We start from the raw sequence: 66995 nt of genomic DNA, 5'->3' as shown, positions 1-66995 counted from the left end.
ATCAGGCATTAGATTTTCATAAGGTGTATGCAATCTTGATCCCCTGCATGTGCAGTTCACATTAGGGTTTGCACTCCTATGAGCATCGAATGCTGCCACTAATCTGACAGGAGGCAGAGCTCAGGCAGTAATGTGAGTGATGGTGAGTGACTGTAAATACCGATGAAGTTTCGCTCACTCACCCACCGCTCACCTCCTGCTGTGCAGTACAGTCCCTATCAGGCCACAGACCAGTACCTGTCTGCTGCCCGGGGGTTGGGGTCCCTTGCTTTACAGAATATTAGAGGGTAGATACTCTATGGAAATGAGCCTCAAACTCAACCAGTTCAAAATCAACAAGAAAGGGGATCATTTAAAATGCATCTTTCTCTATGTGCACACATTCAAGGGAGGCAAGGTATGAGGCTAAGAGAGTGAGGTACAGAACAGCAGGTATGTCTGCTAGATATTCACAGAAATGAGGTGGACAGTGCATAGAGGCATACACTTCTATCCATCATATTTGTATAAATAAACTCTAGCATGAGTAGTTTTAAAGCTTAGAACATAAATATTTAGGGCCGGGCACAGTGGCTCATGCCTGTAATCCCAGCACTTTGGGAGGCCGAGCTGGGTGGATCACCTGAGGTCAGGAGTTCAAGAACAGCCTGGCCAACGTGGTGAAACCCCATCTCTACTAAAAATATAAAAATTAGCTGGACGTGGTGGTGGATGCCTGTAATCCCAGCTACTTGGGAGGCTGAGGCAGGAGAATCGCTTGCACCCAGGAGGCGGAGGTTGCAGTGAGTCAATATTGCACCATTGCACTCCTGCCTGGGCAACAAGAGTAAAACTCCATCCAATTTAATAATAATAATAAATGTTTATGTACATATAACTATTTATACGTTTATATATTTCACTTGTGTGGTTTGTTTTCTCCTCTGTGTGTATAGCCAGTAATCCTCCCAGGTCTCCACTCTGTGGGACCCCACAAAGCTCCCACTTCTTGGACTCTGTGCTCTGGGAGTGTGTGGGACGCACCTGAGCCACAGCTCCCTGCAGGCTCAGAGGCCAAGGAGTCCCTGGGTGGCTGCTGTCTCTGGTCCTAAGCCCTCTATGGAATAGGGTCTCTACCGGAACAGGGAGCTGGGACCAGAACAGCAGGTCTGCCACCTGGCTGTGGGTCTGTCTGCCTTCTCAAAGCAACCCTTCTAGGTCTTGGGTTTCACAAATGCCTACCTGAATCCCAAGACACTCCAAAAGTCACTTTTTCCCGTGGATGGCTGTGAAATTATTGTTGTTGTAGGGGGATCCCACTGGGGGGGACCTCCTATCCCACCATCTTGCTGATTTCACTCTTACAGAAGTCTTGAAGGCAGATAGTATATGTATTCCGACTTTGATCTCCTTTATATAATTAACTTATTCTATTCTAGGTCATTTGCATTTTCATATAAATGTTAGAATCAGCTTATCAATTTCTACTAAAGCTTTCCAGCAAGTTCTCGCATGACTCAGCTTTCAGCTTAATTTTTTCTTTTTGGAAGAGTGAATTGGGGTCCCGCGATTTTATTTTCCTTTTATGTTATGCATCAATGTTTGTAGCAGAACTATTCATAATAGCGAAAGAGTGGAAGCAACCCAAATGTCTAATAATGGATGGACGGATAAACAAAATACGGTGTATCTATCCAATGGAATATCGTTTGGCTGTAAAAAGGAACGCAGTACTGAAACTGTAACATAGATACTAATGCGGTAACATAGATACTAATACTGTAACATAGATACTAATGCTGTAACATAGATACTAACACTGTAACATAGATACTAATGCTGTAACATAGATACTAACACTGTAACATAGATACTAATGCTGTAACATAGATACTAATGTTGTAACATGGATACTAATGCTGTAACATAGATACTAATACTGTAACATAGATACTAATGCTGTAACATGGATACTAATGCTGTAACATAGATACTAATACTGTAACATAGATACTAATGCTGCAACATAGATGAACTTTGAAAACATGATGCCCAGTGAAAGAAGCCAGTCAAAATAGTATGTGATTCCATTTATATAAAATGTTCAGAACAGGCAAATCCATAAAGACAGAAAGAGAAAACAGATCTGTGGTTGTCTAAGTCTGGGTGGAAGCAGGCAATGGGGAGTGACTGTTAATGGGCATGGCGTTTATTTTACAAATAATGAAAATGTTCTAAAATGAATTGTTGCCATGGTTGCACAATTCTGTGACCATACTGAAAAAGCATTGAATTGTACACTTTACATGGATGAATTTTTGGCTGTGAATTATATCGGAATAAAGAATTTTTTTTTTTTTTTTTTTTTTTGAGACAGAGTCTCACTCTGTTACCCAGGCTGCAGTGCAGTGACGCAATCTTGGCTCACTGCAACCTCCGCCTTCCAGATTCAAGCGATTCTCGTGCCTCAACCTCACGAGTTGCTGGGATTACAGGCTCCCGCCACCACACAGGCTAATTTTCGGGGTTTTTTTTTATTTGTTTGTTTCTTGGTTTTTTGTTTTGTTTTGTTTTGTTTTTTGAGACGGAGTCTCGCTCTGTCGCCCAGGTTGGAGTGCAGTGGTGCGATCTCGGCTCACCGCAAGCTCCGCCTCCCAGGTTCAAGCCATTCTCCTGCCTCAGCCTCCCGAGTAGCTGGGACTACAGGCGCCTGCCACCATGCCCAGCTAATTTTTTTGTATTTTTTAGTAGAGACGGGGTTTCACCATGTTAGCCAGGATGGTCTCGATCTCCTGACCTTGTGATCCGCCCGCCTCGGCCTCCCAAAGTGCTGGGATTACAGGCGTGAGCCACCGCGCCAGGTCAATTTTTGTATTTTTAGTAGAGACCGGGTTTCGCCATGTTGGCCAGGCTGGTCTTTGACTCCTACCCTCAAGTGAGCCACTGGCCTCCGCCTCTCAAAGTGCTAGGATTACAGGCATGAGCCACTGTGCCCCAGCCAAGATTTTTTTTTTTTTAAGATGGGGTCTCACTATGTTCGCCAGGCTGATCCCAACTCCTAGGCTCAAGCAATTCTCCCACCTAGGCCTCCTAAAGTGCTGAGATTACAGACGTGAGCCACCGTGCCAGGCTTGAATATATATATTTTTTACAAAACAGAATTTCAGATGTTTTTAAATCAATAAACCGAATACTTACATCTGAGAAAAAAGAAAAAAAAAAAAAAAAGACTGGTTTGAGTGGCTGAGCTCAGTGGCTCAGGTCTGTAATCCCAGCACATTGGGAGGCTGAGGCAGAAGATCGCTTGAGTCCAGGAGTCTGGGGACAGCCTAGGCAACACAGTGTGACCCCAATTCTACAAAAAGTAAAATAAATTAGCTGGGCATGCTTGCACCAGCGTGTAGTCCCAGATACTTGGGAGGCTGAGGCAGGAGGATCACTTGAGCCTAGGAGGTTGAGGCTGCAGTGAGTTATGATCACACCGTAGCACTCTAGCCTAGATGACAGTGAGACTCCGTCTCAAAAAAAAAGAGACTGGCTTGAGCCCAGCTTCGTATATACCACTTGTATTTGGTGAGAAGTTGGATAGTACACTTAATTTTATGGCTTTATGAAGAGAACACACCTAGTCCAGGATGAACATGTTGGATTGTGTCCTTACTGGGGCTCAGCAGTGAGTGAAGACTTATTGTCTCAGTGAAGAACAGTGATTTCTCACCCTAACATATGAAATATTTCCACTGTGAATCCCCTATTGTGTCCTGCAAGTTCTTACGCAGCATCTTCATTTTCCAGTCTCTCAGAGCACCACGGGGTCTATTGGATTTGGAGAAATAAAAATAAAATCCTAAGGCCCCCAATCAACTGAGCAGCCATCCTCTTGAACACAGAAACCCCAGAGAAATCTTAAAAACTGAGTTCCCAGCTATGACGGGAGGGGAGTTCGACTATGCCTCAGTATGTCCTTTCCTGATTAATCTTTAACCAGAATTCTCTCCAGTCCTATCTCCTTTGAGACTGGAATCTTTCCATCCTTTGCAGGAGCTAAAGCCTCCCTGGCCAGAGAGGTAGCAGTGAGCCCTTGTGTGCTGGAGGAAGAGGTGGAGGCTGCAGATTCCGGAACGCCCTCTGAAGCCCCGCTTGGCCTCTCCAGACGCAGAGGACAGCCCTTCCAGGGTGGTTTCCTGGGGAGACCCATGGGAATGACCTGCTGGGAAGGCCACTGCAGGCATAAAGCTCACAGCACCAGTTCAAGGCTCCTACGCTTGCCTGCAGGTACCCTCTGAAAGCACCTTAAAAGGGTCCTTTTTCTGCGTTTTCCTTAAGACCACTTGATTGAAGGCAGCCCCAGGTGGAGGGGAACCAAGAGGATATGGGTACAAGGGCAGAGTCAGAGAGTTGTGGATGGAGCTGCCCAGCCTGCAGTGGGGGTGCAGAACTGGGGAGACGGGGAAAAGAGAGAGATCTCAGCCTTAGGTGGCTGCCTGGGGTGGTTTTTTCCCACGCAGAGCGCCTGGCTTTTCAGCCAGCCCAGGTGCCCGTTGCAGCTTATAGGTCAGCGGTCCTCAACTGAATGTGATTCTGGCCCCCAGGAGACATTTGGTCATGCCCAGAGATACTCCGGTTGTCAGGACTTGTGGGGAGGGGGGGATTTTCCTACTAGCATCTAAGGGATTGAGGTAAAGGCGCCGCTAAATGGCAGACAATGCACAGGACAGCTCCCACTACAAAGAATGATCCGGTCCCAAATGTCACGAGTGCTGAGATTGAGAAACCCTGTGCTAGGTGTATTTTGTCTCCACTGTTGTGTCCTTGCTAACCTAGTTGCAAGAGGTAGGATGGAGCTGGATGCATTCCAGTGCTGTGAGATGTTTGCTCTGCACCTGTGTGTGAGCCATCCGCAGTGATACCAGAGTAGGCAGAATTCCGTCCACCTGTCAGAGGAGACGGGGGACCCCAGCCTCGAGAACTGTGGCTGCTCCAGCAAGCAGGAGGCAGGATGGTGGACTGTAGGGGTGAGGCAGGAGCTTCCGCAGAGGGGGAAGGTTGGATCAGACTCTTGGTTGGATCAGACACTGTGTTGTGTCATTGCCAGGAATGCTAAAGTCCCTGCTAGGGTTGGAGACCATGAGTCTAGAATGGGGTCAGTGAGTGACATCTGGTACAGAATGATACAAACAAACCAGCTCTGAAGACCAGTATCATCATCAGTCAATGACAATGACTTTTACAAGGTAGACTCTCACAGTTCTCTGGTTACTCCTGTTTTTCACTTGGGGAGAGGAGCCTCAGAGCTGCAAAGTCCTTTCTCCAAAGACACACAGTGAGAGCTGGGGTTTCCACCCTGGGTCTGATGTCTCTGCAACTTGTAAGCATTTCAGAAATTTCTCTCTGGAAGCCAGAGTGGAGTGTGTGCAGAGGACAGGAGATGAGGAGGAGGATGGGGCAGTGGCCCAGGAGAGGGGATGGAGAGGAGCGGAGCAGATGGAGAAGTGCTTAGTAGGAGAGAGGATGCCCGGCAATGGGAGGGATGGGGAAGGAAGGTGGCTGATGCTGGGGGATGGTTTCTGGGTAGGGCTGCTACGTGGTCAGAAGACTTTCCTTCCATGTCATAAGTGTGGTCTTTTCATGTGGAATACGTCATCCTCACTCCAGTAAAGTTCCTCACTGTCTGGGTGATTCTCTGTTGTCCAAGAGCCAGACTGACTCCTCCTGTGTGGCAGGGAGTCGGGGGCAGATACTTGGCGACAATGTCCTAGTGAGACTACTATGGGGTGTAATGATGGATGGGCCCATCCAGAACGAAGGATTTCAGAAACTCTTGTAGCAATGTGGCTCACATTATTCATAAAAACATTTCTGTTTTCTTTTATGGTAGAATTCAGGTGCAGAGGTTTGAGTCCATGATATTTCCAGTTTGCGGCTTTTGATTGACATTGGTTTGTGCAAGATCCTTTTCTTATTTCATTTGTTTACCCTCTTTCTTTCACTGTTTCCATTCTTTTCTTGACAGGCATTTTCACATACGTAATATGCACCTTTTGATTTGTATATGTTCTTGTAAGATACACATTGCTTTCTATCTGCATATATTTCTTATGTGACTTTTTTAAAATGGTAAATTAATGGACTTAATTTTATTAGAGGAGTTTTAAATTTATAGAAATATTGATCAGAAAGTATAGAGAGTTCTCATATATGCCTCACCCCTGCATGTGGGGGCCTCTCTCCTATTGTTGACATCTTGTATTCCTCCAGCACCTGTGCTACAATTGATGTGCCAATATTGACACATTGTTAACCAAGTTCTACAGTGGTATCTCCTATTGTTGACATCTTGCATTCCTGTAGCATCTGTTACAATTGATGAACCAACACTGACACATTCTTAACCAAGTTCTAGAGTAGTTTTTCCTTTTGTTGACATCTTGCATTCCTGTGGTACCGTGTGTTCCAATTGATGAACCAATATTGATGCATTATTATTAACTAAATTCCATAGTTTACATTAAGTTATACTCTTCGCATTGTATATATGGATTTTGACAAATGACATGGATTCATTATTACTATATTAGTCAGAGTAGTTTCATGTAGATGTATTTTTAATGTGACCACATGGAATTATGCTAGAGAGTTCATCCTGTTTTGTGTTTTATTCACTCAATATTATTTTAAAGGTTCACTTACATTACTCTGTGTGCATCTAACTCCTGCCAAAAGCTCTATATCCTTTTGCCTCTATATCTATTGTTTGCCTCTATATCCTTTTACCTGCCTTCTCTCCAATTAGGGACAAGCAGGCTTATCCAACACCCCCACTAAATTAACTGCTGCAGGGAACATTCTCTTACATGTCCCACTGTAAACAGGTTTCAGAAGTCAAGATAGATACACAGTAGCAAGTTTGCTGGTATACAGAGCATGACTCCCATTAAAGATTTTAATTTCCACCATTCTACATGCCCACTAATAGATATTTCTTTTAATATTATTATTATTTGAGATAGAGTCTCCCTCTGTCACCAGCGGGCTGGAGTGCTATGGTGCGATCTCGACTCACTGCAGCCTCCACCTCCTGGGTTCAAGCAATTCTCATGCCTCAGCCTCCAGAGTAGCTGGGATTACAGACGTTCACCACCACACCTGGCTAATATTTGTATTTTTGGTAGAGACGGGGTTTTGCCATGTTGGCCAGGTTTGTCTCAAACTCCTGGCCTCAAGTGATCCTCCTGCCTCAGCCTCCCAAAGTGCTGGGGTTGTAGGCATGAGCCACCATGCCCAGCCCATAGTGCATACGTATTTCTTTCTCCTCATAGCCCAACAAACACAAGACATTTTATAATTTGGGGAACTGCAGGGGTATACAGTGAAATTCCACTGCTCTTTTTCGTTTTCCCCTTTCCTCTATTCTGTTCTTCTTTTGGTTTCCTTTTTTTTTTTTTTTTTTGAACATCCGTTCATTTGTCTGAGTAACTCCTGTGCATCATCTTCTCACATCTTTTGCTCATTTTTGCATTAAGGTACCTACTTCTTCTTGATATAACCGGTTTCTTGTTTGTTCTAGATATTATTCCCTTGTCAGTCTTTAAGAAATTCCCCACACAACATGAATGTGCTCCTGTCAGTTTTAGACAATGCAAATATCTTTTCCCCATTTCCCATCTACCTGTTAACTTCATCCCAGAAATCCTTTGTTGAATGGAAGTCCTCAATGTTGGTTTTTTGTCACGTTTTAAAAATCATATTAATGATTGTGCTTTGGAAATGTTGTTTAGGAAGTCTTTCCTCAAGCCTAGATCGCAAAGTTATTCTCCTATACTTTCTTCTATTAAATTTATACTTTGATATTTGGTATTTGTTTTTTGAATCCAGCTGGATTCCTCCTTTGTATGTGCTGTTAGGCAGAAATTCAGATTTACTTACTTTGCTTCATAAAATGAGCAGTTTTCTCACTACAATGGGTGAACAATCTATCTTTTCTTCTTGATTTGTGCTAGTACATTTATCATGTACTATATTAGGTTTTGAATAATGCAGGGTTATTTTCTGAGATTTCCAATGAACTTGCTCAGATCTATGTCTGTTCCACGTTTCATAATTTTAAAAATGACTATGACTCTATTGTGTGTCTCAGCATGTGGGAGGGAACAGCTCTTCTCTTGATTCCATTTTTATAATATTAGTATGGTTTTGTGCTAACATTTATGTATTGTATGTATGTATTTATTTGAGACAGAGTCTTACTCTGTCACCCAGGTTGGAGTGCAGTGGTGCCACCTCCACTGATTGCAACCTCCACCTCCCGGGTTCAAGTGATTGTCCTGCCTTAACCTCCTGAGTAGCTGGGATTACAGGCGCCCAACACTATACCCGGCTAATTTTTGTATTTTCAGTAGTGATGGGGTGTCGTCATGTTGGCCAGGCTGGTCTCGAACTCCTGGCCTCAAGCAGTACATCCTCATCAACCTCCCAAAGTGCTGGGATTACAGGTGTAAGCCATCACACCAGCCTGACATTTATTTTTCTGAAGGAATTTTCAAATAGTTTTTATCACATATATGGTTGATTCACTGGAACTGTAAACACAATTGTATTAAAGTTACTATTTGAGTATGAATTGACATCATTAGCACATCAAGCCATCCCACCCAAGACTAAACTGCTCCCCATATCTTCAGATAATCTTCTACATGTTTATTAGTATGGATTTAAGATTTCTCTTTGAAGGTATGGGATGTTTTGGGTTAATTCCTAGATATTTTATAGTAGAATTTTTCAAAGTATGATATGAGGACCTCTGCAGGGTGGTCCCTGAAGTCTTAATTTTACTAATTATATGTGAGAATATATTTTCATCATATGCCTCAACTAAGACATCATATTGCCACAGACTGAATAAAGAAGCATATGTGAGCATCAAGCTGTTTCCCGCCAAGCTGGCACATACGATGTTTTTCCTAAAATGTCGAACAAGGCTACTCATCACATGGAATGCTTTTTTCTTAATGTGGTTATTTGCCTGAAAATGTTACTTATATTTGTAAGCGTTAAAGAAACAGGAAAGAAACACAAAACATGGCTTGGTGGTTAAAGACAGGTTTACATCTAGATAAAACCTGAGAAGGACTTCTGGCCAATTTCAGTCAGGAGCACTTTCTCTTACAGACTAAGAGTTTATATTGGTTTTAGGGTGAGGGACTTATTACAAGCTTGGAATGTTCTGTGTTGGGGAGAAGTTTTATGGCAGGATTGGAATGTCTCTGGGAGGAGGGGAAGTTATCTTGGGGCTGACATCTTTCTGGCCGGGTGGGGGTTTTTTGAGGCTGGCATCTTCCCAACCGGAGGAGGCTTATCTAGGGGCTGGCGTGTCTCTGATTGGGGAGGAGTTCGGAATATTTCTGGCTGGAGATGTTATTTGTGGTTTATGGTTGTACTGACCTTAGCCATTAGCTTGACACCCTTTGGATTTAGGTGAATTTTAGAATGAGGGGCTTGTCCAAGATAGTGATGCTCCTGCTCTGTCAATATTACCATGCAATAGGTTTATTATTGCTCTTTTAAATGTACTAGTAACTCATATTTTAAATAATTTTCAATTTTCATTTCCAATATGGTAAAAATTGATCTAAACCACATAAACAAAAGCCCTTTAGAGTGCTCAGCAGTTTGGGGGTGTAAAGGAATCTTGAGACATGTTTCTTTATATTTTTCTTTATATTTCATGCATTTGAAATTTTGCTTAGGAAGCCTTTCCTCATGCCTAGATTACAAAGGTATTATCCTACACTTTCTTCTACTAAATGTAAAGATAATGGCAAAGACTGCAATTACTTTTGCACCAACCTAATAGTTTGTGTTGCTGTTGGGAAGGTTCTTTCTTTGTATTCAACTTATATTTATTGGATGCTTGATACAAAGAATGTTCTTTCTTTGTATTCAACTTATATTTATTGGATGTGATACTAGGAGGATTACCAGGATTTTTGCCAGCTGACCTTGCCTTCTGCATTACTGGGCTCTGTTATTGTTCTAATAGATGATGTCATCATTCTTTTATCTTTTTCTAGGTAGATGATCTCATCTCATCCCTTCCAGTCCTTAGATACCTTATTTCTTTTTCTTGCCTTATACCATCACTCATGACTTTCAGCTCCATGTTAAAGAACAGCAGAGTTAGTGAGTATCCTTTGCTTTTTCTTGATCCTAAAATAATGCATTAAAAAGTTTCTTCATTTAGTATAGTATTTGCTAATTTTGTGCGATATATTCTATATGTAGCTAAGAAAGTCTCCTTGAGTTTTGTGTTGTGAAGTGTTCTTTAAAAATCATAAATAGGAGTAGAGTTTAAGAAAAATGTATTTATGCCGTGACTTAAATAATGATAATTTTTAAAAAATCAATTCCTATGATAAATCATATGATAGGTTTTCTGATGTTAGTCATCCTTGTCATTTACTAAATAAACCAATACCACTTTATTATGGTAAGCCATTTTTAATACACCGTTACATTTGACTAGGTTATGGTTTTATTCTGGAATTTAAAATCTGCATGGAGAGATGAAGTAGGCCTATAATTGTCTCTTTTTTCGGCAAACATTCTTACCTGATTTTAGACCAAGATTGCATTAACCTGATGAGATGTGCTGGTCAGATTTCCTAACACTTGTCTATGATTTTGAAGCTTATGTATAAGATACTAACCAACTATTTCTTAGCAGTTTAATAGTAATTACTACACTTTAACAAAACTCACTGGGGCAAAGATTTTAGAGAGAGACGATCTTTGGCTACCATTTAGATTTCTTTAAAGCCTATTTGAGCATACAGGCCCCCCATTTTTCTTGAACCAGTTTTAGAATTTTATATTTTTCTAAGTGTTTGGTCATTTCATCTACAACCCAAATTTATTATTTTTTAAAGGCTTTTATTAATTTAAAAATATCCATATTTACCATTTTTAATTTTGGATTTTGTTATTGGCACCTTCTCCTTGTTTCTCTCTATCCTTTCAATGTTTTCTAATGCTTGATTTTGGTTTTATTAAGCATGAACTTTTCTTAAGGAAGTTTCTTGATAAATCTACTTAGTGCTGTATATTTCCATCAAAGTACTATTTTAGGTTAAAATGTTGACACTCAATATTTGAATTATCATTTAATTCTAAAAATTTCTTAAATTTATAATTTACTGTTGAACTTAAAGATTATTCAATTATATAGTTAGCTTCCAAACATATGAGATTTGAAAAGCTATTTCTTCTCTATTAATTTTTAATGTTAATGCATTATAATCTATACAACATTTATACTTTGGAATTAAAGAATTTTTTATATCTTAATGAAATGTCCATTTTTACAAAGTACCTGTGTGCTTGAAAAAATATTTACTATCTGTTTCGTGAAGAGTCTAATATATATGATAGCTAATATCTGAATATTATTAATTGCATTGAAATTAATAATAAATTCCATTTCTGAACTCTGTTAAAATTTCTAACTATAATATCTATCTCTCTGTCATTGATTTAGTTATTTATATCTATCTCACTGAAGTTGTGTTGACTATTTATTACTTAATATTTCAGGGTACATAGTAATGTAGACTTATTATATTTATGCTGGTGGCTGTAATGTCCTTTTAAATGGTATAAATATTATTCTCTGTCCTTTAGTGTGTGTAATTTAAAAATTTTAGCCGGGCGCGGTGGCTCAAGCCTGTAATCCCAGTACTTTGGGAGGCCGAGGCGGGTGGATCACGAAGTCAGGAGATCGAGACCATCCTGGCTAACATGGTGAAACCCCGTCTCTACTAAAAATACAAAAAAACTAGCCGGGCGTGGTGGCGGGCGCCTGTAGTCCCAGCTACTCGGAGGCTGAGGCAGGAGAATGGCGTAAACCCGGGAGGCGGAGCTTGCAGTGAGCCGAGATCGCGCCACTGCACTCCAGCCTGGGTGACACAGCAAGACTCCGTCTCAAAAACAAAAAAACAAAAAAAAAAAAAAAAAAAAAAAAAAAATTTTAGCATGCATCAAGAAACCATACATTTTTCTCCATAGACAAAGTAACCAGATTGCACTTAAAAAAAATAATTAGCTGGGCATGGTGACTCATGCCTATAATCCCAGCACTTTGGGAGGCTGAGATAGGAAGATCACTTGAGGCCAGGAGTTCGAAACTAGTTTGGGCAACAATGTGAGGCCCTGTCTCTAAAAATTTTTTAATTAGACAGTTGACGTGGCACACACCTGTAGTCTCAGTTATTTAGGAGGCTGAGGCAGAGGATTGCTTGAGCCCAGGAGTTCCAGGATGCAGTGAGTCATGATCCTACTCTAAGCTGGGGAACAGAGTGAGACCTGTCTCTAAAATAATTGGTAATTAGATCAATAATAATGCCTTAATATTACTCATACCTAATCATTCATTCATACTATAATCAAAATGTTCTCTATTGCCTTAAAAATACTTACAGCTGGTTATGTAAATCAATATTCAACTAGTCTCCTATGTTGCATTCAGTGGTTATGTCCTCGAATTTCTCTTGTCCTTTGAATGAGCCTTTATCAATGAGACCAGACCAATTGTTCTGTGGAATTATCCTTCTGAATTTTTCTGAAAGCTTCTTCATGGTGTAATTTAGCTTATTCCTCCATCTTCTGTACAATGATTATCCTTTTTGGCTAGTGGGCATCTTTTCAATCTAGAACCTCCAGGCTTTTAATATTACCCCATTACTTAGTGGAAGTTTCATTTCACACTGGTACAAGGTGTTTAAGGCTTTTTTCTGTGTCCAGACCACAGATCAGCCATGTCTCAAGGAACTCTGGTTCCCTGGAGTGGCATATGGTATTAGAGACATTGTGATCATTGTTTCCATAAATTCCGCCTTTTATTATTATTAAGATTGCAACCTCAGCTTTCATTTGGTGCATATTTGTCTGACAGCTATGTATCCAGCCTTTTCTTTCAAATTTTCTATTCAGATTTTTTAGAATGGCAAATATACAATTTGAAATAGGATGGCATAAATGAGTATCAATAAATCAGTATTAAAATAAAGGTAATTGAGTTAAATAAGCAACTAAAAGATAAAGACTCTCAGGAAAAAAACTTTTAAACCCCAAGATCAAAATATATGTTTTCTAGAACTGGCACACTATCAAGAGACTCTGACCCTGATCATCTATGCCTGTCTCTAATGGCTCCAAGTATTGAACCTTTCCTTTATGTCAGTCGGTGTTAATAGAAACCCAATTAGTAGCCAAAATCTGACATGATCATCTAATATATTGATCTCATCTGATCTTTGTCACATTGCTGAATGTTAAGAACTATTATTGTTTACTCCATTTTACAGATGAGGAAAGTGAGACGCAGAAAATTCTGCCAGTTGTTGAATAGCATAGAGCTGCTGAGTTGCCATTTGGTCTGTGCTAGAGTCTGTGTTTTAACCACTGTCATTTAATTTTGTTTCTAATCTCACCAGATGCAGTATCCATGCCTGGTCAGAACTACAGCACCATGTCTGAATTTATCCTCTTTGGCTTCCCAGCCTTCCCCCAGCAGCTCCTGCCCGTCTTGTTCCTGCTGTACCTCCTGATGTTCCTGTTCACGTTGCTGGGCAACCTTCTCATCATGGCCACAATCTGGATTGAACACAGACTCCACACACCCATGTACCTCTTCTTGTGTGCCCTCTCCATCTCTGAGATTCTGTTCACTGTCGCCATCACCCCTCGCATGCTGGCTGATCTGCTCTCCACCCATCGTTCCATCACCTTTGTGTCTTGTGCCGGTCAGATGTTCTTCTCCTTCATGTTTGGCTTCACTCACTCCTTCCCTCTCATGGCCATGGGCTATGATCGCTACGTGGCCATCTGCCACCCACTGCGTTACAATGTGCTCATGAGCCCCCATGACTGTGCCCATCTTGTGGCCTGGACCTGGGCTGGTGGCTCAGTCATGGGGATGATGGTGACAATGATAGTTTTTCACCTCACTTTCTGTGGGTCTAACGTGATCCACCATTTTGCCTGTCATGTGCTTTCCCTCTTGAAGTTGGCCTGTGGGAACAAGACATCATCTGTCATCATGGGTGTGATGCTGGTGTGTGTCACAGCCCTGATAGGCTGTTTATTCCTCATCATCCTCTCCTATGTCTTCATTATGGCTGCCACCTTGAGGATTCCCTCTGCTGAGGGCCGGCAAAAGACTTTCTCCACATGTGTATCCCACCTCACTGTGGTGGTCGTGCACTATAGTTTTGCCTCCCTTATCTACCTCAAGCCCAAGGGCCTCCATTCTATGTACAGTGACACGTTTATGGCCACCACCTATACTGTCTTCACCCCCTTCCTTAGCCCAATCATTTTCAGCTTAAGGAACAAGAAGCTGAAGAATGCCATAAATAAAAACTTTCACAGAAAATTCTGTCTTCTAAGCTCCTGCGTGCCAATTTGGTGGTGATAAAATATAATAGAAGAGCTGAAGATAATGTCTGTCTCCATAGGACTGTTGTAAGGGTTCAGGTATGTGAAAATATCTATTTGATACATACTAGCTATTGTTTCTTATACCTTTTTGCTTAGCCTCAAGTGATCACAATCTCTTGTTTATGAGCCATTGTGATGAACTTTATCCTATTATCTGTGCCTAGAAATGTGTTTTCTATCTATGGACAGGTGAAGATCATCACATTGATGTGTCTGGGCACTTATGAACGTGATTCTTCTTGAATGGACAGGCAAAAAAGATTTTATTTTCCCCTAGTGTAAGAAAAAGTAAGAATAACATGATAGTCATAAATGCCACCAAGCATTAAGCTTTTTCAATGTATCGGCACTGTGTCCAGTGTTTTATAAATATTATCCTTTTAATTAGAAGAAATGTACAAAGGAAAATAAACTACTTCCCTCAGAGAAACTGGTTCTTATATAAAGTTCCTCACTGTCTTTGGGAGAGATATATCCTAAGTTTGGGTGTGGATATTAATATGTGGAGTTGAGTGAAGGATGTCAGAATGCAAAAGTAGAGAGAGACCAAGAAGGAGAGAGAGAGAGAGATACAGAGACAGAGATAGAAGACAGAGAGAGATACAGAGACATAGACAGAATAAAGAGAGAGAGAGAGGAAGACAGAGAGAAAGCAGGTGTCAAGCAAAAAGTGAGTTCTTTAAATTTTTTTTATCTGTACAGGAAATGTAATAACTAAGAATTTGGAGCAAGATCTGGCAAAGGGAGGAAGAGAGAAAAAAGGAGGTTGGTAATAGGGCTTAATATATCTTAATAATAGGTCTGTAATATGTCCTGATAAGGTAGCCTCATCTCTCCTCCAAGCATTTTTGACACAGTTGCTCTGCAATGTCAATGGGTCATTCTAGGATATGTACTCCCTTGCCTCCAATGGATGCATCATTTTTTTGGTTTTCTGGTTATAGCCATTGGTTCCACTAACTGAGGAATGAATATTATTTTTACAGTGTGAATTCTCTTCTAATGCTACTCATAGTGCCCTCGCCTGTGCTTCCTGCTGGTGCTGGAATGTGGTCAACACTGAAAGAGATTTCATTCTAGAAAAGTAGAGATCGTGGACTCGCAAGGTCAAAAGGTGACATGGTTGGAAGAAGTTTTAACCTATGTTTATGCTATAAAATTCCAAACAAAAAGAAAACTATCTTTTGCCTTATCCTGCATACTCTAGACAACACTTGCATGTGTGCTTATCATCAATGAAGCACCATGGCAACCAGGAGCTTATTCAAGGAGCACAAATATCAGAATTTTTGCCTATGAGTTCCAAGACAGTCTTTAAAGTCATGGCAGAAAAAAACTATCTCGAAAGGCAACATGCTTTATTAGCCAGACTTTCTCAGAGAGAAGGTGATAATGGCCACATTTATTACGCATCCAATGTGCACCAGGCACAGTTCCGAGTTCCTCAAACTTTGTCTTCAGAACAACCCTGAGGTAGGTTGTTGCCCGCATTATATGTTTGAGGAAACTGAAGTGCATAGAGGGGAATTAACTGGCTCAAGTCACACAGCAAATGTGAGACTTCAGCACCACAGTCTGGCTCCAGATCCCATATGTTTGGGATGGTGTTTTGTTTCCAATCATCTGGCTTTGAATCTCAAGGGTCAAAAGGGAAGGTCCTGACCCCAAGACGGGTGAGTGATAGGAATGAAGGAGGAATCTAGAGGTGAAAGGGTGAGGACGTGCCCAACATCTGACACTTGTGAGAGTGCCTGGCACATAACAGAAGAGAGTACGGGGAGGATTCAGGTAGTACCTGATGGACGGGCTGCCTGGGCAGAGTCAGATGGCTCAAAAGAGGAAAAAATGGAGCTGCCTGAAGTTAGGGAAAGGGGGTCAGAAAAGTGATCAACTGGAAAGGGGAGACGTAGGGTGGGAGGTTGGCAAGAAAGGAAATTGAGAATTCCTGAGAGCCTGCCAGGGTAAAAGCTGCACCCTTCTATCCCTATGTTCTGAATTGGCCAGGGACTTCGGTCTTGGGACACTCCCAGATCAGAAGAAAGGATCTGCCTCTATGGTTGCTTCTCACTGACTGAGCCTCCGTCTCGCTTCTTAAATCCGTTCTTAATCCTGGTCCCTCTCCTGCTCAAAAACCTCCCATGGCTCCTATTGTCCACAGGATAAAGTCCATACTTGGGCTCTGAGAGACCCTGCTATAGGCATGGAGGCCCTATGCTCAGCCAAAGAGGTAGTCAGTTTCTTGGGGTCAGGGACAACACCCCGCCCAACCCACCGAGGTTAGACCTCACCCTGAAGCCTCCCAATCCCCAAGAGCCCCTTCTTGGCAGTCAGTGAGGCCCAGGCAGAGGTGACAGCACCGTTTTATTCATGAGAATCTGCAAAATAAGGTGGATGGATCACAGAGTCACTGCAAGCCTGCGCTCAGGGGCTCCACCTGCAGCCAAAGCCCGCCCTCGGCGCGCAGGATCAGCTCCGGCTTCCGGCGGGGCTCAGTGTGGTCCGGCAGGAACCGGAAGTGCAGCAGCATCAGTGCCAGGACCGTCTTCATCTCCGCCATGGCAAACGCCTGCCCGATACAGTTCCTGCAGGCGGGAGAGTGGACTGTGACTGTGCCCAAGACCCTCATTTGGGTCCCATCACTCCAGGAGCCTGACCCGGGACCCCCCAACCACACCCAGCTCAACCTGAGAGATATAGAGAGGGGCTAAGCATGCCTGGGACCCCCATGTGGGCTTGCATGTCCTGGAGTCTGGGGCAGACTCCAGGTCCCAGGTCAGAACAGCAGATGGAGAAGGGGATTTTGAGCACTCCACGGACTCCTCTAGGACCTACTCATCCCCATTCCATGGACGTTTTCCCATAAACTGTGAAGGAGTGGAGGGAAGAGCTGGAACTGGGACCATCTACAATGTCCCCCTTTTTCGACTCCCGCACCCATCACCCCATCCCTGCCTCAGGCACAGGGCACTCTTACCTGGGCCCTGCGGAGAAGGGAATAAAAGCCAGAGGTGACCTCTCCTTGCTGTTCTCTGGGTCGAAGCGGTAGGGGTCATAGACCTGCAGGTGAGATAAAGGTTTGCTGGGTGGGGTCTCCTAGGTCCAGCAACCTTGTTGGAGAGACAAATGTGTGTGTTGGGGCGAGGTGATGTTGGATTTTCCTCATCAAAACCCTGACCCCTCCACTAGGAACATTGGAATTGACAAAAAAACAAAACAAAAAAAGAGTAGAGGATGGGAGTGGTGGTGGTGAATGAGGAAGGCAGCACCTCAGGATCCGGCCACACGGTTGGGTTGTGATGGACACCTGTAATATTGATGACGCAGATAATGCCTGTGGGAGAGAAGGGGGCAGTCAGGACCAGGATCCCCTGAAGGGCCCATCTTCCTACCTGGGAGGCTCCTCCCCCTGAGGCTGTGGGCACCTTTTGGGATGACTCGGCCATCTGGGAGAACAATGTCCTGTGTGCAGTGTCGGGAGATGAAGGGAGCTGGGGGATGTAACCGCAGGCTCTCCTTCAGGCACATGGTCAGGAAGGGCAGCTGGGCCAGGTCCTCCCTAAGGAAACACCCCAGCCCCAATCATTATCAAGGGAACGAAGACACAACTCTCCACCTTTTCTATTTCCAGATGAGACCTTTTCTCCCTGTCACAAAATAAACTCCATGGGGATCAAACATTTGAGAATTTTCAAAAGCAGAAAACAATTAGAGAAGCAGACAATTAGAAAAGTATCAGAGAAAATTTAGCCAAGCAGTTAAAAATAAATACTCTGATGAAAACACCAGAAGCCAGCGGTAAAAGGTTAACAAATTTGCATAAAAATAAACATTTTCTGTGGCAAGAAAGCAAACTCAAATGCAAATGAGTGACAAAATACCCAGATCCAATGTTTTGCTCTTATTTGGCATGGTACTACAGATACCAGAAAGTTCAATTAGGCAAGGGAAAAAAAGAGTCATGCAATTTGAAATGTGGGAGCAAATGTATCATTTTGGCAGATAATGATTTTACACTTAGAAAACACTAGAGGCCCCACTGGAAAATGTTTATAAACATTTAAGATCCAGCAAAAGAGCTGAATTCTCTGCTTAATCTTTCTTCTTTTGCAGTGGCTATTTAAAATTTTAATATTGTGTGCACGTATTTGGTTCAGAATTTGAGAACTTTAAAACATAATCCACCTCTATGGCCCAATGCCATTTACTTCTCCCCACACGTTGCCAGATTATTATCTTTTTAATGTGTGCTTTCTGGGCTAATTTTTAGCATCTTAAAAAATTATATGGGAGCACAGCATCTACTATAGACACTATTATGTATCCTTTATATGGGAGTGGGGGGCTAGAATGGAGTCACTGTTGCCCTGGCTGGAGTGCAGTGGCACAATCTCGGCTCACTGCAACCTCCACCTCCCAGGTTCAAGTGATTCTCCTGACTCAGCCTTCCAAGTAGCTGGGACTACAGGCATTCACCACCATAGCCAACTAATTTTTTTAAGTTTTAGTAGAGACGGGGTTTCCCCATGTTGACAAGACTGGTCTTGAACTCCTGATCTCAAGTGATCTCCCCACCTTGGCCTCACAAAGTACTGGGATTACAGGCATGAACCACCATGCCTGGCATGTATCTTTTCTCATTTAACAGTGTATCACTTTTTCATAGCCCCTGGGATTTATGTCAAAATAAGGTTATCCCTACTCTGGAGCTATGAAATAATTTTCTCATGGTTCCTTCTAGAGCTTTTAGGACTCTTTTAGAAAAAAATGATTAATCTGAACGTTATCTTGTCATAAGACACGAGAACCAGGTTCAGTTGCCTTTTTTCCAGAAGGCTTTCCAGTTGTCCCAAGAACTTTTACTTAATTATCTATATTTTTTCTCTTGATACACAACACCATCTTTAGCATGTACTGTGTTCATTGGGCACAGAATTTATTTGCATAAATCGTTAGTTTTGCCATGTAGAATTAACCGTCAACTGAAAAGATAATAAAAGAAAATATACTAGTCAAAATAATATAAAATACCTGGATTAAACTTAAAAAAAAACATGAAATCTCTGTATTTCATTATAAATTTCCCTCAATCCAAATAAAACACACACGTTGCCATGCAACAAACGTTTGTAAGGGTTGATTTAACAACAACAAAAAAAGCCAGTCTGCCAGATGTTAAAACCTATTAGAAAATCATAGTATTGGGAAGCCGAGGTGAGTGGATCACTTGAGGTCAGGAGTTTGAGACCAGCCTGACCAACGTGGTGAAACCTCATCTCTACTAAAAATACAAAAATTAGCTGGGCGTGGTGGACAGTGCCTGTAATCCCAGCTATTCAGGAGACTGAGTCAGGAGAATTGCTTGAACCCGGGAGATGGGAGGTTTCGGTAAGCCGAGATCGCACTACTGCACTCCAGCTAGACTCCATCTCAAAAAAAGCAAAAAGAAAAAAAAAGTCACAGTAATAAAAATAGTATGGCAATGCCATAAAAAAGGATGCATTCAAACAACTAAAAAGGTTAGAGACAGACGTGTGAATAAGTGAAAACTTCCCATCTGCTAAAGGAAGCCCCACAAAACTCTGGGAAATAGATGGATAGTGTGATACAAAAGAAAATATGGACAAATGTAACTTCATAAAAATTAACTAAAGCACCCCCAAAAAAAGTCAAAAGGCAATCTTTTGCAACAAAAGACAGAAAAAAATCATTAATTGTGATACACATTCTTATAAGTAAATAAGAAAAAGAACCCAAAGAAAAACAGCAGAAAATATAAGATGATCACTCCCATAGAAAGAAAGTAAGTGGCTTATCAACTTGGGCAAAGGATGCTCTTTCTCACTCTTATTTAAGAAAATGCTCATTAAAAGATGAAATGTGAAGACTGACAAAAATTTTAAATTTAATAATACAATAATACTATTGGCAAATTTGTGGGAAAGCTTGTGCCATCAAACTCAGCAAATATAGAAATGGATTTGCAATCATTATTACAATTGTAGAATGCAAATGGTCCTTGATTCAGCAATTGCATTTTTGGGAATTTGTCCTGCAGAGATGCTTACACATATGAGCAATGGTCACTGTAGACACATGCCAATTGCACAGGTTTAATTTAGCAAAAGGATGAAACAAGCCAAATATACATGGATAGGGAGACGTTTAGATAAATATCTATTGGGAGAACCCACCCCAATATTTCAATGTAGGTTATTTCTATTTTCCATAAGTGTCAGCCAGCTGAGAAATAAAGAGAGACAGTATAAAGAGAGGAATTTTACAGCTGGGCCACCGGGGGTGACATCACATATTGGTAGGACCATGATGCCCACCTGAGCCTCAAAACCAGCAAGCTTTTATTAAGGATTTCAAAAGGGGAGGGGATGTAAGAACTGGAAGTAGGTACAAAGATCACATGCTTCAAAGAACTACTAATAAGGGTCTAACAAAGATCAATTCTGAGGGAACAGGACAAAGGGCAAAAGCAGAACTACTGATAAGGGTCTAACAAAGATCACAAGGCAAAGTGCAAAAGCAGAACTACTGATAAGGGTCTATGTTCAGCAGTGCACGTATTGTCTTGATAAGCATCCTAGACAACAGAAAACAGGGTTTGATAGCAGAGAGCTGGTCTGACCACAAATTTACCAGGGCAGAGTTTTCCCCACCCTAGTAAGCCTGAGGGTGCTGTAGGAGACCAGGGTGAATCTCAGTCCTTATCTCAGCCACATAAGACAGACATTCCCAGAGCGGCCATTATAGGCCTCCCCCCAGGAATGCATTCCTTTCCCAGGGTATGAATATTCCTTGCTAAGAAAAGAATTTAGCAATATCTTCCCTACTTCTACGTCCATTTGTAGGCTCTCTGCAAGAAGAAAAATATGGCTCTTTTTGCCCAAACCTGCCGGCAGTCAAACCTTATGGTTGTCTTCCCCTGTTCCCTAAAAATTGCGTTATTCTGTTCTTTTTCAAGGTGCACTGATTTCATATTATTCAAACACACATGTTTTGCAATCAATTTGTACAGTTAACACAATTATCACAATGATCCTGAATTGACGTACGTCCTCACCTTATGAAGATAATCTCTTTAATTAAGAGATTAAAGACAGGCGTAAGAAATTATAAAAGCATTATTTGGGAACTGATAAATGACCATATTAAAATGAAATCTTCACAATTTATGTTCCTCTGCTGGGGCTCCAGCTGGTACCTCCATTCAGGGTCCCTGACTTCCTGCAACAAACATCCACAGAATGGAACACTGTAGAGCTACACTAAAGGAGAAAATGAGGATCACTAGTCCTGTCACACAATGCAGGCCAGAAGGTAAATCAGTACAGAGACTCTGGAAGGCAAATTGACCATATCTACAATGATTGGAAATGTTTATACAAGTGTCTTCAAGAAAGGGATGGGACAAATAAAACATGGAATGCTATTCAGCACTCAGAAAAAATAGCTATCAGACACACTATTAAGTGGGAAAAAAACCATGTTCCGAAATGTCCATAAATGTAAATACCATAGGACAAAAAATATATGGAACATAAAAGGAGAGAGATGATAGAAAGATATGTAGATAGGTTGATAAACAGACAGACAGTTAGATGACAAATCAGTATCTCTACAGGCCCCCTTGGAGAAAGGGAGATTAGGTGGGGTAGCAGGAATGTCAAGGATAACCCTTGTCTTATCTGTAATGTCTCATTGAGTGCAAGAAGAACCTGTTCTCATCATTGCTTTTGTAATTCAAAACTCATTTTCCATGTGGTATATATACAGAACGGAGTGCTATTCAGCCTTAAAAACAGAAGAAAATTCTTTCATTTGTGACAACATGGAAGAACCTGGAGGACATCATGCTAAGTGAAATAAGCCAGGCACAAGAAGACAAATAGCACGTGACTTTAATTACCTGCGAGATCTAAAATAGCTAACACAGAAATCATAGAAACCAAGAAGAGAATGATGGTTACCAGAGAAGGGAGGAAGAAAGAATGGAAAGACATTGGTCAGAAGGTACAAGTTTCTGTTACACAGGAGGAATAAGTTTTGAGATCTATTACATGCATGGTGACTATAGATGATAATAATATATTTCTCAAAATTGCTAAAAGAGCAAATTTCAAAAGTTCTCACTACAAAAATGATGAGTATATGAGATGATGGGTATGTTTATTAAATTGACTTAATCATTTCACATTGTATACATATATCATAACATCACGTTGCACCCTATAAATATATATAAGTAAAATCTGTCAATTAAAAATAAAAACAAATATTCCAAAACTCATATTTTGAGAAAAAGAAAAGCTCCCAAAGATATATTGTTAATGTGAAGATATGTGTCTACTTTATTTCTTTTTATTTCAATAGCATTTGGCGTACAAGTGGTTTGGTTTTATGGATGATTTCTATAGTGGTGAATTCTGAGGTTTTAGTGCACCCATCACCCAAGTGTATACTGTCCCCAATATGTAGTTTTCTCCCTTACCCACCTCCCAACCTTAATCTCCGAGTCTCCATAGCTCATTATATCACTCTGTATGTATTTGTGTCCTCATAGCTTAACTCCTACATATAGGTGAAAATATATGGTATTTTGTTTTCTATTCTTGACTTACTTCGCTTAGAATAATGGCCTCCAGCTCCATCCAAATTGCAGCAAAAGACATTATTTCATTCCTTTTTATGGCTGAGTAGTATTCCATGGTGTATATATGCCACATTTTCTTTATCCACTGGTTGGTCAATGGGCACTTAGGTTGGTTCCGAATCTTTACACTTGTGAATTGTGCTACTGTAAGCATGTGTGTGCTTTTGTCTTTTTCATGTAATGACTTTTCCTTTGGGTGGATACCTAGTAATGAGATTGCTGGATGGAATGGTAGCTTTACTTTCAGTTCCCTGAAGAATATCCTTACTGTTTTCCACAGAGGTTGTGTTAATTTTATAGCAGTGTATGAGCATTTCACTTTTCACTACATCCACAACATGCATCTTTTGTTTTTGAACTTTTTAATTATGGCCATTCTTGTAGAAATAAGGTGGTATCTCATTATGGTTTTAATTTGCATATCCCTGATGATTAGTGATGTTGTGCATTTTTTCACATGTTTCTTGGCTGTTTGTGTATCTTCTTTTGAGAATTATCTATTGGTGTCCTTTGCCCACTTTTTGATGGAATTTTTTTTTTTTCTTGCTGATTTGTTTGAGTTCCTTGTAGATTCTGGATACTTGCCTCTTGTCAGATGGATAGTTTGCAAATATTTTCCCCCACTGTATAGGTTGTCTGTTAACTCTGCTATCATTGTTATTATTATTATTATATTATTATTATTATTTTGTTGTACAGAAGCTTTTTAGTTGAATTAAGTTCCACTGATTTATTTTTGGTTTTGTTGTATTTGCTTTTGTGGTCTTGATCATGAATTATTTGCCTAGGCCAATGTCCAGAAGAGTTTTTCCAAGGTTATCTTATAGAATTGTTAGGCTTTCAGGTCTTAGATTTAAGCCTTTGATTTTTGTACAAGGTGAGAGATGAGGATCTAGTTTCATTTTTCTACATATGGCTATCCAGCTTTTGCAGCACCATTTATTGAATAGGGTGTCCTTTCCCCTATTTATGTTTTTGTATGCTTTGTCAAAGATCAGTTGGCTGTAAGTATTTGGCTTTATTTCTGGGTCCTCCTTTCTGTTGGTCTAAACGCCTACTTTTATACCAGTACCATGCTGTTTTGGTAACTGTAGCCTTGTAATGTAATTTGAAGTCCAGTAATGTGATGCCTTCAAATTTTTTCTTTTTGCCTGGCATTGCTTTGACTACACGGGCTCTTTTTTGGTTCCATATGAATTTTAGAGTTGCCTTTCCCAGTTGTGTGAAAAATGATGAAGGTATTTTAATAGGCAGTGCATTAAATCTGTAGATTGCTTTGCACAGTATGATCATTTTCACAATATTGATTCTTCCAATCCATGAACATGGGATATGTTTTCACTGGTTTGTTTCATCTATGGTTTTGTCCAGCACTGCTTTGTAGTTCTCATTGTAGAGAGCTTTAACCTCCTTGGTTAAGTATATTCCTAGGTTTTTTTTTTTTTTTTTTTTTTGCAACTTTTTTTTGTTTGTTTGTTTTGCCCTGTGAGAGTCAGAAGGTGGTTCTCAGGTCACTGGGGTAATGTTCCAGAGGTAAGTATAACTGCCCCTACCTCACAGAAGAGTTTGCCAAAGGAGTGGAGAGTAGCAGGTGGCAGTAAACCTCATCCAGCTCCCATGCAGTTGGCACAAGGTGGGTCTCACACCTGCAGTGTTCCACTCATAGCACTGGATTTAGATCCAGGTAGTCTGTGAACAGAACTAAGACTTGCCCCAGGCAATAAGCTTTTCCCACAGAAATAGCAATGCTTTCAGGGCACGCCCTTTTTTGTCCCTGTCCAAGGCCAGGCACCCAGCTCCTGAACTCCTGTCTACAGCACACTTCCTGCTTGCCTTCCAGGTTCTGTTCAAGGGAGTTCATTCCCACTCGAGGTTTTATCAAGAAATTCAGTTGGTCATTTCGTTCAACCTGTGACCCCTGCCTGAGCTAGTTGTCTGACTTCCCCAAGGCCCCCTGTGAGATACAATAAGGAATGGCTTCCCTCAGTCCATGCTGGAAATTGGGAATGCCTGAAAGGCACTTCCTACTGCTGCTTCTACTTTTATATTTCTCACCACTCCTTAAATCAGTTCAAGCCCTGGGTAGAGTTAAGGCCTTCCCCTGTGGTCTGGATTTTCAGATTCCTCAGTGAAAATGTGTATCCTCGAGGCAGTCTCTCCCACTCTCACCCTCTGTGGATTTACAGTTTTTTCACCTGTCTTACAGAGTAGGATGCAACCTGCAGCTTCTGTTGAAGGATCTGTGGATTCTTTTGGTTTTCCTGTTAAGTCCCCGTGTTGTTTCTTGGGAAAAGAAAGTTCACAGTGTGAATCTCTACATACTATTCTGTCCTTCCACATGGGAGAGCACACTGACATTGCCTCCAATCCACCGTCTTGGGAAAAAATACTATGTCTATTTTATACGCTCTTATTTGTATAGAAAAAGTGTGTGTTCATGTAAAGTAGGCATCAGGATAGCCATTTTCTGGAGGGACACACACAAAACCATTGATGGTAGAAACTGCTAGGGTGAGACTTAAGAAGGAAGCTCCTTTTGATAAATTTTTGGACACTTTTTTTTTTTTTTACAAAGTGCACAATATTACTTGATATTTTGGTTTTTAAAAGCACAAAAAGTTTTGCCACCTTTCAAGACTGCTGTGCTGAACAAAGATTTCGATGGGAAGACACTGCCTCCAAAACACCTGTCCAGTCCCTTGCCTCCTCTCCATCCCCAGCCCCTGGCCTGGCTCGGGTCCCAGAAGGTCTTCACTGGGACTTCATTCTACAGCTTGTCCTCTATCCACAGTAGCCCTGAAAACATTTTTCTGGCGCCCAGATATGACCTGTCACTCCCCTGCTGAACCACTTGTTACGGCTCCCCATTGCCTTTGGGTTAAAATGGAAGCCATTACCATTTTCCCATGCCTTCTACAGCCGGACTCTGCTTTCAATGCCATGGTTATTATCTCATCATAACTCAGTTCCTTCCTCTCTCATTCTCTCTCTGTCTTCTTCTCTCTTCCCTCCTCTCTTTATCTTGCTCTCCCTCACTTTCCCTCCCTCTTACTTCTTTCTCCCTTTATGACCATCTCCTTCCCCCAATGCACAAACCTCTCTTTCCCTCTTCTCCCTCTCTCCCACTCCCCCTTTCTGCATTTTTGCCCAGCTTGTCTTTTTCACCTAGAGCACTACAGCATCCAAACATCTACTGATCATCATTCAGGGTTTCAGTTGCACTTTATTATTTTGGTTTTTTACTTTTTTAGAAATGGGTTCTTTCTGTATTGTCCAGGTTGATCTTAAACCTGATCTCAAGTGATTCTCCCACTTCAACCTCCTTGGTACTTGGTATCACGAGTGACAGCCAACACATCTGGCTTGAAACACTTTCTACACTCCCAGCCATGCTTCTCTTGCTCTCAACTCCATCCTTGCCCATGTGGACTGGGAATGCCCTGCACTGGGACTGTTCCCGCTAAGCTGGGAGTACCTGGAAGACATATCCATAGGCAGGGTTCTTTCCAGGTCTCCAGAGCACAGAAAGGTGCTGGGAACAGAACTGGCATTGGAAACGTGTATGGAAGAGTTTGCTGAATGAAGACTGAATGGATGAATGATACAGGTGTTCTAGACAAAGATACATGACTTTTACCCCCAGGTCTTCCTTACAACTCCCTGGACTGGACTGGAGGGTGGGAATTAGTGAACAAAAGAGCAAACTTTCAGGAAGTAAAGATGTTCAAAAAAATGCTAATTCAGAGAAAACAAGAAAGAAGTGAAGGTAAAATTCATTGATTGAACATGTCTAGGTGTCATCATCTGCCTTCATATATTGTCACTAGTTCTCTCAGCAGACTAGGACACTCTGTCCCAAAAGCCTGAAAATTTTCCCCTGCTAGCCAGGCTAGATACCAAGTTCTGCCTCTGGGCTCTACTACTAGTACTGCTAGGCAATAATGGAAGAATTGACAAAAACAACTTCCCCTTCACCAGCTGAGCAAACATTCAAGAAGTGAGGATGCTCGAAAAATATGATATTTCTTGGAGAAAAGAAAGAGAGTGGAGGGAAAGTTCATTTGTTGAACATGTGCAAAGTGGCATAATCTCTCCTCACATACTGTCACCAATTCTCTCAGCAGCCCAGGTCTTTCGGTCCTAAAGGCCTGCAACATTTCCCCTGACAGCCAGGCTGGGTATCAAGCCCTGCCTGTGGTCCTCTGCTTTTATACCCACTATGTAATAGTGGAAGAATCAACAAAACAACTCCTCCACCCCTCCTCACTTGGGGAGCAGAACAAATGATGGGCTCAGGAACAGGCCAGAAGAACCTGCACTCACCATTCAATCTCTTTAGGATCGCGATCCTTCAGGAGCTCTTGCACCTCCTGTCGGCAGCGCTCCTGGTATTCTGGGTGCCTCGCAAGGTTGTACAGGATCCAGGAGAGACCACTGGCCGTGGTGTCATGGCCTGAGGAGCAGCCAGGTAAGCTTGACTTCAGCACCAGGGGTGGACAGCGCCCAGACATTGAGGCCCTCAGGAGGATGGAGGGAGGGGGAAGATGGGCAGAATGGAGTGATCCAGGGTCCACCCACCCGGATCCTGAGATGGAGGGACCTTTGTCCCCACTGTAGTCCCACACTAGGACCCTCACCTGCAAACATGAAGGTGTCAGCCTCTGCTCTTATATCCTCGTCTGACAATGCCTTCCCATCTTCATCCTGAAGAGACAGCAAGACACACACACACACACACACACACACACACACACACACACACACACACAAATTATACTATCTCTGATACTTCAAAGTCTAACCAGAGATAATCTCTGAAGCTCTGGTCTTCTTCTAGAAACTCAAATCCACTCTGCACGTCTAGATCTCTCTTGTTCACCGTCACCAGAGCCCCAAATTCAAGGGCTTCCCCCAGCTCCTTTGCCTCCCCTTTGGACCTTGGTGGCAGGAATCAATGGCTCTCGAATGTTTTCTTTTTCTGCATAATACAGACTTTCAGAGAAAAAGATACTGGCAACCTGGGGTACAGGATATTTGAATGGCAATTTGTGTGGGAGGTTAGAAATTATGTATTGCTCCAAAAATATTTGCTCACATTCTAGAGTGGTCAACTCAGAGAGTCTTATCTTTCCAGAAGATATTTGGGTTATAAAACTATAGAAATTGCCATCTCACAGTAGAGGAGTAGTTTATACTCCAGAACAAAGCATTCTCTCTCTCTGTCTCTTTCTCTCTCTCTCTCTCTCTCTCTCTCTGTCTCAACTTTCACCCTGTAAGAAAGAAGAAGCATATGAGCTAGCTGTCCTATATAAGATATAAGACTCATCATGGGGGGGCCCCTCTCCTATGGTGCAAATTCTTGTGCATTTACAGGTAAAAACATTGTGTTGCCCTAGGAATGGAGAGCCAGCACTACAATCCTACTCTGCCTGATGTTATTGCTATAAATAGCTAATGGGCTGCTATGATCCAGGGGTTTGGTGCATCTGTCATCATAGATATAGACATAGACATAAACATACAGATATACATAAAAATGTGAAAGACTAACACAATAACTTGTAAGTCAAGTAAAATCTCAGGCTCTTCACAGTTTCAAAATTAACAGTGCCCCGTGAGCTGCATGCAATAAAGTCATCTCTAAAACCTGTCTGTGACCTTCCCTTTCTCAAGCATCTTCCATGGCTCCCAGTGCCCTTTGGATCAAGACCAATTTATTTCACCTGACATTTGACATCAAGCTCTATTCTCTCACTTAAATTCAGATCGTAGAGAAACCCACCTTGCTCAGCAGAAGCACATCAATGAAATCCAGAGTCTTGGACTTGGCTTTGTCCTTGAGGAAATCATCAATACCTTGAGTGGGGAGGGTGCGGCGCCGCTCCTGGATGACGGCATCTGTGAAGTTGTGCACCAGGCGGCAGGCCCTGCGGAAGCGCCGCCCGTCTTGGGTGAGGTAATACAGAAAATCCATGTGCTGGAGGATATGCTGGCTTCTTTTCTCTACAAGGGCACTGAGCTCCAAGATGGTGGCAATATATTCACTGGGCCTCCTGCAGGCCAAGGGCAGAAAGGGAGGCAACAATGTAACATATGCAAAGCCCTAGGAACACCTCCCACCAGCAGCCAGGAGCTACCTCCCATCAGGAAACTGAGTATCTAGAAACGGATGGTCCTAGAGATGCATGGTGGGTATCAGTCATGAGATTGACTCTCCAGACTGTCTTCTCTCCCTGCGTCTTATCTCTGAGAGAGTAGTCTCCATGCACCTAGGCACCTAGAGTACAGCTTGGACACCATGTTTCTCTCCTCTCTCTCCCACCCAGTATCCAGTACTGATCATTTTCCTTACCAAAAGTGTCCACACAACTCAGACTTCATCCTCTTCCAATTCATCCCTGCTCCAGCTACCCTCCCCCCACCCCAATAACCAACTGTCTCTCTTCTCTCTTTCTCCCTCTCTCTCTTTCACCATGTAAGAAAGAAGGAGCAGCCAGGCACAGTGGCTCACGCCTGTAATCTCAACACTTCCTGAGGCCAAAGAGGGCAGATCACCTGAGGTCAGGAATTCGAGACCAGCCTGGACAACATGGCGAATCCCCTCTCTACTAAAAATACAGAAATTACCTGGATGTGGTGACGGGCTATCAGTTTCCCACACAGCTCAACTCTTACCACATTCATCATCAGCTGAAATTACAAAAGCTCTCCGGAAATCTCTTGATAAACTTCATACCACTTTTCCTGATTTTCAGGGTCCTTAATATCTAGCCCCTACTTCCACAACCTCGTTTCTACTGTCTCTTGTACATGCTTGGCTCATCCTAACCTTCTTGCTTTTGCCCAAATATTTCTACCTACCTGGAAAGACAGCCCTTTCTCCTCTTCCTCGACCTTCAAAGCACAGCTGATACAAATCCTCCAGAAAGGTACTTCTGGTTACTTTGCTCATTCCTCCCTCCCCAACTTACTCCCTTTGGTCCGAGGATTCACATCCCAGGCCCTGGGAAGGAACTCACTCCTGACAACGGCTGTCAAAGCTGAAGATGCATTTCTGCAGACTGTCCAAGGTCATCAGGCTGATGTGCTCAGACATGTTCAGACGACTGCTGCCCTCTGAGGCCAGGTGCTGCCACTTGTCCTGGCCAGAGAAGTGAAGAGAGCTAGAGCTGGGCCCTGCCTCCTTTGTGCTCCTCCCCAGCCCCAAACATCAGGATGGACTCCCCCACAACCAGCCTGCTGGTCCTTTGCCCCAGGAACCCATTGCCAGCAAGAACCAGACTTGGATGAGAGCAGAAGCTGTTTGTATTAGGAGATGAAGACCCATGGCTTGGAGTCAAGAGACCAGCATTTAAGTCTAGCTGTGTCTCCTGTGCTCTATGTGCCCTTGGTCAACCTATTGCACTCTTCTAGGTCCCACCTGTCAAATATTCAATAAGATCAAGATGATCTGCTTTGGGGCCAGATAAACCAGGATAGAATCTCTGCTCCACCACTCCTAGCTCACTTCCTGGCTGGTTGAACTGTGTCCAGCTCTCTAATCTCTCTGGCCCTCAGTTTGTCTATCTGCAATAGGACAAAAATAACCATAACCTAACAGAGTTATTAAAATTAAATTAGACAACTTATATCCTGGCATTGGGACATGACATTTTTTCAGGCATATGATGAGTGCCCAGTAAATGTTTGCTTTATTCATCTCCATTGCAATAAATTTATTTCAAAAATATCCCTGTGTTGGAAGAGGCACTTCTTCATCAGCCCTGAGCATCCTTGCTGGGTATGCCACCAATACAAGACCGTGATGTTCTTACTTGAGCCATTTCTCAGAGTTGTGTTTGCAGAAAACAACCTGGAGAGACAAGGCAGTGACTCCCCCTGGAGCAGTATCAGGCTTGTATTTGCCACTATTAAAGCAGATTCCCTAAGCCTAATGCCCATTGTCTGTCGTACAATGTACTGCATGAGCAGACTACTATAGAGGCCCACCAGTGTCACCCCCATGGAATTTAGGTTGACTCAGAAAAAGGATACAAACCAACAAGAAGTACATGTCACTTATTGTGCCATGAGTAATCAACTACCCTTTGTCTCTGACCCAGGAGTCTTGTGTCTTGTGTTAGAATCCATGAAACAGTAACGAGCCAACTTATCAGCTTGCATATTTAAAAAAGTCCTAGACACTTCCCAAAATCCTGACCCCCAATTCTTCACTTCTCCCTGTATTCACACCCTTTGCACAGTAATTTTTCAGCAACTCCCATTAAGAGATGCATTCTATTTTACACCCCTTTGAGTCTGTACTGGACTTTTGACTTCCTTTGGCCAATACAGTGTGATGAAATGATGGTGTAGTAACTCTAATAGACCCAAACCTGGTTGAACTTTGAAGCATTGCAGAGATAATGTCCATAGACATTGCAGCCTCCTCTCAGTTTCTTGGAACCCAGTCTCTGCCATGTGAGCAACAGGGTGCCTTCTGGAGGCAGAGAATCACATGGGGGACATCCAGGTGTCACAGCAGAGGCCATCCCAGATCAGCCTGAAGCTAGTGAAGCCCCAGACATGTGAATGAACTAAGCCAGGATCAGCAAAGCTGCCCACCTGACCCACAGCTTCTCATGTGCCAAGAGTGATCCCTTCTACATCCAGAAGAACTGGCCAGCTGTCTCACAGACTCATTAGAAATCATAAACCCTTTTTGCTCTAAGCCAGTGAGTTCTGAAGTTGTTTGTACTCAGCAATGACTACTACGCAATCTTCACTTTTACTCTCTTGAGTTTACAGGGATTCTGTGAGAAAAACACAGAAATTGACACCTTCTGAGAACCTACTACGTGCCAAGTAAATGACCTTTTAAGTAGGGATTATCCTCCCCATTTTACAGGTGAGGAAACTAAGGTTCAGAAAGGAAGAGCAATGGCCCAATGTCATCCAGAAGAGCCAAAATTCCAGACCAGATCTGTCCATGCTTCCTCCACCCCAAGACTCCAGCTGGGACCCAGAGTTCAAGGGACTCACGAGCATGATGGTCGCACTCTTGTTGAAGATCTTTATATAGGGCTTCAGGATGTTGAAATGGAAGGCGGGTGTCAGCATCCGACGGTGGTGGCCCCATTTGTCACCGCCACTCAGCAGTATCCCTTCTCCTAGTAGGGCAGCCAAGGACAGTGGGCAAGAGCAGCACCTTCCCCCACGCCTGCCCAAGGTCACCCCCAACCCCTTCCACCTGCAGGTACTCACCCAGCCAGGGCTTCAGAAACCTGATGGAGAGAGCATCCTTGGGTGCAATGGCAGCTGGCATGAATGAGGACCATCAGGGGCCATGTAGAGGGCAAGAGAGGAACTTCAGGTGTAGGGCAAGGCTCCCTACCCGCACTTTCCCCACTCCATGCCCAGCATAGCGGGAAGGGGGCCAAGGGCAAAAGACGAAGGGAGGATAGAGGAAGAAGGACCAGCCCAGGCTGCAACAGCACAATTGCAAATGACACAACCTAACGGGGCATAGCACAGCCCAGCACTCCTTGACATGGCTCCTATATGTCCCAACATGTTCTGCAACAACTGAGCACAGCTCCACACTCTACAAAATACCTTTAAAGGAGCCCAGGACACCCTGTCTGCCCCAGCACTCTCTGTCATCTCCTGACATGGACCTGAGATAGTCTGACATGACCTCTGTGTACCCCACAGACAAGCCCCAGATAGGGTTTAAATATGATTTCTTAAATGTCCCAGACATGTACCAGGTGTAACCAAGACTTTTCTTCAAGCATAATAGGAATGGATTTCGAAACCTGGCTCAGGAAGACTAAAATAATGACTCTGACAATTCCAAAGAGACCCTAGCTCCCAGACCTTGGACAAGCTACAAACGTGGCAAAGAGATGACAAGGAGGAGAAAAGACAATTTCAAATCACATGTCAGAGAAGAACCAGAAAGTCTCTGACATACCCCAAGTGTCCTTGGCCAAAGCTGAGCCACACACATGATGACTTCCCCATATGATCCCAGGTTAAACAGAAAGGATACAACCAGGTATAATATTGAAACTATAGGCTGTTTATGGGACTCCTGGGGGAAAGGTGAGCTTTCTGACAAGACCTAAGCTGCTGGGACCCATGGTTGACACCATAAAGAAAGACTGCCTTAAAAGAAAAATTGATGCAGAGAAATGGTGAAATTAAGAAAAGGAGACAGATTCCTGATGATGTTCATTGACACTTGGTTTCAGCCATGCCTGAAGACCACCGTCCCTGGACTTTACACTCCTTTGATTCTCTTTATTTGCTTAGAGCACACAAAGTTGAGTTTCCGTCACTCACAACTGAAAGAGACCTCAGCAGCCAGAGAGCTGGTGACCTGCACAGAGTCACTAAGCATTTTGGGGTCAGAGCCATAGTTTCTGTGGGATGCTGCCACTTCCCTTGCTCAGCCTGGTGTGTCCAAGGATGAGAAGAGCAAAGAGCAAGGGGAGATCAACCAGCTGGGGTGGGTTCTCCTATTGGAGAATCCTGAAGCCTGCAGGAGGAGGGCAGTGATTGTAAGGTGGATGAGTGACAGGATGAGGTAGAAGGAACAGACCCATCATAGGTGGACGTCACATAAATAACAGCCCAGATCCTCCGCCAGCCACAAGTCCTCCTACCACTCTGGGCTGAGGGATGGACAAGGCTGGTGCCAGGACTGGCTGGACCCCCAAATACCAATGATGCCCACTGCATCATCCTGCCACACACTTTAAAAACATCCCACTTATTGGTCCAGACTCAGTTCCAACAACTCCTTCTCCAGGAAACATTCCAGCCTGCCCCATCAGACACCCAGTTCTCCTCTAGGTTGTCACATCCATCTCTCTCTTGCCCACTCCTGACCCCATGAAGCTGGAAATGTCTCTGTCTAGACCCGTCTCCTCAAGCATTGGGGTTTCTTCAAGAAAGGTCCCTGAATTGAGGCGTCTTGGGGCCCCAGTGGTGCCCAGAACACCAAGGCAGGGAGCAGAAGGCAATGGAGGGAGAAGACATTGAGATGGAAGTCTCAGTGAGAGGCATGAATACTCAAGGAGGGGCCTAGGTACTGCAGGGACCACACAGAGGCTTGGCTTGGCACCCACCACCACAAACTCTGCATGGGTACCTGAGGCATTGGTGATAGACCGAATGGTGTCAGGGTGGCATAAAACGATGAAGGGGATGATGGGACCCATCCATATCATAAACCCCTGGGAATAGGTGGCCGATATCTGGGTCAAGTTCTTCAAGCCCTCCTCTGTAGGAGTGATCTGAAAGCAAGTCAGGGGGCCGTCAACTCCTGTGATGGTTAATTCTAGGTGTCCACTAGACTGGGCTAAGGGATGCCCAGATAGCCAGTCAAACATTATTGCTGTGTGTGTCTGTGAGGGTGTTTGAGAAGAGATTAGCATTTGAAGGTAAGCAGGATGGAAATAGTAGGTGCAGAGGAATGAGTGAGTGAGGAGAAGAATGAGTGAGTGAGGAGAGGAATGAGTGAGTGAGGAAAAGAGTCAGTGAGGAGAGGAATGAGTGAGTGAGGAAAAGAGTCAGTGAGGAGAGGAATGAGTGAGTGAGCAGAGGAATGAGTGAGTGAGGAGAGGAATGAATGAGTGAGGAGAGGAACGAGTGAGTGGGTAGATGAATGAGTGAGTGAGGAGAGGAATGAGTGAGTGGGAAGAGGAAGGAGTGAGTGAGGAGAGGAATGAGTGTGAATGCGTGAGGAGAGGAATGAGTGAGTGAGGAGAGGAACAAGTGAGTGGGTAGATGAAAGAGTGAGTGAGGAGAGGAATGAGTGTGTGGGTAGAGGAATGAGTGAGTGGGTAGATGAAAGAGTGAGTGAGGAGAGGAATGAGTGTGTGGGTAGAGGAATGAGTGAGTGGGTAGAGGAATGAGTGAGTGAGGAGAGGAATGAGTGAGTGAGGAGAGGAATGAGTGACTGAGGAGAGAAATGAGTGAGTGGATGTTGAAATGAGTGAGTGGGTAGATGAACGAGTCAGTGAGGAGAGGAATGAGTGGGTAGAGGAATGAGTGAAAGGGCAGAGGAATGAGTGAGTGAGGAGAGGAATGAGTGTGTGGTAGAGGAGTGAGTGAATGGGCAGAGGAATGAGTGAGTGAGTGAGGAAAGGAATGAGTGAGTGGGTAGAGGAATGAGTGATTGAGGAGAGGAATGAGTGATTGAGGAGAGAAATGAGTGAGTGAGTAGAGGAATGAGTGAATGGGCAGAGGAATGAGTGAGGAGACGATTGAGTGAGTGAGGAGAGGAATGAGTGAGTGAGTGTTGAAATGAGTGAGTGAGGAGAGGAACGAGTGAGTGAGGAGCAGAATGAGTGAGTGAGGAGAGGAATGAGTGAAGGGGCAGAGGAATGAGCGAGTGAGGAGAGGAATGAGTGAGCAGAGGAATGATTGAGCCATCTTCCTTGCTTCTCTGGGGTCCCAGACCCCAGCCACCATGAATACCCAGCTCCCTGAACCCCTACTGGAAGTCCCACCCCTCTGGAAGTCCATCTACCCTGAGACCCCATACCCCATCCAATCCATTGAGGGCATGAACAGGACAGAAAGGCAGAGGAAAGGAAGAACTTGCTCACTCTTCTGCAACTGGGACATCCGTCTTCTCCTGCCCTCAGAACTCCAGATACTCAGGCCTTTCTGGACTCTGGCTGAATTTACACCACCAGCATCACTGGTTTCTGACTTGCAGATGGTATATCATGGGAATTCTTGGCCTCCATTATCACATTATCCAATTCCCATAATAAATTCTTATCTCTCTGTCTCTTTCTGTCTCCATACATACATGCACTAGAGGTAAGAAGAAACACCCTATCTGTTTCTAAGGAGATTCCGTTTCTAGGAAGAACCTCGAATAATGCTCTGCCCTAGAAGGAGCCACAAGTCCCCCTGCAGCCACCGGATGTGGTGCAGCATCTGCAGTGAGCAGCGTGTCTGGATTCTGAACAGCTGCAGGGGATTTATGCTGACCTCTGCTCCTTCTCTCTTGGGGCTGTCCCAGGATCCGAGGGTAAACACCAAAGCAGAGAGAGAAGACAAGCTGTCTGCTCAAGAGGATGTGTTTTCTCGTCCTGGAAATGACTTCAGTCTGGGGATTGCTATATTGGAAGGTCCCCATGGGAGGAGGTTTGTGGGCAGCAGTGTGGCCTCAGGACATATCCCTAGGGCTGGTTCCCACATCCTTTTGTGTCCTGGCTGGCCCACATGGGCACTGGTTCATCCCACAGACTAAGAGTCTGCATGTTGAGGGCCCTCCATTCTTAGCAGCCCCCAGGGGAGCGGAGGTGACTCTAATGTCCATCATGATGGCAGCTCCTACCTGGGAGAGCCTCCCTTATGCCAGGCTCTGTGCTAGTACCTCCTGTGGACATGTGGACACGCCCATCAATCCTGCCACTTGTAAGTGAGCAGATGGAGGCCACATCCCCCAAAGGGGAGAACTGGTTCAAGTCAGAGGGCAAGGTTTGAGAGTGTCAAGGACGGCTTCTGAAAGGGGAAGGGAGTGGGCAAATTATATCCAGGTTGGGCTACAGGGCTCATTTGGACATCTTAGTGGGGAAGAGCACATAGTCTGTGGAAGGGGATGGGGTGGGAGACTGCCTGCTTCTCTTCTGGTCCTGCTGTGTCCTTCCATGGGGAAGGAAGTCAGAGCTAATTCCTGTGGGAAAGCAGCAGCCCAGAGATGGGCAGATACAAGCAAATAGGCCAGTCAGGGAGCAGCCTTTGTATAATGGGTTCAGGAGGCCTCAAGTCCAGCAGAGTAGAAGGTGGGAATGCCAGGAGAGCCCTGCTCTGTGCACCCCACAGCCATGCAGGAGCCTCTGGGAGGTGCAGTAGTGTAGGGAAGACAGGCAGGAAAAGGATCCAAGCAGGCTGAGGTGGAAGGACAGGGAGGTGAGAAAGGATTGGGATGGAACTGCAGAGGAATGAATGAAAGAGGAGAACAATGAGTCCGTGGGTAGAGGAATCAGTGATTGAAGAGAAGAATGAGTGAATGAGGAGAACAATGAGTGAGCGAGGAGAGGAACGAGTGAGCGAGGAGAGGAATGAGTGAGTGAGGAGAGGAATGAGCGAGCGAGAAGAATGAGCGAGCGGGTAGAGGAATGAGTGAGCGAGGAGAGGAATGAGTGAGCGAGGAGAGGAATGAGCGAGCGAGGAGAGGAATGAGCGAGTGAGGAGAGGAATGACTGAGTAGGTAGAGGGATGAGTGAGTGGGTAGAGGAATGAGTGGGTAGAGGGATGAGCGAGTGAGGAGAGGAATGAGCGAGTGAGGAGAGGAATGAGTGAGTGGGTAGAGGAATGAGCGAGTGAGGAGAGGAATAAGTGAGTGGGTAGAGGAATGAGTGAGTGAGGAGAAGAATGAGTGAGTGAGGAGAGGAATGAGCGAGTGAGGAGAGGAATGAGCGAGTGAGGAGAGGAATGACTGAGTAGGTAGAGGGATGAGTGAGTGGGTAGAGGGATGAGTGAGTGGGTAGAGGGATGAGTGAGTCAGGAGAGGAATGAGTGAGTGGGCAGAGGAATGAGTGAACCATTGCCCTTGTTCTCTGGGGTCCTACGCCCCAGACACCATCAATACCAAGCTCCCTGAACACCATTCCTGCTCTTCTGGAAATCCGTCCACCCTGAGACCCCAGACACATTTTGCTGTCACACTCACCAGGCCCAGGTGACCCCAAAACCAGTTCTGTTTTGGGGGCTGCGGGAAACACTGGAGCCGGCGGCGGTTGTCATAGAAGGCGTAGGTCCAGGCCAGGACGCGGGCAAGGAGCCAGGAGCCCACAACCAGCATCAGGAGCAGCCCTGGGGACGTTGCCACCGGTCCGAGGCCCAGCCAGGGCAGGCTCAGCAGTGACATCCTGCAGGGCAGAGGGGATGGAAGGTGAGGTCCTGAGGCCCAGGGAAGAGCTCCAGAAACAGTGGAGAAGGGCAGGATCAGGAACTACTGAGGGCAGGGCAGGGAGGGCTCAGAGGTGGGTAAACAACGGCTGAGATCTAAAGTCCAGAAAGGCCCAACCAAAACCAACAACCAAGTGGCCTCCAGTGATCTGGTAACCACACAGAAAGGGAAAGAGATGGGCTGATTAGAGTCCGGAAGGGCCCAGCCTGAATCCTTGGGAATTTGCTAGGAGTTCAGTTACCAGGAAACCACCAGTTTCCCATGCCAGCAGCTTGTAGCCACCCCAGCCTTGGGCAGTCCCCTCCCCATTCCAGGCCAGGACCCTCCAGCCCGGCCACCCCCAGCCTGGCACCTTTTGTCAGGAACAGCCTGTCCCACAGAAACTCCTCTCTGCTTCTGCTGGGAAGTCTTTGGCCCTGGTCCCTGACCTAGGGAAGGCCTTAGGAGGCTGGGCTGGGCTGGGATGGGCTGAGGGAGCCAATCCCCACAGTCTGAGTGTGTCTTCCGTGCCTGGGCAGCCAGCCAAAACCTGGGGTTGGGCCAGCTGGGTGCAGCTTAGGGTGCTCCAGCACGAGCACTGAATTCTCAGGTCTCAGTACCTTCTTGGCAGTGTGCAGGGGAAGTTGGGGGGTGGTTAAAGGGGAATCTGAGCCCCAAGTTTACCTCCACCCTGCCCTTCCAAGACAAGGGCATTCAGATAAAAGCATATACTTACCGTGAGAGTTCGCAGCCAGCTGAGCTGAGCCAGGCCAACCCTTGTCCCAGATCATCTGGGCTCCTCTCCAAACATGGGCAGGGAGGATGTCAGGCACCATATCTGGTGCAGACTTAGGAGATTCAGAGACAGAAGCCTCTCATCTCTGGCTTCACAACCTGGCAAGAGTTCAAGTCCTGCCTCCAGGCAGCCAAAGGCCTCAGCTGAGACCTGACTGCCGGAAGCAGGAAGAAGGAATGCAGCCCCAACCCCACTGAAGATTACCAGCGTCGGATTCTGAGGATAAAGAATCCAGCTGGAGGAGCAAACCTACAGGCCTACAGGCTGGGTCGGCTTAGGAGGACAGAGTGGAGGCATAGGGGATGAGGCTGAGCGTGACTGTGAGTGGATGGGGTCCAGGCAGGAGAGGGCAGAGCGAGAGGACCCTGAGTGGAGTCCTTGTTCTGCCCTGTCCTTTCTCTGACTGTGGGCAATGTGGCCCTCCTGGGCTCATGCTTCCCATCTGGGAAATGGGATATCAGATGAGGCCTTAGAGGGTGACAGGGGAAGGCTCCTAAGAAGAAAGAGCTCCAAAAAGAGGGACCGAAGGGAAGGGGATGGCAACTAGCACTTCAGCTGCTGTGTGCCTGTCTCTACTCTGTGCAAAAGACTGTATGGAAGGTACTACTGTCTGCACTTAGTGTGTGCCAGCCTCACTATATAAAGTGCACCTACTGTGTATCAGCTACTCTACATAAATTCTGTCTACTATGTGCCAGGTGTGCCACATAAAGCTCACCTACTGTGTGCAGCATGCTCTATATAATGTAAGCTTACTTTGTGCAGAGTACTTCATATAAAGCGTGCCTACTCTGTGCCACATGCCATATATAAAGCATACCTACTGTGTGTCAGGTGCTCCACTTTGAACATGTCTACTATGTACCTTGTGACCTACCTAAAGCGCACCTACTCTGTGTCAAGTATTCTACATAAATCTTGTCTATTATGTGCTGGCTACTCCACATATAGTGCACCTACTGTGTGCCAGGTGCTCCACATAAAGAGTGTCTACTGTATGCTGAGTGCCCTTCACAAAACCTGTATCTTGAGTCCCTAGCCCTTTATATAAACCACGCTTGCTGTGTGCCAGGTGCTTTAAATAAAGCACACCTACTGTGTGCTAGATGTTCCACATAAAATGCTTCTCCTGTGTGTTAGATCCCCTACATAAAGTAAAAGTACTCTGTGCAACATATTTGACATAAAGCAGACATACTGTGTGCCAGGTGCACTATATAAAGTGTGCCTTACTGTGTGCCAGATATGCTACATAAAGAGCACCTGCTGTGTGCCAATTATGCCACATAAAGTGTACCTACTATGTGCTAGGTGCGCCACATAAAGTACACCTACTGTGTGCCAGGTGCTCTACATAACATGCACCCGACTGTATCAGATGCTCACCTGGCTCACAGTGCCCAAAGCTGTCCCACCACCCTCCCATCAGCTCTCTAGACCAGAGCCCTGGGCATTGTTGGAGAGACCTGAGTGATGGCACCCAGAGGAGGGAAGGTGTCCATTTAACATAAAAGCAAACTGAGGCTCAGAGAGGGCAGTCCTCTAGTCCAAGTTGCAGAGCTCACAGGAACTCAGGTCTCTGAGACCCTCAAGTCCAAATCCATCCTCTCTGCCATGCTGCACCACCCCCATTCATTAGCGTCAATACCATGTTAATATAGGGACATTTATAATGGAGGAATCTCAGGCAATGTGGAGGCCCCAAAGGAGAAATACCTTGAGGCCCTTGGATCAGTACCTGGCTCCTTCTCCCACACACAGGATCCTTCGCCCAACAGATCCAGGGCTCCCCTCCTGGCCCTCCCTAGATCTGTTCAGAATTTCCCTGTGGGGTGGACTTAGGTGAGGCGGGGCTTGAAGGAGGGGGCTCCTAGCAGAGCTGCTGAGCAGGAGGGTGGGAAAGTCAGTACTCCTGACACTGGCTGGGTGTTGGGGAGCCCCTAGACCACCCCCACCCCACTACCTCTGCCAACTCAAACAGCCAGGGCATTCAGGCACCTGGCCCTACGGCCTCAATTGGGTAGGGTGCATCCCCCAAAATTCCCACTCCCTCTGCAAGGACAGACCTCACCTGCTGGCGGTTCCATCCCTGTTAGGCTCAGGGAGCAAAGCCAGAGGTTGATGAACAGCCAGAGTCCTAGGGACAGAGAAGAAAGTGCCCCCAGTGGCTAGAGGGGCTCAGCTCACTGCAACCTCCTGTGTGCCTGGGATGGGCAGGCAGCCTAGAGCAGGAATGGTAGCCATCGACATTGCCAACATGAGTCATGGAGCCTGTTTTAAGTCTTTTAAGTATATTAACCATTTTGTTTTTCCATTTCACAAATGAGAAATCAAGTCTGGAAAATATTTAAGTGACTACTCACAGTCACACAGCTGATGGATCTGGGCTGTGCACCGGACCACCCACCCAGCCTCACATTGTACCCCCCTCACCACCAGGCTGTGCTCCTTCACGTTTGTAAATGGGTGTTTCAGTAGCACCATCTCACAAAGTTGTCATAATAACTAAAACAGACGATGCATGCAAAATAACGTTTTGGGATAAAAAGAAGGGAGTGAAGGGGAAGTTCATTTACTAAACATGTGTTAAGTGGCATCATCTCCCCTCATTCATTGTCACCAATTCTCTCAGTAGAGCAGATATTTTCTGTCCAAACAGCCTGCAACTTTTCCCCTAATAGCCAGACTGGGTATTGAGCCCTGCCTGTCGTCCTCTGCTCCTATTCCCACAAAACGATAGTGGCAGAGTAGACAAAAACAACTGTTCCTCCCCTCCCTACCTGGGGAGCAGAGTCATCCACACTGCCAACATGAGTCATGGAGCTCAGGAAGAGCCACCAGCACCTGTACTCACCATTCAATCTCTTTAGGCTTGTGGTCCTTCACAAACTCTTGCACCTCCTGCCAGCAGCGCTCCTGGTATTCTGGGTGCCTTGCAATGTTGTACAGGACCCAGGAGAGACCACCCGCCATGATGTCATGGCCTGAGGGGCAGCCAGGCAGTCTTGGGTTTCTGGGCTGCTTCAGCACCAGAGGATGGACAGCACCCGTGCATTGAGAGCCTGGGGGAGGATGGGGGAAGGGGAATGGGAAGGGTGAAGCGATCCAGGGTCCACCCACAACATCCCTGGGGTGAGAGATCCTGACCCTCACTGTAATCCTACACTGGGACCCTCACCCTCAAACATGAAGTTGTCAGCTTCTGCTCTTATGTCCTCATCAGACAACTCCTTCCCATCTTCATCCTGGAGAGAAGGCAAGACACCCTTGAAAATCACACCAGCTCTGAGGACTCCTCAGTCTAACATGAAATAATCTCTGAAGATCCATCCTTCTTCCAGAAAACCAAGCCCAGCTTGCACTCCTAGATGTCTCTTGGTCACTATTTAGGATTGCTTTTCCTAGTTCTGTGAAAAATAATGGTATTTTGATAGACATTGCATTGAATCTGTAGATTGCTTTGGATAGTATGGTCATTTTCACAAATTGATTCTTCCAACTCATGAACATGGCATGTGTTTCCATTTGTTTGTGTCATCTATGATTTCTTACAGCAGTGTTTTGTAGTTCTCCTTGTAGAGATTTTTCACCTCTTTGGTCAGGTATATTTCTAGGCATTTTATTTTTTGCAGCTATTACAAAAGGGATTAAGTTCTTGATATGATTCTCAGCTTGGTCGTTGCTGATGTATAGCAGCGCTGCTGATTTGTGTACATTGATGGTGTAACCTGAGATTTTACTAAAATCATTTAACAAATCTAGGAGTCTTTTGGTGGAGTCTTTAGGGTTTTCTAGATGTATGATCATATCATCAGTAAACAGTGATGCTTTGACCTCCTCTTTTCTAATTTGGATGACTTTTATTTCTTTCTCTTGCCTGATTGCTGTAGTTGGGACTTCCAGCACTACATTGAATGGAAATGGTGAAAGTAGGCATCCTTGTCTTGTTTCACTTCTCAGGGGGAATGCTTTCCAGTTTTTCCCATTCCATTTGATGTTGGCTGTGGTTTTGCCTTGTAAGACTTTTATTATTTTAAGGTATATTTATTCTATGCTTAGTTTGTTGAGACGTTTTTATCATAAAAGGATGCTGGATTTTATAGAATGCTTTTTCTGTATCTATGGAGATAATCATATGATTTTTGCTTTTAATTCTGTTTATGTGATTAATCACAGTTATTGACTTGCATATGTTGAACCATCCCTGCATCCCTGGGATAAACCCCCACTTAACAATTGTGTATAATCCTTCTGATGTGCTGTTGGATTTGGTTAGCTAGCATTTTGTTGAGGATCTTTGCATCTATGTTCATCAAGCGTATTGGTCTGTAGTTTTCATATGTTGTTATGTCCTTTCCTGGTTTTGTTATCAGAGTGATACTGAATTCATAAACTGAGTCAGTTAGAGAATAGGCCCTCTTTCTCAATCTTTTGAACTACTTTCAGTAGGATTGGTGCCAATTATTTTTGGAATGTCTGGTAGAATTTGACTGTGAATTGATCTGGCCCTGGACTTTTTGTTGTTGTTGCCAATTTATTTATTACTGATTCAATCTCACTGCTTGTTATTGGTCTGTTCAGGGTTTCTATTTCTTCCTGTTTCAAGCTAGGAGAGTTTATGTTTCCAAGAATATACCCATTTCCTCATTTCCTTAAGACCTTCTATGTGGCCTGGATTGCCAGATTCCCTGGTGGGACTGTATATCCTGGAGGCACTTTATCCCTCTCTCACACTCTGGGGACTTACAGTTGTCCACCTGGCTCGTGATGTAGGCCGCAGCCTGATGCTTCTTTCAAAGCGTGATTTCTTTCAGTTTTCCTATGAAGTTCCTGTGTCACTTCTTGGAAAAAACTTCACAGTGTGAATCTTTACACACGAATTTGTTTTTCCAAGTGGGAGAAGCATGCTAACAATGCCTCTAATCCACCATCTCAGGAAAAATAAAATAAATAAACTGTCTTTTCTATAAGCCCCATTTCAACGGGGGTGAGGTGTTATCTCACTATGCTTTTGATTTACATTTCCCAGATTGTTAGTAATGTTGAGCAACTCTTCATATACCTATTGGTATGTCTTCTTTTGAGGAATGCTATTCAAATCATTTGCCCATTTTTCTTTAAATTATTTATGGGCTTCCTTTACTATTAGTTGTTCGAGTTCCTCATATGGTCTGATTATTAATCCTCTCTCAGACTGAAAATGTGAAAATTTTTGTTCTCATTCCGTAGGTTGTCTCTTCACTTTGTTGATTGATTTATTTGCTCTGAAGAAGCTTTTTAGTTTGATTTAACTCCATCCATCTATTTTACCTTTGTTGCTTATGCTGTTGAGTTCTTATCAAAAAAACTTATTGCCTGTATCAGTTTCCTCAAGCATTTCCCCAATATTTTCTTCAAGTAATTCACAGTGTCAGGATTTTTCATTTAAGTCTTTAATCCATTTTGATTTGAGTTTTGAATATGGTAAGAGCTAAGACTCTAGTTTCGTTTTCTGCATGTACACATCCAGTTCTCTCACCATCATTTATTGAAGTTGTGCAGATTCAATAAATTTATTGAAGTTGTGCATCATTTATTGAAGTTGTACAAATTCCAGACTTACTGTAAAGTTACAGTAATCAAGATATTGTGGTACTAGTAAAAGAAAAGACAAATAGGTCAACGGACCAGAATATAAATCCCAGAAAATAGACCCGATAATATAGGCAACTGATCTTTCACAAAAGTACAAAGGAAGTATAATGGCACTAAACAAGAAAACACAATGTATTTGTAGATAAGAATCAAGGACAAGGCGACTGAGTGTAATAAGGGAGGGATATGAGCTGGAGAGAAGATTTGACAAGTCAGCAGGGTGCAGTGGTGCAGGATTCCTTAGACTATGAACAGAGGTCAATGTTTGTAGCAGGACATCATTTTAAAACATTAACTGAAGCTTCTTTTCTTCTCCTACCACCTTGCACTTTCAGGTGCCCGCAACCAGTCTTGGAAAAAATTGCCTCCTAAGTGCACCGTCCTCTAAAAGGCAAGAGATTATTCAAGGAGCACAGATATCAGAATTTTTGCCTATGAGTTCCAAGACAGTCTTTAAAGTCATGGTAGAAAAAAACTATCTCAAAAGGCAACATGCTTTATTAGCCAGACTTTCTCAGAGAGGAGGTAATAATGGCCACATTTATTAAGCATCCAATGTACACCAGGCACAGTTCTGGGTTCCTCAGACTTTGTCTTCAGAACAACCCTGAGGTAGGTAGTGTTGTTGCCCGCATTATATGTTGGAGGAAACTGAAGTGCATAGAGGGGAATTAACTGGCTCAAGACACACAGCAAAGATGAGACTTCAACACCACAGTCTGGCTCCAGATCCCATACGTTTGGGATGGTGTTTTTCTTCCAATCATCTGCTTTGAATCTCAAGGGTCAAACGGGAAGGTCCTGACTGCATTCCACCCCAAGACGGGTCAGTGATGGGAATGAAGGAGGAATCTAGAGGTGAAAGGGTGAGGACGTGCCCAACCTCCGACACTTGTGAGAGTGCCTGGCACATAACAGAAGAGAGTACGGGGAGGATTCAGGTAGTACCTGATGGACGGGCGGCCTGGACAGAGTCAGAGTGTTCAAAAGAGGGAAAAAATGGCGCTACCTGAAGTTAGGAAAAGGGGATCAGAAAAGTGATCAACTGGAAAGGGGAGACATAGGGTGGGACGTTGGCAAGAAAGGAAACTGAGAATTCCTGAGAGCCTGCCAGGGTAAAAGCTGCACCCTTCTATCCCTATGTTCTGAACTGGCCAGGGATCTCGGTCTTGGGACACTCCCAGACCAGAAGAAAGGATCTGCCTCTACGGTTGCTTCTCACTAACCCAGCCTGGGTCTCGCTTCTTAAATCCGTTCTTAATCCTGGTCCCTCTCCTGCTCAAAAACCTCCCATGACTCCATATTGTCCACAGGATAAAGTCCATACTTGGGCTCTGAGAGACCCTGCTATAGGCATGGAGGCCCTATGCTCAGCCAAAAAGGCAGTCAGGTTCCTGGGGTCAGGGACAACACCCTGCCCAACCCACCGAGGTTAGACCTCTTCCCTGAAGCCTCCCAATCCCCAAGAGCCCCTTGTTGGCAGTCAGTGAGGCCCAGGCAGAGGTGACAGCACCGTTTTATTCATTAGAATCTGCAAAAAAAGAGGTGGATGGGTCACAGAGTCACTGCAAGCCTGTGTTCAAGGGCTCCACCCGCAGCCAAAGCCCGCCCTCGGCGCGCATGGTCAGCTCCGGCTTCCGGCGGGGCTCAGTGTGATCCGGCAGGAACCGGAAGTGCAGCAGCAACAGCGCCAGGACAGTCTTCATCTCCGCCATGGCGAACGTCTGCCCGATGCAGTTCCTGCAGGCAGGAGAGTGGACTGTGACTGTGCCCAAGACCCGCATTTGGGTCCCATCACTCTAGGAACCTGGTCCGGGACCCCAACCACACCCAGCTGAGCCTGAGAGATATAGAGAGGGGCTAAGCATGCCTGGGACCCCCATGTGGGCTTGCATGTCCTGGAGCCTGGGCCAGACTCCAGCTCCCAGCTCAGACCAGCAGATGGAGAAGGGGATTTTGAGCACTCTGGGGACCCGTCTAGGACCTACCCATCCCCATTCCATGGACGTTTTCCCATAAACTGTGAAGGAATGGAGGGAAGAGCTGGAACTGGGACCATCTGCAACATCCTCCTTTTTCGACTCCCACACACATCACCCCATCCCTGCCTCAGACACAGGGTGCTCTTACCTGGGCCCTGCGGAGAAGGGAATAAAAGCCAGAGGTGACCTCTTCTGGCTGTTCTATGGGTCGAAGCGGAAGGGGTTATAGACCTGTAGGTGAGACAAAGAAGGTTTGCTGGGTGGGGTCTCCTAGGTCCAGCAGCCTTGGAGAGACAGTTGTGTGTGTGTTGCCGGGAGGTGATGTTGGATTTTCCTCATCAAAACCCTGACCCCTCCACTAGGAACCTTGAAATTCACCAAAGGAAAAAAAAAAAAAAAAAGGTAGAGGATGGGGGGGGTGGTGGTGAATGAGGAAGGCAGAACCTCAGGATCTGGCCACACGGTTGGGTTGTGATGGACCCCTATAATATTGATCATGCAGATAATGCCTGTGGGAGAGAAGGGGGCAGTCAGGACGAGGACTCCCTGAAGGGCCCATCTTCCTACCTGGGAGGCTCCTCCCCCTGAGGCTGTGGGCACCTTTTGGGATGACTCGGCCATCTGGGAGAACAATGTCCTGTGTGCAGCGTCGGGAGATGAAGGGAGCTGGGGGATGTAACCGCAGGCTCTCCTTCACGCACATGGTCAGGAAGGGCAGCTGCGCCAGGTCCTCCCTAAGGAAACACCCCAGCCCCAATCATTATCAAGGGAGCAAAGACACAACGTTCCAGCTTCTCTATTTGCAAGTGAGACCTTTTCTCCTTATTACGAAAATAAACTCTACGGGGATCAAACATTTGAGAATTTTAAAAAGCGGAAAATAATTAGAGAAGCAGAGAATTAGAAAAGCACCAGAGAAAATTTAGCCAAGTAGTTAAAAATATATACTCTGGCCGGGTGCGGTGGCTCACACCTGTAATCCCAGCACTTTGGGAGGCCAAGATGGGCGGATCACAAGGTCAGGAGATCGAGACCATCCTGGCTAACAAGGTGAAACCCCGTCTCTACTAAAAAATACAAAAAAATTAGCAGAGCGTGGTGGCGGGCGCCTGTAGTCCCAGCCACCTGGGAGGCTGAGGCAGGAGAATGGTGTGAACCCGGGAGGCGGAGCTTGCAGTGAGCCGAGATCGCACCACTGCACTTCAGCCTAGGCAACTGAGCGAGACTCCGTCTCAAAAAAAAAAAAAAAAAAAAAAAAAAAAAATATATATATATATATATACACACACACACACACACACACACACACACACACATACACACACTCTGAGGAAAACACCCAGAAGCCAGCGGTAAAAAGTTAACAGATTTGCATAAAAATAAATATTGTCTATGGCAAGAAAGCAAACTCAAATGCAAATGAATAACAAACAAAATACCCAGATCCAAAGTTTTGCTCTTATTTAGCATGGTACTAGAGATACAGCAAGTGCAATTAGGCAAGGGAAAAAAAGATTCATGCCATTTGAATGTGGGAGTAAATGTATCATTTTGGCAGAGAGTGATTTTATACTTAGGAAACACTAGAGGCCCCACTGGAAAACGTTGATAAACATTTAAGATCCAGCAAAGGAGCTGAATTCTCTGCTTAATCTTTCTTCTTTTGCAGTGGCTATTTAAAATTTTAATACCGTCTACAATTATCTGGTTCAGAATTTGAAAACTATAAAACATAATCAACTCCTATGGCCCAATGCCGCTTACTTCTCCCCACACGTTGCCAGGTTATTTTTTTAATGCGTGCTTTCTGGGCTGATTGTTAGCATCTTAAAAAATTAAGAGGAGATCGAGACCATCCTGGCTAACATGGTGAAACCCCATCTCTACTAAAACTACAAAAAATATAAATAAATAAGCCAGGCATGGTGGCAGGTGCCTGTAGTCCCAGCTACTGGGGAGGCTGAGGCAGGAGAATGGCGTGAACCCAGGAGGTGGAGCTTGCAGTCAGCGGAGATCACGCCACTGCACTCCAGCCTGGGCAACAGAGCGAGACTCCCTCTCAAAAAAAAAAAAAAAAAGAAAGAAAAGAAAAAAAAAAGAAGAAACATGAAATATCTGTATTTCCCTCATCTCAAGATGGAATACTATACAGCTACACAAAAGGAGAAAATAAGGATCACTAGTCCTGTCACACAATGCAGGCCAGAAGGTAAATCAGTATAGAGACTCTGGAAGGTAAATTGACCATATCTACAATGATTGGAAATGTTTACACAAGTGTCTTCAAGAAAGGGATGGGACACATAAAACATGGAATGCTATTCAGCACTCAGAAAAAATAGCTATTAGACACACTATTGAGTGGAGAAAAAGCATGTTCGCAAATGTCCATATATGTAAATACCATAGGACAAAAAATATATGGAATATAAAAGGAGATATATGATAGAAAGATATGTAGATAGATTGATAAACAGACAGGCAGATAGATGACAGATCAGTATCTCTGCAGGCCCCCTTGGAGAAAGGGAGATTAGGTGGGGTAGCAGGAATGTCAAGGATAACCCTTGTCTTATCTGTAATGTCTCATTGAGTGCAAGAAGAACCTGTTCTCATCATTGCTTTTGTAATTCAAAACTCATTTTCCATGTGATATATATACAGAACGGAGTGCTATTCAGCCTTAAAAACAGAAGAAAATTCTTTCATTTGTGACAACATGGAAGAACCTGGAGGACATTACGCTAAGTGAAGTAAGCCAGGCACAAGAAGAAAAATAACACGCGACCTTTATTACCTGTGAGATCTAAAATGGTTAACATAGAAATCATAGAAACCGAGAAGAGAATGGTGGTTACCAGAGAAGAGAGGAAGAAAGAACGGAAAGACTTTGGTCAAAGGGTACAAGTTTCCATTAGACAGGAGGAATACGTTTGAGGTCTATTACATGCGTGATGACTACAGTTAATAATGATATATATCTCAAAATTGCTAAGAGAACAAATTTCAAATGTTCTCACCACAAAAATGATGAGTATATGAGATGATGGGAATGTTTATTAAATTGATTTAGTCATTACGCATTGTATACATATAACATCACATTGCACCCCATAAATATGTAATTAAAATTTGTCAATTAAAAATAACAAATTTTCCGAAACTCATATTTTGAGAAAAAGAAAAGAAAAGCTCCCAAAGATAGATTTCAATGTGCAGATCTGTGTCTACTTTCTTTCTTTTTATTTCAATAGCATTTGGGGTACAAGTGCTTTGGTTACATGGATGATTTGTATAGTGGTGAATTCTGAGGTTTTAGTGCACCCATCACCCATGCAGTGTGTACTGTCCCCAGTTGGTAGTCTTTTCTCCCTTACCCACCTCCCAACCTTGTCCTCCGAGTCTCCATAGCTCATTATATCACTCTGTATGTATTATGTCCTCATGGCTTAGCTTCCACTTACAGGTGAAAACATATAGTATTTGGTCTTCTATTTTTGAGTTACTTCACTTAGAATAATGGCCTCCAGCTCCATCCAAGTTGCAACAAAAGACATTATTTCATTCCTTTTTATGGACAAGTAGTATTCCATGGTATATATATATGCCACATTACCCACTCGTTGGATGATGGGCACTTAGGTTGGTTCCATATCTTTACAATTGTGAATTGTACTACTATAAGCATGCATGTGCCTGTATCTTTTTCATATAATGACTTATTTTCCTTTGGGTGAATAGTAGTCGGATTGCTGGATGGATTTTATGCAGAAGCGTTTTCATTTAATTAAGTTCCACTGATTTATTTTTGGTTTTGTTGCATTTGCTTTTGTGGTCTTGGCCATGAATTCTTTGCCTAGGCCAATGTCCAGAAGAGTTTTTCCAAGGTTATCTTATAGAATTATTATGCTTTTAGGTCTTAGATTTAAGCCTTTGATTTTTGTACAAGGTGAGAGATGAGAATCCAGTTTTATTTTTCTACATATTGCTATCCAGTTCTCCTAGCACCATTTATTGAATAGGGGGTCCTTTCCCCTATTTATGTTTTTGCATGCTTTGTCAAAGATCAGTTGGCTGTAAGTATTTGGCTTTATTTCTGAGTCCTCCTTTCTGTTCCATCAGTCTAAATGCCTACTTTTATACCAGTACCATGCTGTTTTGGTAACTGTAGCCTTGTAATGTAATTTGAAGTTTGGTAATGTGATGCCTCCAAATTTTTTCCTTTTGCTTGGTATTGCTTTGACTACACAGGCTCTTTTTTGGTTCCATATGAATTTTAGAATTGCTTTTCCCAGTTGTGTGAAAAATGATGAAGATATTTTAATAGGCAGTGCATTAAATCTGTAGATTGCTTTGCACAGTATGATCATTTTCACAATATTGATTATTCCAGTCCATGAACGTGGGATATGTTTTCATTGGTTTTTGTCATCTCTGGTTTTGTCCAGCACTGCTTTGTAGTTCTCCTTGTAGAGAGCTTTAACCTCCTTGGTTAAGTATATTCCTAGGTTTTTTGTTTTGTTTTGTTTTGTTTTGTTTTTTGTAACTTTTGTTTGTTTGTTTGTTTTGCCCTGTGAAAGTCAGAGGGCAGTTCTCAGGTCACTGAGGTAATGTTCCGGAGGTGAGTATACCTGCCTCTGCCACACAGAAGAGTTTGCCAAGGGAGTGGAGAGTAGCAGGTGGCAGTAAGCCTCATCCAGCTCCCATGCAGTTGGCACAAGGTGGGTGTCACACCTGCAGTGTTCCACTCATAGCACTGGATTTAGATCCAGGCAGTCTGTGAACAGAACTAAGACCTGCCACAGGCCATAAGCTTTTCCCACAGAAATAGCAATGCTTTCAGGGCACGCCCTTTTTTGTCCCTGTCCAAGGCCAGTCACCCAGCTCCTGAACTCCTGTCTGTAGCACACTTCCTGCTTGCCTTCCAGGTTCTGGTCAAGGGCGTTCATCCCCACTCGAGGTTATATCAAGAAATTCAGTTGGGCATTTCAACCTGTGACCTCGCCTGAGCTAGTTCTATGACTTCCCCAAGGACCCCTGTGAGATACAATAAGGAATGGCTTCCCTCAGTCAATGCTGGAGATTGGGAATGCCTGCAAGGCACTTCCTGCTGCTACTTCTACTTTTATATTTCTCACCACTCCTTACATCAGTTCAAGCCCTGGGTAGAGTTAAGGCCTTCTCCTGGGTCTGGATTTTCAGATTCCTCAGTGAAGATGTGTACCCTGGAGGCAGTCTCTCCCCCTCTCACAGTCTGGGGATTTACAGTTTTTCACCTGTCTTACAGAGTAGGATGCAACCTGCAGCTCCTGTTGAAGGGTCTGTGGATTCTTTTGGTTTTCCTGTTAAGTTCCCGTGTTGTTTCTTGGGAAAAGAAAGTTCACAGTGTGAATCTCTACATACTATTCTGTCCTTCCACATGGGAGAGCACACTGACATTGCCTCCAATCCACCGTCTTGGGAAAAAATACTGTGTCTTTTTTATACACTCTTATTTGTATAGAAAAAGTCTGTGTTCATATAAAGTAGGCATCAGGATAGCCATTTTCTGGAGGGACACACACAAAACCATTCATGGTAGAAACCACTAGGGTGAGACTTAAGAAAGAAGCTCATTTTTATGAATGTTTTGGACACTTTTTGTTTACAAAGTGCACAATGTTACTTGATATTTTGATTTTTAAAAGCATAAAAATATGTTGCCACCTTTTAGGACTGCTGTGCTGAGCAAAGGCGTGGATGGGAGGACACTGCCTCCAAAACACCTGTCCAGTCCCTTGCCTCCTCTCCATCCCCAGCCCCTGGCCTGGCTCAGGTTCCAGAATATCTTCACTGGGACTTCATTCTACAGCTTGTCCTCTCTCCACAGTTGCCCTGAAAAGATCTTTCTGGTGGCCAGATCTGACCCAACCCTCCCCTGCTCAACCACTTGTTATGGCTCCCCATTGCCTTTGGGTTAAAATGGAAGCCATTACCACTTTCCCATGCCTTCCACAACCGGACTCTGCCTTCACCACCTTGGTTATTATCTCATCATAACTCAGTTCCTTCCTCTCTCATTCTCTCTGTCTCCTTCTTTCTTCCCTCCTCTATTTATTTTGCTCTCCCTCACTTTCCCTCCGTCTTACTTCTTTCTCCCTGTATAACCATCTCCTTCCCCCGATGCATAAACCACTCCTTCTCTCTTTCCCTCTTCTCCCTCTCTGCCCACCACCCCAGGCTGTCTACATCTTTGCCCAGGCTGTCTTTCTGACCTAGGGCACTACTGCCTCCAAACATCTACTGATCATCATTCAGGTTTTCAGTTGAGGCACTTTATTATTTTGTTTTTTTTACTTTTTTAGTGATAGGTTCTTTACAGATTTAGATGGATTTTTTTACAGATTTAGATATTGTCCAGGTTCATTTTAAACCTGACCTCAAGTGATCCTCCCACTTCAGCCTCCTTAGTATTTGGTGTCACGGGCGCCAGCCACCTCGTTTAGCTTGAAACACTTTCTACACTCCCAGCCATGCTTCTCTTGCTCTCAACTCCATTCTTGCCCGTGTGGACTGGGAATGCCTTGCACTGGGACTGTTCCCACTAGGCTGGGAGTACCTGGAAAACACATTCATTGGCAGCATTCTTTCCAGGTCTCCAGAGCACAGAAAGGTGCTGGGAACAGAACTCATTGGAAAGGCATGTGGAAGACTTTGCTGAATGAAGACTGAATGGATGAATGATGCAGGTGTTCTAGACAAGAGATATATGACTTTTACCCCCAGATCTCTCTTACAACTCCCTGGACTGAACTGGAGGGTAGGAATTAGGGAACAGAAGGGCAAACATTCAGGAAGTAAAGATGTTTGAAAAACATGATAATTCAGAGAAAACAAGAAAGGAGTGAAGGAGAAATTCATTCACTGAATATGTCTAGGTGTCATCATCTGCCTTCACATATTGTCACTGGTTCTCTCAGCAGGCTAAGACTCTCTGTCCCAAAAGCCTGGAAACTTTCCCCTGCTAGCCAGGCTGGATACCAAGTTCTGCCTCTGGGCTCTGCTCCTAGTACTACTAAGCAATAATGGAAGAATTGACAAAAACAACTTCCCCCTCGCCACCTGAGCAAACATTCAAGAAGTGAGGATGTTCAAAATATATATATATGCACACATACACACACACACACACACACACACACACACACACATATATATATATTTCCAGGAGAAAAGAAAGAGAGTGGAGGGGAAGTTCACTTGCTGAATATGTGCAATGTGGCATAATCTGTCCTCACATACTGTCACTAATTTTTTCAGCAGCCTGGGTCTTTCAATCCTAAAGGCCGGTAACCTTTACCCTGACAGCCAGGCTGAGTATCACGCCCCGCCTGTGGTGCTCTGCATTTATACCCACTAAGCAATAGTGGCAGAATCAACAGAACAGCTCCTCCTCCCCTCACCACCTGGGGATCAAAGAAATGACAGGCTTAGGAACAGTCCACAAGAACCTGCACTTACCATTCAATCTCTTTAGCTTCGCGATCCTTCAGAAGCTCTTTCACCTCCTGTCGGCAGTGCTCCTGGTATTCTGGGTGTCTTGCGAGGTTGTACAGGACCCAGGAGAGACCACTGGCCATAGTATCATGGCCTGAGGAGCAGCCAGGTATGGTTGGGTCTCCAGGCTGCTTCAACACCACCAGGTGGACAGTGCCCATATATTGAGGCCCTCACGAGGATGGAGGGAGGGGGACGATGGGCAGAATGAAGTGATCCAGTGTCCACCCACCAGGTTCCTGAGATGGAAGAACCCCTATTCCCACTGTAGTCCCACACTGGGACCCTCACCTGCAAACATGAAGGTGTCAGCCTCTGCTCTTACATCCTCATCTGACAATGCCTTCCCATCTTCATCCTGAAGAGAAAGCAAAACACACACAGACACATACACACACACACACACACACACACACACACACACACACACATATTATACTATCTCTGAGACTCCCGAGTCTAACCTGAGACAACGTCTGAAGATCCAATCTTCTTCCAGAAACTCAAACCCACTCTGCCCTTCTAGATCTTTATTGGTCACCGTCACCAGAGCCCCTACTCCAAGGGCTTCCCCCAGCTCTCTTGCCTCCTCTTTGGTCCCTGGTGGGAGGAATCAATGGCTCTGGAATATTTTCATATTTCTGCATCATGCAGACTTTCAGAGAAAAAGATACTGGCAACCTGGGGTACAGGATATTTGAGTGGCAATTTGCCTTGGAGGTTAGAAATTATGTATTGCTCCAAAAATATTTGCTCACAGTCTAGAGCAGTAAACTGAAGAGAATCTTATCTGTCCAGAAGATATTTGGGTTATAAACTATAGAAATTGCCATCTCACTGGAGAGGAGTAGTTTATACTCTAGAACACAGTGTTCTCTCTCTCTCTCTCTCTCTCTCTCTCTCTCTCTCTCTCCATCTAACTTTCACCCTGTAAGAAAGAAGGAGCATATGAGCTAGCTGTCCTATGTAAGCTATAAGACTCATCGTGTGGGGGCCCCTCTCCTATGGTGCAAATTTTACAGGTAAAAACATTGTGATGCTCTGGGAGTGAGGAGCCAGCACTACAATCTTACTCTGCCTGCTGTTATTGCTGTAAATAGCTAATGGGCTGCTGTGATCCAAGGGTTTAGTGCATCTTTTATCATAGATTTAGACAAGGACATAGACATATAGATATACATAAAAATGTGAAAGACTAACAAACTGACTTGTAAGTTGAGTAAAATCTCAGGCTCCTCACAGTTTCAAAATTAGCAGTGCCCCGATGGCTGCATTCAACAGAGTCATCTGTAAAACCTACCTGTGACCTTCCCTTTCTCAAGCATCTTCCATGGCTCCCAGTGCCCTCTGGATGAAGCCCAATTTATTTCATCTGACCTTTGACATCAAGCTCTATTCTCTCACTTAAATTCAGATCATAGAGAAACCCACCTTGCTCAGCAGAAGCACATCAATGAAATCCAGAGTCTTGGACTTGGCTTTGTCCTTGAGGAAATCATCAATACCTTGAGTGGGGAGGGTGCGGCGCCGCTCCTGGATGACGGCATCTGTGAAGTTGTGCACCAGGCGGCAGGCCCTGCGGAAGCGCCGCCCGTCTTGGGTGAGGTAATACACAAAGTCCATGTGCTGGAGGATATCCAGGCTTCTTTTTTCTATAAGGGCACTGAGCTCCAAGATGGTGGCAATATATTCACTGGGCCTCCTGCAGGCCAAGGGCAGAAAGGGAGGCAACAATGTAACATATGCAAAGCCCTAGGAACACCTCCCACCAGCAGCCAGGAGCTACCTCCCATCAGGAAACTGGGTATCTAGAAACAGATGGTCCTAGAGATGCATGGTGGGTATCAGTCATGAGAGTGACTCTCCAGACCGTCTTCTCTCCCTGCTTCCTATCTCTGAGAGAGCAGTCTCCATGCACCAAGGCACCTAGAGTATAGGTTGGACACCATGTTTCTCTCCTCTGTCTCCTACCCAGTATCCAGTACCTTACCAAAAATGTCCGCACAACTCAGACTTCATCCTCTTCCAGTTGATCCCTGCTCCAACCCCCACCATAACCAACTCTATTTCTCTTTCTCTCTCTCTCTCTCTCTCTCTCTCTCTCTCTCTGTTTCAACTTTCACACTGTAAGACAGAAGGAGCAGCCGGGCACAGTGACTTACGCCTGTAATCCCAGCACTTTGGGAGGCCAAAGCGGGCAGATCAACTGAGGTCAGGAGTTCGAGACCAGCCTGGCCGTGATGGCGAACCCCCGCTCTACCAAAAATACAGAAATTAGCTGGGTGTGATGGCGAGCCGTCAGTTTCCCACACAGCTCAGCTCTTACCACATCCATCATCAGCTGAAACTACAAAAGCTCTCTGAAAATCTCTTGATAAACTTCATACCACTTTTCCTAATTTTCAGTGTCCCTAATATCTAGCCCCTACTTCCACAACCTCATTTCTACTGTCTCTTGCACATGCTTGGCTCATCCTAACCTTGCTTTTACCCAGATATTTCTACCTACCTGGAAAGACAGCCCTTTCTCCTCTTCCTCGACCTTCAAAGCCCAACTATGATACAAATCCTCCTGAAAGGTACTTCGGGTTACTTTGCTCATTCCTCCCTCCCCAACTTAACTCCCTTTGGTCCGTGGATTCACATCCCAGGCCCTGGCAAGGAACTCACTCCTGACAGTGGCTGGCAAAGCTGAAGATGCATCTCTGCAGACTGTCCAAGGTCATCAGGCTGATGTGCTCAGACATGTTCAGACGACTGCTGCCTTCTGAGGCCAAGTGCTGCCACTTGTCCTGGCCAGAGAAGTGAAGAGAGCTAGAGCTGGGCCCTGCCTCCTTTGTGCCCCTCCCCAGCCCCAAGTATCAGGAGAGACTCCCCCTCAATCAGCCCCCTGGTCCTCTGCCCCAGGAACCAATTGCCAGCGAGAACCAGACTTGGATGGAAGCAGAAGGTGTTAGTATTAGGAGATGAAGACCCATGGCTTGGAGCCAAGAGACAAGCATTCAAGTCTCAGCTCTGTCTCCTATGCTCTGTGTGCCCTTGGTACAACCTATTGCCCTCCTCTAGGTCCCACCTGTCAAATATTCAATAATGGTCAAGGTGATCTGCTTTGGGGACAGATAAACCAGGATACAATCTCTGTTCCACCACTCCTAGCTCACTTACTAACTGGTTGAACTGTGTTCAGCTCCCTAATCTCTCTGGCCCTCAGTTCATCATCTGCAATAGGTCAAAAATAACCACAACCTCACAGGGTTATTAAATTAAACAACATATATCCTGGCCTTGGGGCATGACATTTTCTCAGGCATATGGTGAGTGACCAGTAAGTGTTCACTTTATTCATCTGCATTATAATAAGTTCATTTCAAAAATAACCCTGTGTTGGAAGAGGCACTTCTTCATCAGCCCTAAGCATCCTTGCTGGGTATGCCACCAATGCAAGACTGTGATGTTCTTACCTGAGCCATATCTCAGAGTTGTGTTTGCAGACAACAACCTGGAGAGATAAGGCAATGACTCCCCCTGGACCAATATCAGGCTTGTAATTGCCACTATTAAAGCAGATTCCCTAAGCCTAATGCCCATTGTCTGTCATGCAATGTACTGCATGAGCAGACTACTATAGAGGCCCACCAGTGTCACCCCCATGGAATATAGGCTGGCTCAGAAAAAGGATACAAACCAACAAGAAGTACACGTTGCTTATTGTGCCATGAGTAATCAACTACCCTTTGTCTCTGACCCAGGAGTCTCATGTCTTGTGTTAGAATCCATCAAACAGTAACAAGCTAACTTACCAGCTTGTATATTTTTTAAAAAAATCCTAGACACTTCACGAAATCCTGACCCCCAATTCTTCACTTCTCACTGTATTCACACCCTTTGTACAGTAATTTTTCAGCAACTCCCATTAATTCCATTTTATACCCCTTTGAGTCTGTACTGGACTTTTGACTTTCTTTGGCCAATACAATGTGGCGAAATGATGATGTAATAACTCTGACAGACCCAAACCTGGCTGAACTTTGAAGCATTGCAGAGACAATGTCCAGAAGCATTGCAGCTTCTCTGCCATGTGAACAACAAGATGCCTTCTGGAGGCAGAGAATCACATGGGGGAAAGTCCAGGTGTCACAGCTGAGGCCATCCCAAATCAGCCTGAAACCAGTGAAGCCCCAAACATGTGAATGAACTGAGCCAGGATCAGCAAAGCCCCTACCTGATCCCCAGCTGCTCATGTGCCAAGAGTGATTCCTTCCACATCCAGAAGAACCAGCCAAATGTCTCACAGACTTGTTAGCAATCATAAACCCTTATTGCTCTAAGCCAATGAGTTTTGAAGTGGTTTGTAATCAGCAATGACTACTATGCAATCTTCATCTTTGTTCTCTTGAGTTTACAGGGTTTCTGCGAAAAAAACAGGAACTAACACCTTCTGAGAACCTACTGTGTGCCAAGCAAATGACTTCATTCGATCGTCTTGCCACCTTTTAATTAGGGATTATTATCCCCGTTTTAAAGATGCAGAAACCAAGTCTCAGACAGGAAGAACAATGGCTCAGTGCCACCCAGCAGAGCCAAAATCCCAGACCAGATCTGTCCCTGGTCCCTCCACCCAAAGACTCCAGCTGGGAACCAGAGTTCAAAGGACTCACGAGCATGATGTTCACACTTTCATTGAAGATCTTTATATAGGGCTTCAGGATGTTGAAATGGAAGGCAGGCGTCAGCATCCGACGGTGGCGGCTCCACTTGTCACCATTACTCAGAATTATCCCTTCTCCTAGTAGGGCAACCAAGGGCAGTGGGCAAGAGCAGCATCATCCCCACCCCCCACAAAGTTATCCCCAACCCCTTTCGTCTGCAGGTACTCACCCAGCCAGGGCTTCAGGAACCTGGTGAAGAGGTCATCCTTGGGTGCAGTGGCAGCTGGCATGAATGACGACCGTCAGGGGCCATGCAGAGGGCAAGAGAGGAACTTCAGGTGTAGAGGGAGGCTCCCTACCAAGAATTTCCCCACTTCATGCTTAGAAGAGCAGGCAGGAGGCCAAGGGCAAAGGAAGAATGGAGGATACAGGAAGAAGGACCAGACCAGGCTGCAACAGCACAGTAGAGCAATGACACAACCTAACGGGGCACAGCACACCCCACAACACCTTGACATGGCTCCTACATGACCCAGCATGTTCTGCAACACCCAAGCGTAGCTCCACACTCTACAAAATACCTTTAAAGAGGCCTAGGGCGGACCACTCTTTATCATCTCCTGACATGGACCTGGGACTTGGGACATGTCCCCAACATATGTTAACATGCCTTGGCATAGCCACAACACACATGAGGAGCCCTAAATGACACATCGTCTGACATGGACCTGAGATAGTCAGACATGACCTCTGTGTACCCCAAAGACAGGCCCCAGATAGGATTTAAATATGAGTTCTTAAATGTCTTGGACATGTCACAGGTGTAACCAAGACTCTTCAAGTATGATTCCAATGGATTCTGAAACCTGGCTCAGGAAGACTAAAATAATAACTCTGACAGTTCTCAAAGGGACCCTGGGTCCCAGATCTTGGACAAGCTACAAACATTGCCAAGAGATGACAAGGAGGAGAAAAGACAATTTCAAATTACATGTCAGAGAAGAACCAGAAAGTCTGGCATATGCCCCAAGTGTCCTTGGCCACAGCTGAGCCACACACATGATGACTTCTCCATATGATCCCAGGAAAACAATACCAGATGTAATGAGGTGTAACATAGAAATCATAGAATATTTATGGGGCCCCTGGGGGAAAGGTGAGCTTTCTGACAAAAACTGAGCTTCTGGGACCCATGGTTGACACCGTAAGAAAAGGACTGCCTTAAAAGAAAAAGTGATGCAGAGAATGGTGAACTTAAGAAAAGGAGACAGATTCCTGATGATGTTCATTGACACCTGGATCCAGCCGTGCTTGAAGACACCCTCCCTGGACTTTACACTCTTTTGATTCTCTTTATTTGCTAAGAGCACACAAAGTTGAGTTTCCAGCACTCACAACTGAAAGAGACCTTAGCAACCAGAGAGAGCAGGTGACCTGCACAGAGTCACTAAGCATTTTGGGGTCAGAGCCATAGTTTCTGTGGGATGCTGCCCCTTCCCTTGCTCAGCCTGGTCTGTCCAAGGACGAGAAGGGCAGAGAGCAGGGAAGATCAAGCAGCTGGTGTGGGATCTCCTATTGGAGAATCCTGAAGCCTGCAGGAGGAAGGCAGTGATCGCAGGGTGGATGAGTGACAGGATGAGGTAGAAGGAACTGACCCATCATAGATGGAGGTCACATGAATAGCAGCCCAGATTCTCCACCAGCCACAAGTCCTCCTACCACTCTGGGCTGAGGGATGGACAAGGCTGACGCCGGGACTGGCTGGGCCCACAAATACAAATGATCCCCACTGCATCATCCTGCCACACACTTTTAAAAAATCCTACTCATTGGTCCAGACTCAGCTCCAACAACTCTTCCTCCAGGAAGCCTTTCAGCCTGCCCCAGCAGACACCCAGTTCTCCTCTAGGTTGTCACACCCATCTCTCTCTTGCCCATTCCTGATCCCATGAAGCTGGAAATGTCTCTGTCTGGACCCTTCTCCTCAAGCATGGGGGTTCCTTCAAGAAAGGGCCCTGAATTGAGGCGTCTTGGGGCCCCAGTGGTGCCCAGAACACCAAAGCAGGAAGCAGATGGCAATGGAGGGAGAAGACATTGAGATGGAAGTCTCAGTGATGGGCATGAATACTCAAGGAGGGGTCTGGGTACTGCAGGGGCCATGCAGAGGCTACCACAAACTCCGCATGGGTACCTGAGGCATTGGTGATAGACCGGATGGTGTCAGGGTGGCATAAAACGATGAAGGGGATGATGGGACCCATCCATATTGTAAACCCCTGGGAATGGGTGGCCGACAGCTGGGTCAAGTTCTTCAAGCCCTCCTCTGTAGGAGCGATCTGAAAGCAAGTCAGGGGGCTGTCAACTCCTGTGATGGTTAATTCTAGGTGTCCACTTGACTGGGCTACGGGATACCCAGTCAAACATTATTGCTATGTGGGTCTCTGAGAGTGTTTCAGGAGATACTAGTGTTTGAAGCTGAACTGAGGATGGAAATAGTAGGTGCAGAGGAATGAGTTACTGAAGAGGGGAATGAGTGAATGAGGAGAGGAATGAGCGAGGAGAGGAATGAGTGAGTGGGTAGAGGAATGAGTGAGTGAGGAGAGGAATGAGTTAGGAGAGGAATGAGAGTTAGGAGAGGAATGAGTAAGTGAGTGGAGGAATGAGTGAACGAGGAGAGGAATGAGGGAGGGAGGAGAGGAACAAACGAGTGGATAGAGGAAACGCAAGCAAGGAGAGGAACTAGTGAGTGAGGAGAGGAATATGCGAGCGGGGAGAGGAATGAGTGAGTGAGGAGAGGAATGAGGGAGGGAGGAGAGGAACAAACGAGTGGATAGAGGAAACGCAAGCAAGGAGAGGAACTAGTGAGCAAGGAGAGGAATGAGCGAGCAGGGAGAGGAATGAGTGAGTGAGGAGAGAAATGAGTGGGTGGGTAGAGGAATGAGTAAGTGAACAGAGGAATCAGTGAGTGAGGGGAGGAATCTGTGAGTGAGGGGAAGAATGAGTGAGTGGATAGAGGAATGAGTGAGCGAGGAGAGGAATAAGTGAGTGAGCAGAGGAGTGAGTGAGGAGAGGAATGAATTAATGAGGAGCGGAATGAGTGAGTGGGTAGAGGAATGAGTGAGTGAGGAGAGGAATGAGCGAGTGAGGAGAGGAATGAGCAAGCGGGGAGAGGAATGAGGGAGTGGGGAAAGGAATGAGCAAGTGAGGAGAGGAATGAGTGAGCGAGGAAAGGAATGAGTGAGTGAGGAGAGGAATGAGTGAGTGAGGGAAGAAATGAGTCAGTGAGGAGAAGAATGAGTGAGTGAGGACAGGAATGAGTGAGTGGATAGAGGAATGAGTGAGTGAGTAGAGGAATCAGTGAGGAGAGAAATGAGTGAGTGAGGAGAGGAATCAGTGAGGAGAGGAATGAGTGAGGAGAGGAATGAGTGAGTGAGGAGAGGAATGAGTGAGTGAGGAAAGGAATGAATGAGTGAGGAGAGGAAAGAGTGAGTGAGGAAAGGAATGAGTGAGAGTGAGGGAAGAAATGAGTCAGTGAGGAGAAGAATGAGTGAGTGAGGACAGGAATGAGTGAGTGGATAGAGGAATCAGTGAGGAGAGGAACGAGTGAGTGAGGAGAAGAATGAGTGAGTGAGGAATGAGTGAGTGAGGAGAAGAATGAGTGAGTGAGGAGAGGAATGAGTGAGTGAAGAGAGGAATGAGTGAGTGAGGAGAGGAATGAGTGAGTGAGGAAAGGAATGAGTGAGTGAGGAGAGGAAGTAGTGAGTGAGGAGAGGAAGGAGTGAGTAAGGAGAGGAAGGAGTGAGTGAGGAGAGGAAGGAGTGAGTGAGGAGAGGAATGAGTGAGTGAGGAAAGGAATAAGTGATCGAGGAGAGGAATGAGTGAGTGAGCCGACAAATGAGTGAGGAGAGGAATGAGTGAGCCATCCCCCTTGCTTCTCTGGGGTCCCAGATCACAGCCACCATCAATACCCAGCTCCCTGAACCCCATTCCTGCTCCTCTGGAAATCCATCTACCCTGAGACCCCAGACACATTTTGCTGTCGCACTCACCACGCCCAGATGACCCCAAAACCAGTTTCTTTTCGGGGGTTGCGGGAAACACTGGAGCCGGCGGTAGTTGTCATATAAGGTGTAGGTCCAGGCCAGGACACGGGCAAGGAGCCAGGAGCCCCCAGCCAGCAAGAGGAGCAGCCAAGGGGATGCTGCCACATGCCCCAAGCCCAACCAGGGCAGACTCAGCAGCGACATCCTGCAGGGCACACAGGATGGAGGGTGAGGTCCTGAGGCCCAGGGAAGAGCTCTGGGGACAGCGGAGAGGGGCAGGGTCAGGAACTGCTGGGGGCAGGACAGGGAGGGCTCAGGGATGGGTAACCAAGGGCTGAGATCTAAAGTCCAGAAAAGCCCAACCAAAACCAACAACCAAGTCGCCTCCAGTGACTTGGTAACCACAGAGAAAGGGAAAGAGAGAGGAGCTGATTGGAGTCCAGAAGGGCCCAGCCTGAATCCTTGGGAGTTTGCTAGGGGTCCAGGTACCAGGAAACCACCACTGTCCCAGGCCAGCAGCTTGAAGCCACCGCAGCCTTGGGCAGTGCCTCTCCCCATCCCAGGCCAGGACCCTCCAGCCCTGCCACCCCCAGCCTGGCACCTTCTGTCGGGAGCAGCTTGTCCCACACAACCTTCTCTCCTCCTCTGCTGGGAGGTCTGTGGCCCGGCCCCTGATCTAGGGAAGAAGGCCCTAGGAGGCTGGGCTGGGCTGGGCTGGGATGCGCTGGGGCAGCCAATCCCCACAGTCTGGGTGTGTCTTCCGTGCCTGGGCAGCCAGCCAAAACCTGGGGTTGGGCCAGCTGGTGCAGCTCAGGGTGACCCAGCACGAGCACTGAATTCTCAGGTCTCTGCACCTTCTTGGCAGTCTGCCAAGAAGAGGACTCTGAGCCCCAAGTTTGCCTCCACCCTGCCCTTCCAAGACAAGGGCATTCAGGTAAAAGTGTATACTTACCGTGAGAGTTCTCAGTCAGCTGAGCTGGGCCAGGCCAACCCTTGTCCCAGATCATCTGGGCTCCTCTCCAAACACGGGTGGGGATTATGTCAGGCACCCTACCTGGTGCAGACTTAGGAGATTCAGAGACAGAAGCCTCTCATCTCTGGCTTCATAACCTGGCAAGAGTTCAAGTTCTGCCTCCAAGCAGCCCAGAGCCTGAGTTGAGACCTGACTGCTGGAAGCAGGAAGAAACAATCCAGTCCCAACCCCACTGAGGATTACCCGCGTCAGATTCTGGGGATAAAGAGTCCAGCTGGAGGAGCAAACCTACAGGCTGGGCTCAGCCTAGGAGGACAGAGTGGAGGCAGAGGGGATGAGGCTGAGAGGGGCCATATGATCCCAGGTGTAAACATAGAGCAGGTGTAGACAGGTATGACATATTCCAGGTGTAACCAGGACCCAGGTGTAAATATACATGTGATAAGATGTGATCATAGAGCCGATCTGCCCATACAGCAGCCGCCATCCCACAGACACGCCTCAGTCATAAGCAGACAGTGGTCAAACAGGTGGAAGTCCACGGGAAACAGAGGCAGTGATATCTCTACCACAGCCCCCTCTCTCTGTACATGGGGCACCCGACCAGCTTCAGACAACACAGAGAGTTCAGCAGCGGGCAAAGGACAGCCAGTGCAGTGTCCACCTGGAGCCAAGAGCATGGGCTTGATGCAGATGGAGAGAAAGATGTGCATGACTATGTGCCAGGGCCCCACCCACCAGCAGCACATGGTCCCAAGGGCGCTCAACAGGCCTTGTGTGCATAGGAGTCCTTCCTCCGAGCTCTGAATCGGGAGAAAAACACACAAAATCCAATTCATACCCTTTTAGGCTGTCAGAGAGAAGGAACTGCAGGAAAAAGATCTAGACCCAAGCCCTAGGAATTCCATGCAGCATCTCAACATCCTCTCTTATGGCTGAGCCCTCTCCTAAGCTTCCCCCAACATCCTCCATACATGACTCTCCAGTCCTTACAGTACAGAGACAAAGAAGGTCTTTCCCCATGTGGATTCCAAACACCACATTCCCTGGGTTCTCCTCCATCCCATTTTCCAGATGGGTTCTGAACAATGAAGTCACTTGCCCACAGTCCCGAGATAGCAAGTGGCAAGCCTGAGACCTGAGACTGAGTCTGTCTGAATCCATGGCCTGAGTTCTTTTTTTTTTTTTTTTTTTTTTTTTGAGGCGGAGTCTCGCTCTGTCGCCCAGGCTGGAGTGCAGTGGTGCGACTCGGCTCACTGCAAGCTCCGCCTCCCGGGTTCACGCCATTCTCCTGCCTCAGCCTCCCAAGTAGCTGGGACTACAGGCGCCGCCACCACGCCCGGCTAATTTATTTTTTTTGTATTTTTAGTGGAGACGGGGTTTCATTGTGTTAGCCAGGATGGTCTCGATCTCCTGACCTCGTGATCCGCCCGTCTCGGCCTCCCAAAGTGCTGGGATTACAGGCTTGAGCCACCGCGCCCGGCCAATGGCCTGAGTTCTTAACCATCAGACTTCTTTGTGCCTGTATTAGTCCATTTTCACATAGCTATAAAGAAATACTCAAGACTGGGTAACTTATGAAGGAAAGAGATTTAATTGACTCACTGTTCTGCACGGCTGGGGAGGCCTCGGGAAACTTACAGTCATGGCAGAGAGTGAAGGAAAAGCAAGCTTGGACCTTCACACTTGGCAGCAGGAGAGAGAAGAGAGAATGAGGAAGTGCCACAGTTCTCGTGAGAACTCACTCACTATCATGAGAATAGCATGGGGGAGACAGTCTCCATCATCCAGTCACCTCCACCTGGCCTCTCCCTAGACACATGTGGATTATGGGAATTACAATTCAAGCTGAGACTTGGGTGGAGACACAGCCAAACCATATCAGAGCCCCCAAAACAATAGCTCCACCTAGGACTTCCTTGTTCCTGGTCTATTCTTATCCCCTGGGGAAGGCTAGGAGAGGCTGGGCTGGGCCATCAAATCCCTGCCTGCCTCCTCCCTGCCTAGTAGGCATCCAAAAATAAAGGGCGTGGGGCAGCAGCATCCCTCAGCCAGATCCTGCTCCAGGTGACAGGAGGCAAAAAGGGAGGCAGTGTGGAGATCAGGAAGTCTCAGGTGGGAACTGTCAGAGCCCCAAGAGGCTGGAGCCCCTTCAGTGGTTTTCCTTCCAACCAGGAACGTCTCAGCTGCCAAGTCACACAACCTCAAGGGATGTCTCCTAGCGAGTATGGAGGGAAGGAAGCCACCATCCAGAAGACAGAAGTTCATGTTTCTCTCAGGGGCTCTTCCACCCCCTGCCCCCCTGCCTAGAGTAGGACAGTGGGCAGGCGTGTCGGACCAGCCATGGAGACCACTCTGTGAGGGACCAGGCTCAGGCATCACCCATTCACCTGTGAGCCTCAGTCTTCCCATCTGAGAAACAGTCCTCATAAACCTTCACACAGCATTGTACATGTTCCATCAGACACCAGCACAGAGAGCAGGGACAAGTACGTCTCAAATCTTAGGTGAGGGCTGATCCCATCTATATAGAAAATGCCTGAGTGGGCCGGGCTCGGTGGCTCACACCTGTAATCCCAGCACTTTGGGAGGCCAAGGCGGGCGGATCACCTGAGGTCAGGAGCTCGAGACCAGCCAAAATGGTGAAACCCCGTCTCTACTAAAAATACAAAAATTAGCCGGGCATTGTGGTATGTACCTTCAGTCCCAGCTACTCAGGAGGCTGAGGCAGGAGAATCACTTGAACCTGGGAGGCAGAAGGAGGTTGCAATGAGGCAAGATTGTGCCATTGCCTCCAGCCTGGGCAACAAAGCAAGACTCCATCTCAAAAAAAAAAAAAAAAATACAGTGTATGTGTGTATATTTGTTTACTCATTTATATATGCACTTGACAAATTTTCAGAAAAATCCACACATCACCATGGAATTAGAAGAAGTAGAATTAAGGTAAAGACCATTTTATCTTTCTACACATCTCTGTTGCTTTGTTTTTCAAACTGAGCTGCTATACATTTAACTGCTAAGCAAATATTTAGGAAGGAATAAGGATTTGGCAGAGCAAAGGCACATAGTTGACACACAACACAGGTGAGCAGTTGTTATTCTGTGTCCATGAAGACACAGTTCCTAGGAATCTGCATGGGGTCTCTAGAACAAGCATTCATGCCGCCTGTTGGCTGGAGTTTCACCTTGCCTGTCTTCAACTTTCAAGAAGGAAGAAGTTCTGGATTTAGTAGAACTCAGTTGATGTCCAGACTCTCGCCGGCTCAGTGACCCTTAGTAAGTCCCTTGCTCTCTCTGAGCCTCGTAGCCTCCTTGGTAAGAGGAAGAAGTGGAGTTCTACCTCACA

The 66995-nt window shown here is 45.3% G+C and overlaps 3 protein-coding genes across 27 annotated transcripts; 1 reads left to right on the top strand and 2 right to left on the bottom strand.

The window, feature by feature from the left end:
• Positions 1–12898: 12898 nt before the first annotated feature.
• On the top strand, positions 12899–14446 carry LOC102120960 (olfactory receptor 10H3-like). Its single transcript, XM_015440206.3, has one exon. The coding sequence runs from the start codon at positions 13478–13480 to the stop codon at positions 14444–14446; it is 969 nt and encodes a 322-aa protein (XP_015295692.3). The 5' UTR covers positions 12899–13477.
• A 2374-nt stretch (positions 14447–16820) lies between these two features.
• Positions 16821–38935, bottom strand: CYP4F12 (cytochrome P450 family 4 subfamily F member 12). Of its 22 annotated transcripts, none has more exons than XM_045381284.3 (13): positions 38770–38935; positions 37815–38013; positions 34272–34416; positions 32378–32431; positions 32156–32283; positions 30154–30275; positions 28917–29187; positions 27772–27838; positions 27458–27587; positions 17895–18028; positions 17739–17803; positions 17447–17529; positions 16821–17054 (listed from the first exon to the last, which is right to left on the bottom strand). In XM_045381284.3, the coding sequence occupies exons 2-13, from the start codon at positions 38010–38012 to the stop codon at positions 16877–16879; spliced, it is 1575 nt and encodes a 524-aa protein (XP_045237219.2). In that variant the 5' UTR covers position 38013; positions 38770–38935; the 3' UTR covers positions 16821–16876. The 22 variants fall into 22 exon arrangements, 16 of the variants coding, with proteins under 16 accessions (XP_045237219.2, XP_045237218.2, XP_015295652.3 ...); XM_045381283.3 differs by lacking the exon at positions 38770–38935 and adding an exon at positions 38296–38455; XM_015440166.4 differs by lacking the exon at positions 38770–38935 and adding an exon at positions 38407–38455.
• A 5632-nt stretch (positions 38936–44567) lies between these two features.
• Positions 44568–63332, bottom strand: CYP4F57 (cytochrome P450 family 4 subfamily F member 57). Of its 4 annotated transcripts, none has more exons than XR_012428503.1 (12): positions 62680–63332; positions 60822–60966; positions 58860–58913; positions 58640–58767; positions 56652–56773; positions 55413–55683; positions 54273–54339; positions 53946–54075; positions 47046–47179; positions 46890–46954; positions 46594–46676; positions 44568–46203 (listed from the first exon to the last, which is right to left on the bottom strand). XR_012428503.1 is itself a non-coding variant. In XM_065534468.2 (12 exons), exons 2-12 carry the CDS (start codon positions 62875–62877, stop codon positions 46647–46649), a joined length of 1344 nt encoding a protein of 447 aa, XP_065390540.1. In that variant the 5' UTR covers position 62878; positions 63275–63332; the 3' UTR covers positions 46521–46646. The 4 variants fall into 4 exon arrangements, 2 of the variants coding, with proteins under 2 accessions (XP_065390540.1, XP_065390539.1); XR_010583014.2 differs by having other exon boundaries at positions 46152–46203; positions 46890–47179; positions 62680–62878; positions 63275–63332; XM_065534468.2 differs by lacking the exon at positions 44568–46203 and having other exon boundaries at positions 46521–46676; positions 62680–62878; positions 63275–63332.
• Between the last annotated feature and the right edge of the window lie 3663 nt (positions 63333–66995).

Source organism: Macaca fascicularis, chromosome 19, assembly GCF_037993035.2.
Source record: "Macaca fascicularis isolate 582-1 chromosome 19, T2T-MFA8v1.1".
In the NCBI taxonomy this organism is placed as follows: domain Eukaryota; kingdom Metazoa; phylum Chordata; class Mammalia; order Primates; family Cercopithecidae; genus Macaca; species Macaca fascicularis.
This window is presented reverse-complemented; position numbering and strand designations above follow the sequence as displayed.

What these genes read in the sequence shown, in the direction of transcription:
- LOC102120960 (XM_015440206.3), top strand. Translation starts at nt 13,478, where the DNA reads ATGCCTGGTCAGAACTACAGCACCATGTCTGAATTTATCCTCTTTGGC.
- CYP4F57 (XM_065534467.2), bottom strand. Translation starts at nt 62,877, where the DNA reads ATGTCGCTGCTGAGTCTGCCCTGGTTGGGCTTGGGGCATGTGGCAGCA. An exon ending in GTCTATCACCAATGCCTCAG is followed by an intron (nt 58,914 to 60,821) that starts GTACCCATGCGG and finishes CATTCATGCCAG; the next exon opens with CTGCCACTGCACCCAAGGAT. An exon ending in AAAGTGTGAACATCATGCTC is followed by an intron (nt 56,774 to 58,639) that starts GTGAGTCCTTTG and finishes TTCTCTGGCCAG; the next exon opens with GACAAGTGGCAGCACTTGGC.
- CYP4F12 (XM_045381283.3), bottom strand. Translation starts at nt 38,363, where the DNA reads ATGGGGAGGGGACTGCCCAAGGCTGGGGTGGCTACAAGCTGCTGGCAT. An exon ending in TGGCCGAGTCATCCCAAAAG is followed by an intron (nt 17,804 to 17,894) that starts GTGCCCACAGCC and finishes TCTCTCCCACAG; the next exon opens with GCATTATCTGCGTCATCAAT. An exon ending in CCGTGTGGCCGGATCCTGAG is followed by an intron (nt 17,530 to 17,738) that starts GTGCTGCCTTCC and finishes TCTCACCTGCAG; the next exon opens with GTCTATGACCCCTACCGCTT.